Source organism: Trachemys scripta, chromosome 8 (genome assembly GCF_013100865.1).
Source record: "Trachemys scripta elegans isolate TJP31775 chromosome 8, CAS_Tse_1.0, whole genome shotgun sequence".
In the NCBI taxonomy this organism is placed as follows: Eukaryota; Metazoa; Chordata; order Testudines; family Emydidae; genus Trachemys; species Trachemys scripta.
The window spans coordinates 6,439,429-6,500,403 of NC_048305.1; the positions used below are offsets into that span (position 1 = coordinate 6,439,429).

General features: G+C 50.5%; 3 protein-coding genes across 5 annotated transcripts in view; 2 read left to right on the plus strand and 1 right to left on the minus strand.

Annotated features, from left to right (window-relative positions):
• RPS14 (ribosomal protein S14) overlaps positions 1 to 4,912 on the plus strand; it is a 7,292-nt gene extending 2,380 nt beyond the window's left edge. Inside the window, exons 2-5 of the mRNA XM_034779802.1 lie at positions 563 to 713; positions 2,149 to 2,310; positions 3,499 to 3,575; positions 4,806 to 4,912. Coding sequence (XP_034635693.1) covers positions 565 to 713; positions 2,149 to 2,310; positions 3,499 to 3,575; positions 4,806 to 4,873 — 456 coding nt within the window. The 5' untranslated portion in view covers positions 563 to 564 and the 3' untranslated portion in view covers positions 4,874 to 4,912. The remainder of the gene's footprint in view (positions 1 to 562; positions 714 to 2,148; positions 2,311 to 3,498; positions 3,576 to 4,805) is intronic.
• Positions 4,913 to 12,328: 7,416 nt separating this feature from the next.
• On the plus strand, positions 12,329 to 24,648 carry CD74 (CD74 molecule). The gene is made up of 9 exons (XM_034779271.1): positions 12,329 to 12,592; positions 16,334 to 16,509; positions 17,291 to 17,382; positions 18,315 to 18,377; positions 18,723 to 18,818; positions 19,207 to 19,297; positions 20,614 to 20,802; positions 22,285 to 22,359; positions 23,123 to 24,648. The coding sequence occupies exons 1-9, from the start codon at positions 12,507 to 12,509 to the stop codon at positions 23,134 to 23,136; spliced, it is 882 nt and encodes a 293-aa protein (XP_034635162.1). The 5' UTR covers positions 12,329 to 12,506; the 3' UTR covers positions 23,137 to 24,648.
• Positions 24,649 to 27,043: 2,395 nt separating this feature from the next.
• TCOF1 (treacle ribosome biogenesis factor 1) lies at positions 27,044 to 60,361 on the minus strand (the record flags this gene model as incomplete). Of its 3 annotated transcripts, none has more annotated exon segments than XM_034779457.1 (17): positions 27,044 to 27,652; positions 29,477 to 29,516; positions 30,319 to 30,425; positions 32,383 to 32,943; positions 35,745 to 35,964; positions 36,963 to 37,045; positions 37,374 to 37,653; positions 38,460 to 38,672; positions 40,164 to 40,312; positions 42,391 to 42,565; positions 47,465 to 47,743; positions 48,517 to 48,783; positions 49,417 to 49,511; positions 50,369 to 50,735; positions 51,537 to 51,640; positions 54,150 to 54,277; positions 60,306 to 60,361. In XM_034779457.1, coding segments are annotated over 16 exon segments (3,120 nt in total), but the record flags the coding sequence as incomplete, so codon positions are not given.
• Positions 60,362 to 60,975: the final 614 nt, after the last annotated feature.

Sequence of the window (60,975 nt, forward strand, 5' to 3'; positions counted from 1 at the left end):
GCTGCGCACTCTGGTGGATCAAAGCAAGTTCAATATAATGCGGTTTCACCTATAACCCGGTAAGATTTTTTGGCTCCCGAGGACAGCGTTATATCGAGATAGAGGTGTATAATAAAGCCAGTCTGATCTCCAGATTATTTAATATACTAAAATGTGGAAAGTGAGCCTAATGCTCTTCCAAAGGGTTAAACGAGCTGGTTTTACTGATGAATGGGTTGCCTGGTCCTCTTCAGTCTCTGGAATGTCCTGTATTCCAAACAAATAGATTACTGGTGCATGTCTCATCTGTATTGATTAGTAGCCAGTTCGACTGCAAAATGCCTATTGTGTTGATTTAAATACCCTTAAAAAGTAACTTAATCTGTTAGTCTTTAAGGTGCCACCAGATTCCTTGTTGTTTTTGTAGATACAGACTAACACGGCTACCCCCTGATACTTTTCCCCTTCATAGGAGTATAAAGGACCAGAGACACATGGCTCCTGTGTAATTCCAGAGAAAGAACTATCTTTATTGCTCCATTTCATGACAGCATGTAACTCCCGCTCTTATTTCCCCTCTCAGAAATGGCACCGCGTAAGGGTAAGGAGAAGAAGGAAGAGCAGGTCATCAGCTTGGGACCGCAGGTTGCCGAAGGGGAAAACGTTTTTGGCGTCTGCCATATCTTCGCTTCCTTCAATGACACTTTTGTCCATGTAACTGATCTCTCTGGCAAGTGAGTACTGAATGTTGGTGACATCAATACCATATAAGGCTCTATATTACTTACCTTCCCTTGGTATCGTCCTTACATGCTTTTAAAATTTAAATTGTGCATGTGTAACAGTTATTTTGGTTCAATAACCCAAGCTGTTTTCACTCACCTTTATCCTTATGGATAAAGTCTGTGCCCAGTATATGTGGATAAGCATCATATCATACACTTACCTGTTGAACTTACCTAGTTGCTATCTAACTGATTCTTCTAGGTCTTGGCTACAGGAGAGGGTTGCACTGGTTTAAAATTTTGTAGTTAAACTAGAAGAAAACCCCATATAGAAATCCTTATTTTGGTTTGAGTGGCTTATTTCAATATAGCTTAAGTAGGTAAGGCATCATCTTAAGCTAAATTGATGTAAGTTTCTCTTGAACTGAACTATGCAGGGCTTTGCACTCTAATCTTCTGAGCAGAAGGCAGTTGAGTATTAAAAGGAGTCAACGTGGATATATACCCGACACTTCTAATGCTGCTTCTTACAAAACACATGGAGGTACCATCACATAAAATGTCCAGACGTACATCTGAGTTGAAATAAGTGTTTACAGAAAGGGAGATTAGCATCGCCACTCTACAAAAGAGATGACCTTTAAACTGCTTGACAATGTCTACCACATCAGGAGCAGGCGTTTCCATTTGCCTTCTTGGCTATTTAGTAAAGATCTTTCTAAAATATATAATCCAGTTCAACCACAGGACATGGGGCTTGATGCTAAAAATTTTATGGCCTGTGTTATTCAGGAGGTCAGACTAGATGATTGTGTGATCCTAACATTTATTAATCTATAAACTTTGGTGCTCGGGTGACACCATACAGAAGACTTGTAATAGGGTTTTTAATTGAAACTTGTTGGGCCATCTTTCACTGTCTTCTATTTTTGCTCAGTGAATGAGACCTAAGAGTTAAGGCATATCTATATGAGAAAGTTGCATTGATCTGACTTAAAATGTGATTTTAAACTGATATATTTAGATCTGTGTAAAGACTGTATGGTTAATTAAACCTGTTCAAAAGGCTGTATGGAGATGCTTATTTTGGTTTAGCATAAGTCAATTAGGAACAAGATAAACTGGAATAAAGTACCGTTTAAACACAATAAGTGTCCACACAGGGCTTTGCCCAAGTTTAACAAATTCTGTTCGTAATTTATACATTAAAGCAGTGCAATTTTTATATGTGAAAAGGGCCTTGCTCCCTTCAGAAATGACCTTAGAAAATGTAAGATGGATTCATATTAATGGTTGTCACATGGCAACTTATGAACTGGTAAATATATCAAATGAAATTATTTTGTCATTTGAATCTCCTGCTTCTGTAAGGCTTGCAGGTTGTGATCAGGCGCTTTCCTGAATATTGCTTTTGGCCACGTACAAAGAGGTATTGTCTTTTCAGGGAAACCATCTGCCGAGTGACTGGTGGTATGAAGGTGAAGGCCGACAGAGACGAGTCTTCGCCCTATGCTGCTATGTTGGCAGCCCAGGATGTTGCCCAGCGGTGCAAGGAGCTGGGCATTACTGCGCTTCACATCAAGCTGCGAGCCACAGGTGGAAATAGGTGTGTGTGGCAGGCTCTGCTTTGACATACATACATTTTGCAGCGGTGAGGTAGTGCTTGGGTCCTGTCGGTGACTAAATGCTAGGTTATGCTCATCAGGCGGCCCAGAGTGAAATAAGGTCTTGCAGTTTTCACACAATCCTGCAATCGCGCTTCAATTGTTGCTATCGCAATTTTAATGTGGGCAGCTGTTCTTCTACAACACTGCTATTGAGAGCAGCAGGGAGAGAACTTGTATCTCAAACACGCTCTAGCATTATTTTATTCCACGCATCTTTGCAAACTTGAAGAATTTTTTGTGTGCAGGTGGGGCTTGTTCTGTTAGCAGAAACAACTCCATGTTTAGAGGTGTACATTTTCAGTTGGTGAAACATGTGAAAGCCCTGGTCCACTGACCCATGGAGATAATATTCACAGGACTAACATTAGTTCAGTTCAGCTCTGACCTGAAGGAGCCATGCTTATAATGGGCTGTGTTTTAATTGATACGTTAAGAACTAGTTTGATTGGGAAGGTATGGGTCATTCTACATAGTAATGACATTATCTTGTGAATCCATTTGTAATTAAATGAATACCTGGCATGGGTGGGTTACAGGAATCTGTTTTTTCCTAAAATATATCTCCACCGCTTTTTCAGCAGGCTTATGGGACGCTTGTTTCATGTTGTCAAGTATCAGGGGGTAGCCGTGTTAGTCTGTATTCACAAAAACAACAAGGAGTCTGGCGGCACCTGAAAGACTAACAGATTTATTTGGGCATAAGCTTTCGTGGGTAAAAAACCTCACTTCTTCAGATGCATGGAGTGAACGTTACAGATGCAGGCATTATATGTTTCATGTTGTACTTGGAAGGGAATCCACTATTGTATCTGTGTAATGGCAAGAAAGATCATGTTTCATATTAAACTTTATTGACATCTCTTCTGCCCCCTTGTCAGGGGTGCACTTACCATGTATATTCAGAATTGCATTGAAGTATATTCTGTTGGCTGTTACTGTCCTTGCCATATACATGCGTTAGACAAAAAGGGACGCATCTAACAAGAGTTCCAGGATTTTCAAATTCTGGATAAAGGATAAAATGACTTAAGCTACATGTTGTTTCCTTGGGAACGGTGTGTATTCAGCTTCAGCTGTTTGGTGAACGCTTCTCTGACCTGATCTGTTGCCTGTTTTATTATTTCTAGGACCAAGACTCCTGGACCTGGTGCCCAGTCAGCCCTCAGAGCTCTAGCTCGTTCTGGAATGAAGATTGGGCGCATTGGTAAGTGTGGTGTACATATGGGGTATTTTAGATAAATAATGGGAAATTAGTATCTGTTCCCTGCAGGGCTTTGGAGCGGAGCGCGGAGCGGCTCCGGAGCAGTGGAGCTGCAGGTTTTTGCCTGGAGCTGGAGCGGAGCCAGAGCACAGCTCCAAAGCCCTGGTTCCCTGTTTCGAAACCCTGTCACCAAAAGAACTCTGTGCGGATGCATCTGTTGTTATTTAATACCCTGAGTTACATGATGGCCAGGTCTGAGATTTATTCCCTGTTGGTCCTACAGAACCCAAGCTTGACCATCAGACATATTGAAATCCACCTGGTCACTTGTGCTTTTTGCCTGAGGGTGCTGAGTTTCCTTTAATTTGATGTGTATGTTCCTCGAGGAACTGGAGCACTTTCAAATTAAATAAGAACCCATCAGCAAGTGGCAGGAGTTTTCAGTGTGGGCTAAGGATTGGGAACTAACTGCAAGTTGTATGTGCTAAACTGCAGTTGTATAGCAAGATAGTGATGGGCCTCTGGTTTAGACTCACTGACGCTTTGCAGTAGTTGAAAGGTCTCTGGCCATGATTTGCTGGGGTGAAAGTCCCAAAAGGTGCTGCTGAAAATGCCTTCTCAGTGTTCAAAGAAACCTATGGAAGGACTGTGGTGTACATTGATCTCCTGTAGGAGCTTGTCTTGCAAGCAGGGGCTGCCTGTTGCTGCTGTGGAAGTCATGTGACCTACAGTCTGTAGTTTCCTGTGATGTGCCATTTCAGTGTGGATTTTCCATATTCTAAATGATACAAATGTGGAAACCCTGCCACACACCAGTCAACGCGCAAGTGAAATATTGTACCTCCTGCACATCATTTCCTAGGCCGCCTCCTGAGAGGAAGTGGGGGTGTTTCCTGCTCCTTGCAAGAAAGGCTTGGGTTTTCTGTGAGGAAAGGTGGCCGCTGGGAAGCAAATGTTGATTTGGCATTATAATGCCCCTTGCGCACTCAAAGCAGAGTAAAAAATTATTTTGCCTTTTATACTAAATCCTCTTATCGTTAATGTTAGATCCTACTAAAGGCCGGTCATTGTGTGAGGATACATTATTAGCATGTGAAGCCAATGCAGTTCTTCACTGCTGAGGTCTGGGGTAGTGGATGAGTGGTGTCTGGCAGGGTACATTTTCTGTACCCTGGAAAGCTGTTTGAAGCAACCTGCCATCATGAATGGTAATGTGTAACTTTCTTTCCACAGAGGATGTCACCCCCATCCCCTCTGACAGCACTCGCAGAAAGGGTGGTCGCCGGGGTCGTCGTCTGTAAACCGTGGCTGGCTTTTGTTTCATCATTAAATCTCTCAACAAAATTTCTGCTCTCGTTTGTGTTCTCTTAACACGAGCTCTGATCAGAGGGCTAGTGTTCGGTGTCGTGTGTCCTTTGGTTGTCATTTGAAAGCCCTGTGGTTGTAATGTCTTGTTTTCATGGAAACATTCAGAAGTATGAATTACATACACAAATAGCTTGATCTCGGAAGATAGGTGTCCTGCTTACCTTCACGCAGCTACACCAGGGGTGCCGTATTTGTGTATAAACTGGTAGAGCAGTTTAAAAGCACTCTAAAATGACAGCCCCAGCAGACGTTCTATGGCATGTTATACTTCCAGTTACATTTCTGTGAAAAATACTCTCTTCTTTGTAATTTTGTGCTCCCTGCTGTCCTATTTACCCTTCACTAATTCCTGTCACGATTGTATGGAAGGTATGCTCTCATCTGTGCTAAATGCATATCCCAGGTGTCAGCCCAGGGAGGTTTAAAAGCAAAGTGCCTACGTTCTGTGACTGTGAAGCCCCCTCCACATTGAAAGGTGTTACCTATCATTGGGTGACTCTGTTTAAAGCTTGAAGATAATCGTCCTAATATCATCGGACAAAGCCCCACTCCTTTGTTCTACCAGTGTCAGGATGACGTCCAAAATGGCTTCTGATACCCTGCTACCTTCGTTGCTATATATGTGTTTCAAACAAGTTGTCCTCAAAAACTCCATGTCCTGGGAGTTTTGTTCTTGCCCCTCTCCCAGTATAATAGCCTTTATTTGGAAATTGCATTTATTTTATGCTGTCCCAAGCGTGCTGCAGGTTGTTGTGAAGATTCGTAACGACGGTAGACGTAGCACGGAGCTAGTGGATTCGACAGGTGGATGTGGCAGTTGGTGCTTTTTTGGTCCCTAAGAGGCAGTTACAGCCTTCCATACTGTGGAAAAGATGTCTCATTTTTCCCCTCTCGAGCAGAAGTGGATTCAAATTTGAAGGAGCAGGGTTTGAATTCTTCCTTCCACTCCTTAGCAAACCTTAACAGTAACTACATGCCCTACTGAACAAATACCTCCTGATTTTTGCCACCAGCAATAGCAGACAAGTATGTTAACTTGAAGCTACTGCTAAAATTCAGCAGTGAAATAGTTAATGTCACCATTTCAAGTATCATTAGACTTGAGAATCAATGTCTCCATTGAAATAAAAGGGGCAGTTTGTAAGTCTGAGTTGTTTAGTTGAAAGCTTAGATTTCGAAGCACTATTATGCAGCAAACCCAGAGTAATTTAAGTGATTAAGACTCATGATATACATGAGGCCCTACATATTGGAGACATGGACTCAGAAATTCAAGTGTTGTGGTCTCCTGTGAGACCTCGGCCTGCCTTTGAACCTTTAGGTTTGAGAATGAACATAGAAAGATGGAGCTGCTTTCACATATGCCCTTGCCAGCTTTGGCTCTTAAAACACTAGTGTCCCATAAGAGGATTTGTCCTTGGCCTCTCTCCCTTCCTCAGATACTGGAGAGGACCCTTTGGCTGCAGGTAGACAGAAGTGTCCAGTTCTCAGAGTGAATCCCATTTCCAGCTAATTGGCTAGACGTGGTTCTGAGTCCGAACCAGTACGTAGCACTGCCCTGCGGCCCCTTGGGGGCTCTGTGTTGGCTCCCAACTCAGTGTGTCTCTCCTTACACTGCAGGGGCTGCCATTTAAATGGTGGAGAAGAGACGCTTAGGACTGAAGCCACCGCTGGGCTTTATTTTTGTTAATAGCCTTTGTTCAAAACCAACTCTAGCGCTGCAGCTTGCAGACCCTTTGTCCTGACTTCTTGGGAATGATCTGCTGACAGTGCCACTTTATCAAGTCCAGCGTCTTTCCTGTGGACTGTTACTTTAATAGCTGATGTTCTTGGAATTCCCCTTTGCATGAAACATCCCTGGATGGGCGCTAGCGTCTCCCCTGACATGGCCAAACTGTCCTTTGTAGCTTCATACGTATCATTGTTACACAGAAAGGCTTTTAGAAATAAAGGTTCTGTCCTGTTTCTTTTAGAGTTTTATTTGTAGGCACAATGACTAGCAGCATTTGAAGTTGATAAAGTCTCCTCCGAATTCCGCTGTTGGGAACCAGCCAAGGAATGAAGCTGAACATTAATGCTATTCCAGCCAGTGAGAAATTAGCCATGGCCTGATGTCGGAAGTTACCAGGCAGAAGGGTGCTCAGAAAGAACAGAAAAGTAGATGTGCTCAGAGGAGGTTCAGGGAGCTGGGTGCCTTGTATCAGAGAAAGCGAAGAAAGGATAAACCAGTTAATAATTCTAAACAGCCTATGCTTGCTGATGTGAGACAGTCTATTGGAATCCCCATTCCTATTGGGCAATGATTTAGCCCCTTCTCAGGAAAAAACAATCCCACCCACGTACGTTGGGACAGATGGATGCTTGGCTTTGGAATTTAAATACATATGACATGCAGCTGTTCTGAAATTCACTGCGCAATTCCCCCCCCCCCCCCGTTTTTCCCCCCCACCCCAATCAGCTCTATATGCCAGTTACTTAGAAACCGTTCCCAGCTGATAAAGTACTACTGCTATTTGGGGCTAGAGGTTACATGAAGCATCTAACTCTGGGATTCGGCAGTGGCCCTGTTTGCCCATTAATTCTACTGCCACAGATGTGTTGGTTTTTAAATGTAACTTTGATTTGGATACACAAGCTTTTGGAGTACACGCGTGTCTCTGATTGGGTTTGGCAGTTTGATTCTAATGAATAATTTGGTGCACATACACAGCAACAGTTGCAGAGTTACTCGGCGAGGTGAGGGGGAATTGTTGCCATTTGACAACGGGGGGGAATGAAAGCCTGAGGGCGGTTAAGTCACTTGCACACATTGACTTGGTGAGCCATTTTGGCATCAATCTGAAACAACCCAGGTGCCTTGCGTCAGAGTTTGTAGGGTGTACTGCATGGTGCAGGGTCTGGCCTCCAGGGGTTAAATGCAGTGTGTTCATAATCTTCCTGGTTTTTCTTTAAACAGGATGTGGGGAAGAGATTTCAAAGGCACTCAATCCCTGAGCTGAATGTACTGATTTTGGGGGTAGCAGAGAGGGTGTTGTTTAGGCCTGTTGAGTTAGTTGTGTGGCAAGCCAGTCAGCCATGGCTTAGCTACCAGTGCTCACTTCTCGTTTTGTGCTTGAGGGTGGTGGCTCAGATGAAAATTCACCCTTGGTGGCAGTCGCCACAAATCCAGAAAAGGGAGCTTACTTTTTATTACACTTACTGATACTGATGGTAAGTGGGAGTACTCCAGGCCAGCAGCATCTTACCTGTCTTATTATTTATTACTAGGATCCCCAGTCGAGGGTCAGGCCCCCATTGTGCTCGATGCTGGACAGACAGGTAACAAAGATAACAGTCTTTTTTCTCCAGAACTCTCAATCTACAACTAAATAAGGGAGCAAATGCAAGGTTCTGTCTCAGTCCTTGCTCAGGCAAAATTCCCATTCACTTTCATGTGTCGGTCTGAGCAAAGAACTCAGGATTTGGCTTAATAATCATGAATCTTCAGAAAAGAAATCAGACCTGGGCCTGGTCTGTGAAGTGTTTCTTTGTGTCTCTGACATAAGGCCTAGTGGCCTAGGAGCACTTGTTACTGCATCTGCAATAGGAGACTGAACTTCTCGCCTCTCACGTCAGATGCTTCTCTCTCTCACCTCCAGACATTGGCCCAGTCTGTGACATCTCCCTGGCCTCTGGTCTGAACAGCACTCATGTGCGTTGTAACATACCCACTTACTTGAGTCTATGGAAACCCCAGAGAGCAGAAGTAACAAATGAGGAAGAGGAACCGAGTTGCTGGGGAGTTCCCGTTTCTGTAAGGATGTTGAGCAGAAATTTGGGCTGCTCCTAATTGGCTGTCTAGTTCCTGGCCCTGCTAACCTGGCGTTCTGTAGGCAAGGTCATCCGTGGCTCCTGGAGGGTGAGCCTTGCCCTGATGACAACTAGTCCCATCAGCCATGATCAGATGACACCTGCAGCGGAGAAGAAGTGAGGTGACTAAATGAACAGCCTGAGGAGAGCTCTGCAGAACGTGTTGGCTCTAACTACAGCTGTCGCAATATCCCCCTGTCTATGATCCTGTCAGATTTTGCAAGCTAAGCAGCCTCAGGCCTGGCTGTATTTGGACAGGAGACACGTGTGATGCAGCAAATTCGGTGGCAATACAGTAGGTGTCAGACAAACAACCCAGCACCGTGTTATGGACCCTATGGAGTGCAGCTCTGGGTGAGGCCTTTGGGATGAGGCATAAATTAGAGGTGAAGATCCCATAGCCCTGTTAAATCCATTGTCCTGCCTACCTAAATTCCTCCTGTAGTTTCAATTGGACACAGATTCCAAATACATCATTGGCAGGGGAAGTCATTCAAGCAGGGCCAAAGTGGGAAGAGGAAAGAATGCCTCTGTCTGAGGAAGATGCATAAAATGCACTCCTACCCAGCACAAAGCTTCATACTATGTTTGGGATTTCTCCCCCAGTTCCAGCTGTCTTGACCGGCCCTTCTTGATTCTGCGGCAATCTGTGCTCTCTGCCATCGCTCCCAAGCCCTCTTTCCGGTACTTCATCACCTGCTGTCTAGTGTTGCTATGTACAACATCGCACCTTCGTCTTTTGGTTTCAGTCCGAGTTGGACTGAATCCTTAGCTGCTGTCTTCCCGCCTTGGGATAGCTGCATTTCATGAGTGGGTGAAGTGAACTCGCTATATCCCTTATCTCCAAGGTGCCACGTGCTTTCATGTTCATTCCTGCTGGAATTACACTTAAAAGTAAACCAGGCATCATGTAGAGTTTCAGGATGCATGGCTTTCCCCAGGCTGAATAAACTATGAAATCCTGGGTCCCTAGGTGCCTGGCTAGATTTCTCTGTGTCCTTTTGTCAAAAAGCTCCTGACCGCCAGGGAGTCCAATGTTTTTGCTGCTTCTGTTGGGGAAGTGTAATGACCCTCTTCAAGCCGTGTAATGACCCTCTTCAAGCCATGTAAAATGCTCTCTAATGGGTGTCTGATGAATGGGTTTAATAATGATGCGTTGAGATCCTCTGATGAAGGGTGCTGTAGAAGTGCAAAATATTATAATCAGTGTAAATTAAAAAAACTGTCAATGCAACATTGTGATGGAGATTTTAAATGCTCAGAGTAACTGCTCCAACAGCAGCTGGTACTCGGTGCCCACACTGACATGGGACATTTTCTTCTTATGTCTTAATGTAAAGAACGTGCCTGAACCAACCTGCAAAACCCATTTGCCCCGAACGTTGGGGAAGTTTGGATTTTGATCCAAGCTCTGGAGCTTCTTTCTAATAGGTCGGTTTGTGGGTGACCTCATCAGTCGCAAGGTAGAAACGTAATTTGGGAGTCTGTTTTGAAACCTGCTTTAATACCAATTGCTGATGAACTCTGTGTTGAGCAAGTGGAACTTGGGCAGAGTCCATCCCCACATCCATGCGCACCAGGCCTGCTGCTTTCAGTGGGAGTTGTGCATGCGTATCTAAGCACAGAGCTGGCCTTTTGCAATAGGACACTGCTCCTCCAGCATTCAGCAAGCTCCCTGCTGGGATGCACTTGTTCCTAGGACAGCTTTTCAGTCCATTAGCCTCCTAATTATTTCCCTCCCCAGATAATGCAGAGTTGCTCCATGTGCTTTCACCTGGGAGAAAAAGCAAATAGGAGTGTGTAGAAAAGCATGTCGGATGCTTTCTCCGTGTGTGATGTGCCCAAGTAATGGTTTCTGAGAGGATTATAAAACAGGAATGTCTTGGCTTTCGTGTAGTTGAAATCTCATAAGTAACCTTAGTGTAATGTTCTGATTTAATTTCCTAAGTCTTCTAAAACGGCTTGAACGCTGAAATGCTCCAGTTATTCTTTTTTGAATGTATAATCCCTGAATAAATGCCACTAGGTTGATCTTAAGTGTTCAGTGCCTCAGATATCCTCTCATACACTAGATGTATTGCTGGATCTTGGTGTATTAAAAAGTTAATAGAAAATGCTCGTTTGCATGTGCATAAAACACAGCTTTAAATACTGATAATTTAGGCTCCAGTGCTGCAAAGACTGATTTACGTGAGTAATCCTTACTCCCACGACCAGTGCTGTTAGCTGCTGGGGGACTTCTTGTGTGTGTAGTGCTTATCCCTGCGAGTAAGGATTTGCAGCATTGGGTCCTGACCAAATCAAATCTTTTCAGACAAGTCAGTTTCATTATTTCTGGCTACGGGCCAGATTTTCCAAAGCGCTTGGCACCCACCTGTTTCCATTGCTGGTCTGGGGCGCTCCTGGGTGCTTTGTGCACGTCCCAAAACCCGGCCACATTCTGTCGTGGTCTGGAGGCACAACGCTTTGTGAAATCTCAGGCAAGTTGAAGTATGGAAAAGAAGCCATTTTAAGTGATATCATTGTAAAAAGGCACTTGTACCTGCTTTACATATTTCCCCCCACCTTTGACAGACTGAAACGTTAGCCAAACTGAACATGTGCTGAAAGCAACCTGGCAGGGGTCAGCCCAAAGAGTAACTTATTACTTTTCAAATAAAAGCCCTTCCCCCCTTTAAATAAGGAGTAGTAACTCTTCCACTAAACCTCTAGCATGGCTAGTCCAACCCTAATCACGTGTAAGTGAGCAGGATCTAAAGAGTGACTGGATGTGTCCTTAGTGCTGATCCGTTTCCATTTCCCCCAGTAACCCTTTTGCAAGGGGTAGGATGAAATATGTAAAAACTAAGGGCCAGGCCCTCAGCTAGTGAAACAGCAGAACTCCACTGGAGTCAATGGAGTGATACCAGTTTACACTGGCTGAAGATCAGGCCCCAAAAGTGAAATGCTGCCCTAAGACGCTTGTGCAGGGCCCCAGGTATGTAGCTCAAAAGGCAAAGTCCGCCTCTAAGCCTGTGTGTGTGTGTGTGTGTGTGTGTGTGTGTGTGTGTGTGTGTGTGTGTGTGTTAAATATTGCAGAGTTCACAATTCGTCCTGATTCGATGCAAAATCTCTTGCCTCAGAACTGATCTGGGAGAGGGAAATGTTGCCTGTTTCACCCTGAATGGCCTCTTTCAACATATGCTAAACAATCTGTTCCACCTTGTATTTCGCTGGGACATCGGGAGCACCTTTCCCAGACCCAAAGAAGAGCTCTAGCTTCTCTCTCTCTCCCCTCCAGACATTGGTCCAGTAAAAGAGTTTCCTTCACCCACCTTGTCTCTCTTATAGCCATTGGGGATTTGACAATGCGATCACTGTGCTGGTTCCATCCACTCATGCAACTCCAAGATGAGGCCTGTGAATTCAAAGGTTTGCCTAGGAACAAGTGATGCCCTCTGAGTAGCCAATAGGATTATTTCTAATGCCGCACTTTAAATAATAGCCCTGGCTGAGGGCTCTATGTGGCTGGACTGGAGGTGGGCCGGCTTTGGTGGGGTATTTCCAACTATTGATATTTTGTAGCTTTCACTTCCTAGTTTTTGTGCTTCAAGAAAGTTCAAGGGAACAGGATCTAGTTTCCTTTTCAGCAGCAACTTAGAGACGGTGCGAGGTGCAGGCAGAGCCCAGAACATCGCCAGCTGCAGAGCAGAAGTCAGCTAGAGGGGAAGAGGCACCATGGAAGACGAAGACAGACGGGACTTGATCTCCACCCAGGAGCGACCTGCTGATGGCGTCATGGCCCCAGACTCTGGAGCACAGAGGTATTCCTCATCTATGTTTTCAATCCCCTTTTATTTTATTTTTTTGGGGCAGGGGGAGGTAGGGAGGGCTCTGGAAGCAGGAGAAGGAAGGTGGGCTCAGTTAATGGTATGGAGGGGCCATTTAAATCTTGGTAGTGGAAAGCGTGAACTGACGGCGTTTCAAGGGAAATGAGTTCTTCATGGTTGACCTGACCAGAGTCCCAAGTAGGGTTTGAATGTTGAGTTCAAATTTCCCTTCTTTCTCCTGAACTCAGATATGGCCAGCGGGTTACCTTATTTTAACATGTGGGAGAGTACGGGGCTCTTTAAAAAGCCCAGCGTTCAAGCCCAGCTGCGTGACCGCTTGTGATATCTGCACAAGCATCTCCCACCCTGCAGGAGGGGCTTTCCACCAACGAGGGGGGGTTGGGAAGCTGTTTTGCCCTTTATTCCTTGCCCCACTCTGCACAACTCCCTCGGGAATCTTTGGCCCTATTTGTGACCTGGCTCCGTGATAACCAAAGCCCGACATGGGAATCATGCAAAATCTCTTGAGTTATTTTATTCCCTTGGCTGGTGGCATCTGTGCCCTGCTCGGCCCTGTTCGTCCCAGTTCCAATGAGCCGTTTAGCCGTGATTCTGCATACCAAATACGCCCTTCTCGTTGTTTGACCAGCATGTGCCTTAGACACCCATGCAACAGACTTGACCCCACCTGGCTGTGGTGTGCACATGGAAAATTGGGTCTATGGCGGCACAGATCTGACCTGTAAATCAAGCCCCAGCCAGGCAATATTTTTAAATGAGTGCCTTTATTCAACACCCTTGACTGCCCCTTTCTGGAAACTCTCCCCTGGAGAATGTGATCTTCTAGGTGCGTAGTGTCCTGGAGCTTGGACAATACAACTTAACTTTGTGCCCCCATCTTCCGCTCAGGGTGCTAGCGATGCTGTTATTTAATATCCAGTGTTTGTGGAATTCCTCTCGGCCTGAAGCATTGCTTGGATCAAACTTCCTGAGCAGATACAGCCCGGAGGAGGGCAGATATCTCCCACTGTCCCTAGCATTTGTACCAGTATATAGGATCCTAGTGCAAAGGCTTTGAGAAGGAAGGGCTTTCTCCTGTGGTATTCTAAAATTGCTGCATTTGTACAAATCAGTAACCATCCCCTAGCACAGGGAAATGCAATATTGGGCAGCAGCCAACCTGATACCACACCAGACCAAACAGCCACAGCCACTGGGAAATCAGATGTCTCATGACATCAGGAGTTGCCAGGCAGGATGGTTTGCAGGACGCTCAGAACAGTAACATAGGACGCAGGAGGGAACCTGCTTGACCAGGCCCGGATCAGCTCCAGGCTGAATTTACTTTTTATGTCGCTGTGTGTGTGTGTCTGTGCTGTAGCAGCCACAGAGACAGCGCACACACATTCTGTGTTCTCCAACCGATGGGCCTGATCCTGCAAACTAGCGTGACCAGATGTCCTGATTTTATAGGGACAGTCCTGATTTTTGGGTCTTTCTTATATAGGCTCCTATATATAGGCTCCCGATTTTTCACATTTGCTGTCTGGTCACCCTACTGCAAACCCTTACTTCTTTGAGTAGCCCGGACTCATGTGAGTAGTTCCATTGACGCCAATGGGACTGCTCCGTAAGAGAGTTTGTAGGATCTGCTCCTACAGCGAGACAGCATGTCTAGCGCAAAGCTTCTTGGAATATTTGTGGCATGCTTTAGTACTTATTGCCTTGGGCCCATCAGCAATTTGCAAGTCTTGCCACCTTGTTAGTAAATGAGGGTCCCTCTCTGATCAATCTAGCTGTCTTTCTAAAACACCCTCCCCCTCCTTCCAATAACACCTGCGAAGAATGAAGGCTGGGTGCAAAAAAAGGTAGTTTGTGGAACTTGGAGCGTCTTTCTAATAGGTCAGTTCATGGGTGACCTCATCAGTTGCAAGGTAGAAACATCATTTGGGAGTCTTTTGAAATCTGCTTTAATACTAATTTCTGATTGTCGAGCAAGTGGAACTTGGGCAGAGTCCATCCCCAGATACACGCGCACCAGGCCTGCTGCTTTCAGTGGGAGTTGTGTCTGCGTATCTAAGCACAGAGCTGGCCTTTTGCAATAGGACACTGCTCCTCCAGCATTCAGCGAGCTCCCTGCTGGAATGCTTTTGTTTCTAGGACAGCTTTTCAGTCCATTAATCTCCTAATTATTTCCCTCCCCAGATAATGCGGAGTTACTCCATGTGCTTTCACCTGGGAGAAAAAGCAAATAGGAGAGTGTAGAAATCATGTCAAATTCTTTATAGAAGTGATATTTTGTTAAGGTTTTTAAAAATGCCTAAAGTTTAGGCTACTAAAATTATAAGTGTGTGAAATGAACTCGCAAAAGAACTATAATCAGTAAATCTATGTGTATGGAAGACAAAAGAACAGGAAAAAGGAGAGATGAATACAGTGCAAGAAGAGGTGTAGCTGTATGATTATAGTACTTTATCCATTACCCGAAAATAGGAATGGTCTTTCTATACAATCAAATAGTTCTTTATCACCCAGTAATCTCTAGATTCCTTTATCTGCGTGAACAAAGCTGTTCCCATGAATCAGGGGGTCCACTCTTTTATGTTAAGTTTTGAGTCTGATTTTCCAGAGTCTCCAAATTATATATACATTTTCAATTATAATGCTTGACAACTCTTCTCTCTCTTACGCATGCCGTGTGCAATAAATGGACCATGGGAACAACAGGAGCATAACATGGCCAATTTTCTCCATTTCCCCTTCCCCCAACCTAATCTGGATTTCCTCATGCCAAGCTGAGGACGCTACCTACGGATCTGATCCAATACCCACTGGAATCAATGGGAGTTTAACTATTGCCTTCAGCTGGCATTGAATCGTGCCCTACCTTGAGAGAATATGCAAAATATGGAGGCAAAAGGCATTTAACAATTGTGTACATAAACTACCCTATCCTGACATGCTCGCAAAGTATACCATGTACTGCTTCACAACCTCTTCAACTCTTTACTCCATGTGGCCTCTTGGAAGAGTTCTCTTCACAGTCCTAGATGTTTGATATTATTTTCTCCAGCAACCAATCCCCTGCACTCCTACCCCAGCAAACACACACACACACACATACACCGCCCTCATTCCCCACCCCCACCGTTTAGAAAACTGTTTCACTTCCCCTGCCAGGTCTCACACGGCAAAAAGAGCTCTTAGCGCTTGCATTTCCACGCAGCATGACAAATGACGACAGTGAGATCTTTTGGCCCGTGAAATCGTCTCCCAAGGAAAGTGTCGGAAGTCCCAGTAGTCACGCCGTTTCCATCTAGTTTGGACAAAGTAGCTGATCGGTCCGATCTAACCCAAATCTCCATGGCGTTAGTGTGGGGAGGGCATTGGATGAGTGGTGGATGCTTTCAGATGGGCCGGAGCTTGACAGAGCGGAATAGTTCAGTGCCCGGACTGAGGATGGGCCGCCCTGAGAACAATTGTTTTACCACCAAAGAAAATAATTACCGAAACAAAACCCTCCACTGCACATGCATGATGCACATCTCCCGGGGAGAGGAGGAGAGAGAACGAACTCTCAGTGCTCTACTGAAAGCTGTGCTGGTCGGTGCTCCAGTACAAGGGTGGTATAAGAACCCCTGGAGAATAGCATATTCTGCACATAGTGTGGCTGACGCGGGCGGCTGCAGCTGGCGTTTGCCGGGCACTAGCCTCCCTCTATCTTGTATCTTGCAGGAATTACTGCAGCCGTGGAGCCGTTTACTCTGCTGTCTCCATCTTGGTGGCCCTGCTGATTGCCGGCCAGGCCGTCACCGTCTACTTCGTGTATCAGCAGAGTGGCCAGATCAGCAAACTGACCAAGACCTCCCAGAATCTGCAACTGGAGGCCCTGACCAGGAAACTCCCCCAAAGTGAGTAATTGCCCAGCATGATTGCACTGTCTGGGCACAAGTCTAGGCCAGTTGGGTGTACTTCACAGGCCCAGAGCGCCCCCCTGACTCTCTTGGCCGGTGGAGATCAAGCTCCCCAGAGAGATGGAAGAAAGAGTTCTGGAGAGTGCTATTAACAAGGCTCCTGGAGTCATCTAGACTAGCTCCTGCCCCCCTTCTGGAGACGGTGGTTCCCGTGCTGTCTTACCCTACTGACTCTCGGCATGTTTCCTTCCTCGCCCCCTACCTGTGGAGAGGGGGAAGTGAAACTTGCACGGGTGAGAGTTTTGATCAGAATGGGGGCCATCTGAGCGCTGCTTTATCCTTCCATCCATTTGCGGCGTGTGGGAGGAGGGAGCCCTTGTGGTGCTATTCCTGCCCATCGTGCTGGAGCTCTGGGTGGAACCTACCAAGGAACCATTTATCGCCTCTGCCCCCAACACTAGGCCCTGGGAAACTGGCTGGAGTCTTGCCAGGCTGGCTGGAGCATTGGCCACAGGGTCAGTGACTCCATGTATGTTTCCCAGCCTGGGTTGATAGACTCACACTAGCTCTGCTGGAACTAGCGTGATAAAAATAACAGCCTGGACATTGCAGCGTGGGAACAGCGCAGGATAGGCACTGAGCTCAGGCTGAGGGTGATAAAGTCCCATGAAGCTAAAACACAGGGACCCTTATGCTGATTCGACTCCTGCTTATGGAGACCCTGAGCTCAGAATGGACTTTGGGGGTCCATTCATCTCTCTCTCTCTTTCCTCTGCAGGTGCCAAGCCAACTTCCAAGCTGAGGATGGCAAAGTTCAGCATGCCCATGGTCATGAGGGAGCTGCCACTCGCCCCGAAGGTGGACATGACGGTAAGAGACGTCCCCTGGATCCCTCTGCATGTAGTTTTGGATGCTGCTCTGGCAGGAGTTTCGTCGTCTGTTTGGGAACATGGTTGAGTGGTTTCTTCTAAGCCTTGTGCCATAGGTGCTAGGTGGTCAGCAGTGAGAGAAGCAGAAAGTAGCCCCGGCCATCCCACCTCTGAGACCTCAGCCAGCACCTTGCAATGCACGCTGCTCACCAGCAGCTTGGGCTTCTCTCCGGTGGCTGGGTCTCCCGCTGCTGGTTACTGGGTCCCAACTCCTAGAGGTCTGTTCAGTCCTTGGATCTTCTCCCAACAAGAGTGACACATACGAAGTGCTGCGGAAACCCACCCATTAGTACCTGGATGGCGACCACCATCTCCGACCTGTTGCATTCACACCAGTGTTGGAGAGATGAAAGTTCTGTGTCCCATTCCCCAGGTCCCGGCCCATTCACTCCCCAGAATAAGAGTAGTTGCCTTGCTCTTTCCCCTGAGCTTGTAGGGAGGAGTTTGTGTGCTGAGCCCCTCTCGGACAGTGAGTGAGAAAGGGCTGGGAAAGGGGAGCGGGTTGGAGGTGGTCAGCTTGGTATTTTCCAAAGCTCTTCTGTTCTTCCGTGTGCCGTAGACAGGACTGTGCAGGGCTCGCAGGCTTTGAGAAAGGTTCCACCTCCTGGTGGGGTCCAGTATTTCCAGGAATTAGCCTGCCCTGAGGTGAAGGAGAAGTTCTGCTGAAGGTTTTTGTGGTGCAGCGTCCACCCTCACCAGCCTGGCTCCCTGGTAGCCAAGCGACTCCGTGTCTGCCAAAAAGAACCCCCAAGACTGGACATGTCCTGCCCATCCCATTCCAGCTCCAGGCCATCTGCTTTAAGTCTCTGGCTCTACAGCTCCTCGTCCTGACCATCACAACTCCAATTCTCTCTCTCTCTCTCCCCTCTCTAGCCCCTGGAGAACACGGCCAAGCTTAGCAACAACACCCCGGATCAAGTCAAACATCTGCTGCTGGTAAGAGCCTCCTCTCTGTTCCTGTGGCTGCTTCTGCCACGCTCACGGGTCTGTCTGCAGCAGCCAAGGATAGTTGGGCACTTCCGCAGACCCACTTCCTTTCAGCCCTATTAGCCTATTGGTTGTTTTGGCCGAGGGGTATGGACTATTAAAGGGCTATTGGATTAGGAGCAGCCTTGCGTTTCTCTCTCTGTCCCTTCATCTGCTGCTCTCATTCGCGTAGGCTCATGGCTCAGTGTTCCCTTGTTCCCGGGGGGCCGGCTTGACGGTGGCAGGTGAGTTCTCTCTGGCTCCCAGGTGTCAGCCTGCTGTTAACGCTGTCCTGTCCCCTTTGTCCTCCTGTAGCGGGCAGACCCCAGCAAGGTGTTCCCTGAGTTAAAGAATAACCTGATGGAGAATCTGAACCACCTGAAGAACACCATGACAGACCGAGACTGGCAGGTGAGTGCTCTCACTCAGTCAGCTGGCTAGTGGACCAGCTGCAGCTCCACCTCCTCCTTTGCGCCCGTTCCAGGAAACGGCCTGAACTGGGCTGGGGATGGAATGGGGGTCTCCTGTTGGGAGAATGGCTGCGTTGCATGGTAAAGCACAGCCTGCAGCCGGGCTGCTGTCATGGTTACATTGCAGGGGAGGCTGGGGGTTCACAAGGAACCCCAGCTCTCCTGCTCCTGACTTTGTGCTGCAGATGTGAGAGCACAAAAGCAGGGAGGGCTCCAGGGTCACGCTGAGCAGATGGGGGTTAGGGGGCTATGCCAGTTGTCTGGGGCATTCGTTTTTGTTGGGTGCATTTTATTAACAACACCTTCTTCCCCTTGTCGGTCTCTTGCAGTCCTTTGAATCCTGGATGCACAAGTGGCTGCTCTTTGAAATGGCCAAAACCCCACAAACTGTGCAACCTACTGAGATCCCAGCAGATGAAGGTATCGGGGTTATGGGTCACCAAACTCCTTTAGGGTAGGAATGGTCAACCCAGGAGATCACTGGCCAAGGTTCAGAGCACCTTGGAGGGCAGCGGAAGCATGTACCCTTTTGGAATGGTTCTGCTCTTTGGTAACTAGGGATCTTTTCCTTCCCCAGAGTCCTCCTGTGTCCCTTTGAGAACCTCATTTTTTGCCAAACTTGTAGTTTTCACCCCATCCTTGAGGCTGCAGGTTATGACTACAATTGGCCCACTGAGGCACTTCAGGGCCCATCAGCCTGAGGAGTTGCTTTGAGGAACGTCAGGGAAAATCCCAGGGAACAAGGGTTTGAGCTTTGCTGGAGGCCGTACAAAACCTGATGCTACGGGACCGCCTTCCCAAATCCTTGAGGCAGGGTGTGCTGTGAGTCAGCTTTTAGCAGCTAGATTTCCAAAGCCGCATCCTCTGCTGGGAGCAGAGTGGGCCTTAGGCCAATCGCCACCGCCTTAAGAAAACCTGGAAATAGATCCGTTGACATTTCTGGCTCTTCGCAAACCGGTGGGGCTGGCCCACTGGCTCTTTGCCTCGCAAGGGTTGCTGCTTTGAATTCTGCCCCGTCACAACAGAAGCAAAATTCATTCCACTTCCAGGCTGGGCTGACTCTGGTGGGCACACATGAAGTGTCTATAAAGAACAATTCATTTTTAATCCCAATTATTGCAGCCAAATGGGGGATTCTCATGGAAGGGGCCCAGTGCCCTGATTAAGGCCTCCCCCCCAACAATGCGATGCATATGGGAGCATCCTATGGGGATAGACAAGAACCCACTTTTAAACAAGCCTGAAAAGCCTTATAATCACATACAACCCTGTATTGGATCCAAAGGTGAAACGGAGATTTAGCTGAGATGCCTCTCACTTCTCAGTATGGAGAGCTCCAAGCCTTGATTTCCCAGCCACTTAGTCACTCAGCAGTGGTTGGCTGCATCTTTATATTAATGCTGTCTCCATTAAGCAGCAGCCGTTACCCTTTGTTATCACGAGGCTACATGGGTTTCCTGGGAGCAATCCCGATAAAGCCGTTGTCCCAGTGAAGTTAGTATATTTTTGCACAGTGGTATTCCCTATCCCTTCCCACCCTGGGGCGGTGCCAATGGGCCGGCCCAGTGTGGAGAAGTTCTTTGCACAACGTATCCCGCCGCCTCTTCAGTGCTCACGCAAGCAAGCTATTGGATTGGCTGAATAGCCTCAAGGCTTAAGAATGTTGGTAAGATCCCAGCGGGGTGGGGAGGAGAATAAAACATACTCATGGGTATTTCCTGTGCTTGTTGCTTTAGTGCAATCTAAGTGCCAGGCGGAATCAAGTTTTAGTGGTGTCTACCCGGGTCGGTTCCGCCCCCAGTGTGACGAACATGGTGACTATCTTCCCAAGCAGTGCCATTCCAGCACGGGGTACTGTTGGTGCGTCTACAAAAATGGCACCAAGATCGAAGGCACTGAGACCCGTGGAAAGCTGGACTGCCCTGGTAGGAGCTTATTTCACGTTGGCCGGCCAGGGGAAGGGGAGAGGAGCACATGTGCATATTTGACGCTGCCTATGATCTCGTGTGTTCTAGCTCCGCGAAGCCGATGAGCGCAGTGGGCGTTGTGTCCAGGAGCGGCGCCGGGGTTTTTGGTGCCCTAGGCAGGGGTTCTTCCGCGCTCCCGGTCGTCATCGGCAATTCTGCGGTGAGGGGGTCCTTCCGTGCTCCTGGTCTTCGGGGCACTTCGGCGGTGGGTCCCGGAGCGAGTGGAGGACCCGCCGCAGAATTGCCGCCAAAGACCCGGAGCGCGGAAGGACCCCACCCCGCCGCCGAATTGCTCCCCCCCCAAATCCTGGTTCCCTAGGCAACCGCCTAGGTCACCTAAATGGAAGCGCCGGCCCTGGTTGTGTCAATGCGGGGCCATTGGACTGGCTGGTAAATCAATCAGTCTGGGAAAGTCGAATGCAGCCCAGAGCGTTCATTGGGGCACAGGATTCAGGGCACTGCAGTGCTCCTGCATCTGTACTGGGTCCTGATCCTGCGAACTCCTGAGCACGTTCAATTGTCATGGAAGTCAGCGGAGCTGTTTTTTAGACATGCCGAGCACCCACAACTCCAAAGGAAACCCAGGAGAATTGTGACTACTCACCAACTGGCCCTGTGGGAGTTTTGGGTGTTCAGCATCAACCAGCAGGTGCAAGATCAGACCTTAGGTCATCACTGGGAAGAACCCAGATAACACAATAGGAAATGCAGCCTATTAGAAGCAAATATAAGGTGGAGGATCATAGACATGGACAAATGATAGAGGGTGAGATTGCACTGCCTATGTCTGCCCAGAGTTGGCTGAAGAATGGGAACTATCCCCTTTGCTGCGTTCTCACTCCCCCATATCCTGGGAGACCATTGATTCCCTGCTACTGGGCGCCCTTATGTTGCTACCATCTTTTCTGAATGGAGCACTCTGAAAATGTATGAACTGAAGCTTCCGCCCTTGTTGGCTTAGTCAAATGGGGATAGCTGTCACCGTCCCAGCCCGGTCTGGCCAGCACTCATCTCAGAGAACCAGAGCAGGAGGACTATCTCAGCTGTGTCCAGACTCCAGTCTGGGCCCACACATGGCCAGTGACCCACAGAACCTTCCCTGAAGAAATGAAGGGTCTTTGCTCTCAGAGGCAGGGGAAGCGATCCACAAATCCCCGAGCTCCCCGTTTTCATCCCACCGCTGAAGGCGGCGACCCCAAATATGGCTGTTAGCCTGACACACACACAGAGAAGTGAGGTGTCTAAAACTCCTTGGTGAATCAGACACTCAGGAAAATCAGAGCCCACACGTCAGTGTGTAGGGCAGGTTCTGATGAATACATGCATGTAATGATGATCCAGGCTAGCACAAAGCGTCCTAGGTGTGTTGGTAGCCGAGATGGATGTGCCTGTCTCAGGCGTGCTATAAAATGCCCAATCTCTTGCTGTGTCTTGCTGCAGTTACTCCGAGCGGTTTGGAAACCGAAGAACTGATGTATTCGGGTGTAGATCTGCTGAAGCTGGATTCTGGGAAAGGTGAGAGTCTGAGCCAGCCTAGACTCGGCGAGGGGATGGGGAGAGTTGGCTGATTAGAGTCCTAGGCCCAGTGGCCGGGTGACATGATGCCGTGTGGCATAGGGATGATCAGGAATAAGCAAGAGAGAGGAAGGAAGGACCTTTGCTGTCTGGGCTATAGCCATGTTTTGGTGTCTCACCACCCTCCTCAAACTAATGAGGCCCAAATGAAGGACACAGGGAAAATAGCACCGGCAGCTAAACATAATGCGAGCGCTATTTCTTTCAAATGAAATAAATGCTTTGTCCCACTCGGGTCTGCAGCTCAGCATCCCTGCAGTAAATCATTCCTGCTATAACACCAGGTTGATCTGGGCTGGGGGATAGATGACAAGTATGGATATCCCAGAAGCAGGGGGGCAAAGGCCTTCGCAGATCTGGGCCACCTATCCAATGGAATCAGGAGCAGCACGGAAAAGTGCCGTTTGGATTTTTATTTTCTTGCTGCGGTGTGGGGGGCTTTAAGGCTGGCACCCGTGGCTGCATGGCCAGGTGTATGGACTCTGGACAGGAGTGAAATCTAGTCTTCGCCTGTCACGTCACTTCACGTGACTCGTGTCAATCCAGCTGGAGAGGTGCTTTGTATTGGCCTCACCCTGACGGTGATTGGAGCAGAAGAAAGCAATGATTGGATTGTTGCTTCACCGAAACCCAGCCGGATGCAGTGTGTATCACTTCCTGGGTTCAGGTCTATCTAATTTCCTCCCTCTTTTCTCCCTCCTAGAACCTGCCAAGTAGAAGAGGACGCAGAGGCCTGGCCCCTTCTGTCTCTGCCTCCAGTTTGCAGAGTTACCGCTCACATTCTTGCTCTATTTCACTCACGCTTTTAAATTGCTTTCCTGAATTACAGCAGCAGCAGCCGCTGAGTGCCTCTGTTCAGGCATTGAGTAATATTGATCGTCTTAGCAGGAGATCCAAATGGGTAGATTATAGATCCTTGTCCGCCAAACCCAGTGCCTCTCCCTGTACCAAGATGTGCTATAGCAAGCCAGCAAAATATTAGGACTTTTAGTGGAGAAAGGATGCAGTGCCCCCCTGAACTGCAATCAAAGGCAGGCGAAGGATAAAGCTCTTAGCGCTTTCTTGGCTAATCAGAGCACATTAGCAGCTGCATGTATAACCACAGGTGTCTGAATAGCGATGGGGCATGTGCAGTACCACTGCTCCTGTAACATCAGCACTGGCCAATGGGAAGAGGGGATCTAGGTCCAAAACATGGTCAATTTCAAATGAATTATCTCCGTGTATTGTTAATTAGATACTCTGGACATGATCCTTCCCTCCCTACAGCGGTGGAGCTCCATTGACTTCAGTGGAGTTATTTCCGGTTTACACCAGTGTATGTGAGGAGAATCAGGCCCTATGTTCGCTTATCTATGGCTCTGAGGGTCTGGATGAGTTCTCAAACCATGGTCTTGAGATGGTCAGCCACTGGTGCAGACTTTCCTGGTTGTTCCAAGAAAAAGAACCAAGTGTTTGTGTGTGCAGGGGGATGTCCATAAGGTTCTGCCTGTCACAGCATTGAATGATAATGCTGGGGTGTGTCTGGATCTCTCTTCAGTGCAACCTCCAAATTCACTGAACCTGCCAGCAGCTCTTAAACATGTATTCAAGGCTGATAAGTAGCACAGGTCTTCTCTCCCCCTTCCTAAAGGACCAAGCTGGGGTAGGCAGTATCCCACCCTCTGAAGCACATGCTATTCCAGATTACATGGTCAGGAGCATTCAGCCACTGAAATCCCGATTGCTTGAGCAATGCTTTGCGCTTCAGCACAGTGTTAGAGAGCTTAGTTTGAGAACCTGGCTAGCAGTGGGTTCGCAGCGCCTCCGGGTCCCTGGGTCACCTCGGCGTGGTGGGGTAAATCTAATCAAGAAGGTGGAAGGCAAGGTTTGAGAATGCTCAAGCTAAAGAATGGGCCAGTGGCTTTTCCTCACGCTGAACAGACATGAAATGCAGCAGCAGCAATGAACTCTGATCTTCTTAACCAAATTAAGTGGGCTGCAGAGGGACATTAGCATACTAGAGGAATGCAGGCTTCCTTTATTTTTTAAACAGGCAAAATATAGCTGTATTTCCCCATCCCCCGCTTAACCCTGGTAGGTGGTAGGATCTTTGTTGAACAGGTAACGTAATAGCTAATCTTGGAACTAGAACTGTGTGTTTTGAATGTATTTGACCGTTACAGCATAACCAAACTCACAAGGCTGATGATTTCAAATAAACTTTTAATAATGACCGCCACTAAAAAACTGCCTGGAAGCTATTTAACAAGCATTTCTCGGTCAGGCCAGGGTCTTGTTAAAGTAGCTGGCAAGGCAGATGGTACTCAAAATCGATCTCTAGCAAGTGTATCTGTTCCACTGCCTATATGGACTTGCCCGGGTACATCTAGGTGTGTATCTCCCTCCTGTTCTCCACAGCCTGGCCCTAGTGACGATCACTTTCCATAGGACAGAGCAGCATTGGTCAGGCCCCTAGATGTTTTGCATAGGTAGCAGCTGGTGGGTGCTTTCCCTGAAGTGGGGGCTGGAACATCTCCCACCCTTCAGGCACCAGCCAGCACAAAGAGTAGATGAGGCCTTAGGGCTGGGAACAACTTATCTCCCCCTCTGGCCCAGATGTGTGGAGAACCTTTTCCACTGCTCCAATTCGGTGCTTGCATAGCCATGGCCAGACTTCCTGCCTGGGCCTGTTGCTCCTTTTTCCTTTCACTTTTAAAGGCACATGGGCTGCATTTTGCAGCTGGAGTCAATTCATTTTAACTGCACAGACCTGTGATTGATTGATGGTTTTCACTCCACTTGGTAAAATGAAGCAGGGGCAGTGGAGGAGGGCGAGGGATGAGCAGGCATTTGTGGAGTGGTGCTATTGCAGGGGAAGAACTCAGGGGGCAAAGGGGCTGCTGAAGGCTGTCCAGGCCAAAGGTGGTGTCTGAGCTCTGCCTCTGTGCTTGGCCCGTTCCCCCAGCAACACAAAGGGGCTTGTTTCACACCGGAGACTGAGGAACAGCAGTGCCTCTTTCTCTCCCCACGGAGGTAAAATACCCAGGGCAGGCAGCTCTTTGTACCCCATCCCATTGCCTGCCTGCCAGGGCAGCTGGAAGGGCACAGCTGTATCAGCCTCATATTATGAATACCTGGAACCCCTGGGGTCTGTATGGCTGACACAGCTCTGTCCTTCCAAGGCAGGCAAATGCGGTTATTGACCAACTGCTCCCCTCTCCCCTCCTTGTGCGGGTTATGTCTTTGGGGCCTGCTGAAGAAACCTGAGAAAGCAGGAGCATGGTGAAGTATGGTTTTATATGGTGGTAGGCTGCCCGGGAGCAGCCTTCAGCCCCTGGAGTCTGCATTAGCTTTGGAGGCGCTCAGCCAATGGGCGAGAGGAATTCTAGAGAACCTCTTGACCCCTGAGCTCTGACACCCATGTGGGCTGGGACCAGCGATCCCCTTTATGATTTGCATGTTCACCCAGGCAACTTAGTGCGTGAGCAGAGGCTGCTGCGTGCCTCACCTAGTACCTCACTCCTTACCTAGGGGCCCAACTCCAGCTGTGAAGAGAAGGGTGGTCTCTGCCACCCCTGGCCCTGAAGTGGGGGCTGCCAATTAGCACCTCCTGGGCTGGTGGGTTCCATGATGTGAATCTGGGCCAAGGTAACATACAGACCCATTTTGCGCTGGCCCCCACACCCAGCCATCAGAGAGCAGCAGCTTGTGGTCCCTGCCCATGGGTCTGCTGTTGAACCTTTCAGCTCCAGCTCCCATCAAGTCACCCCTGGCCTCCCCACCCCACTCTGCCCCATCCCTGGGCTGTAGGTCAAGAGTCTAGTGCTTCTGCAATGCCTGGTCAGCAGGAGGGACTCTAAACAACCATTTCTACTAGCCTAACAGAGCAGGCTGCAGCTCACTCATCTTCTCCACCCATCACCCCTGAGGTCTTGTCCTCACCACAAGAGATGTGTTCTTAACTCCTGTTAACTAACTCCAGCTAAAAGCCCCGAGAAGACAAGGCAGTTTATAATTTTCAGCCACAATAGCTGAGTGAATTAAAGCTAGGGGCCAGGGAGGGAAAGAGAGCCTTTTCTTTTCCTGGGCATACTAGCTTTTGCATGCTGGCATTGTAGCATGCAGTAAGAAAGCACCACTTTCCTAGAATATCAGGGTTGGAAGGGACCTCAGGAGGTCATCTAGTCCAACCCTCTGCTCAAAGCAGGACCTATTCCCAACTAAATCATCCCAGCCAGGGCTTTGTCAAGCCTGACCTTAAAAACCTCTAAGGAAGGAGATTCCACCACCTCCCTAGGGAACCTATTCCAGTGCTTCACCCCCCTCCTAGTGAAAAATTTTTTCCTAATATCCAACCTAAACCTCTCCCACTGCAACTTGAGACCATTGCTCCTTGTATGTATAGCAAAGACAAGGTCTCATGGTTATTCAGCCAGACCCAAGGATCTGACCTGCAGATACTTTTTATTGCCCCCCCTTAGAGTCCAGACTGCTGGGGCCTCACCTGCTTTCAACTTTCAGTAAAGCAATCCTCAACTCCTATTTAACGAGCAGCTGTATCCACCCATACGTTAGGAAGGGCTTAAACACCCTTGTTCCCTTTAAAAGTGTTGCCCTTCCTGGAGCCCAGTCAGGGACACTCTTCCAATCAAAATCAATTTTATTTCTGTGTTCCATCAAAAACAAAAACCCAAGAACGCAGCCTAGGCCAAGAGGGCCTTGTGCGCGCCGCTGCTTGAATACAGCCTCTGACGGGACCTAGGAGGGAATACCAAGAGAACCTGGTTTTAAAGTTATATTATAAAGTGAACCCAAAAGCTGTTAAGTAGGTAGCAAAAAGACAGACACCGCGATCACAGAAAGATTGGAAGTTTCTCTTAAAAAATATAGCTCTGGAGAGAGATTGCTGCATATCACTTCTAAGAGGGGAAATGTTGCACTTATTCCCTCTGCCCAAGGGGCTGCTCCGATTGCCTCCTTTCGTTTGGTTACAGTGCAACGGCTGGGGGGTTCCGGGGGAGCAATATACACTTAAGTCCATTCCCAGCCAGGCAGTGGATGAGGCAGCAAAGTACAACGCTTGGTTCTAAAAGTCACAGTTAAAAGAAGAAGTTATAAATTAAGATTTAGAAGTTTAAAGTATTTTCTTTTTCTTTAAAAAAAATAATAGAAGAGTTTTAATCCGCTTTCTGATGAGCTTTCTTCCACCCCTTCGTCATTCATTTGTCGGCGGCCGTCCGAGGGAGGTGCTCTAGAGGGGAAGAAAAGATTTTATTATTTCTTCTCTAAGTCCATCCCCCAGAGATGGAAAGGCCTAGTACCAGGCCACAAAGTGACCAGCGAACTCCCCTAAGCAAGTACCCCCCCTTCATAGAGGGGTAGTGTGATCTGCTCTTACATCTCCCCCAGCCTCAACTTCTTTTTAAAAGGCTTATTAATTCTACAAACAGCCAGGACAAAGGAGCTTCCCTCGGGCTTGTATCCAAAAGCTAAAAAGGTCCTTGGCTTGGAATTTTGGATGCTGGATTCTCACTCCTAGGGCTTGGTGCCCTTGTGCTAGAGAAATGGAGCTCCAAATGCATTTTGGTCCCCAAGGCGACAGGAGGAAGTTTGAGTGTGAGCCTCGCACCTCCATCCCCCCAGCACTGGCAATCGTGTGCCACCCTGGGAACCAGCCCGTCAGTTGAGCAGGAAGTAAAGATCCCAGAGAAAGGTCAATAACTAAGAGAGATGGACAAATTTCCCCATGACCAGTAGCACCTTCACTTCTATTGTCTAAGTTCAAACTTCCCTCATGCTCTGCGGGGAGGTGGGGGAGTCCTACGCTGTCTGAATAGGGCAAGTAACGCCAGCGACACAGAAGCCTTTGACCACAGCTAAAGGGGGCCAGCGGCACTTGCAGCTGGTGCAGCGAGGAAGCCGGAAAGCTGACTACAGCACTGCTAGTGCTCGGGTGAGATGCAATGCTGGCTGGCACTAGAGCCAGCCCAGTGCTGATGAGAGAAGCGCCAGCCTGCTAAATCTGAGCCCTTGGATTGGCTGGCGGTTCCATTTGCCTGCCTCCTGGGGTGGAATAACCAAATCAGAGCTGTTCAATCTGGAGCCATTCTCATGGGGAGGGAGGAGCTAAAAAGCCCAGCCGCTCAGGGTGACTCCGCCCCCTACTCTCCTGGGAGCAATGGGGGACAGGCAGGCACCTGTGCTTCTCCCCTCCTCCAGCACCGGGCGGGGGGGGGGAGGGGGGAGAAGAGAGGGGAGGAGAGAAAGAAAAGAGATAAACAATCAGAGCAGACCCAGAAAACACGCAATGTATTGTCTTAAAAAAAAAAAAAAAAATAACTAAAACCACCCCCACCCCGTGATTTTTGACCTCTTGAGGCTGGCAATGCTGTGACCAGAGAGGTGCAGCTCCTGCACGGCCTATCTCTGGTGACAATTAGGAACCGTCTGGAAGGTTCTGGGGCCAGCCGTTAAGCTCAGGGGCTGGTGCACAGCCAGCCAGCTGGGGAAGACTTGCTTATACTTCCTGGCACTACGGCTGCCCTTAGGGACCAAAACCACCAGGGCTGGGGGAATTCCGGATCCTGTGCTGGGAGCAGAGGCCCAGATGCGAGTCCTGCACAGACAGATCTTCGGAGAACTGACGGGCATCACGAGCTGTCCTGTCACCATTGCTTAACGCTGTGGATCCAGTTGTTCTCAGAGCCATGCCCTGTGGTGACCCATTCCTGGTGAACCCCGTGAAAACCGAACGTGTACATCAGGAGAAAAAGGTCCCATCTCGCCCTCCTCCCACTGAAAGCTTGGGCAGGACTTCAAGGGGGAAAGAATGAGCCTTGCATGGTGCTTTTTCCACACAACTTCTTCCTATGCACAGGCATGGGTCCATTCTCCCTGACAGACGGGTGCGTACACACACACACACACACACACAGGTTGCTTGTTAAAGGCTATGTTTTAAAACAGGCAGAGTCAGGTGCCACAGAACCGCTCCTCGTCACCAAAGAATACAGAAATGGGCTCAGGGTTTGGAGTTCAAAGAGCTAATGACACATTGTCCCCATGGCCCACGTACCTTCTCACAAGGATCCCTCGAGCTCAGCAACTTTCTTCTTCTAGGAAATAAATCAGTCAGTCAATCAATCTGTAAAACCCCCATATGAACTGGGCCCAGCAGAGCCAATTCTGTAGCCCATGACAGTTGTTGGAGGCTTCCTTGCTAACTCCATAGAAATTAACATTGCCTCCCCCCCCAGACAGTTTCATTGGGTGGCTTAGATCAGCTTTCCAGTTGTCCAGCAGCTCTGTTCCCATGGCTACTCCTCTCTCCTGCCTCCCCCCAGCCCAACACACTTTTTAGCCGAGTGATTCATTTCTCTCCACAAAGCGATTGCAGAGCCTGCTGGGAAGCACAGCCAGGGACTCCCCACTGCACTGCCCCAGTGTGATCTCTTTGCCCCCTGGAGCAAAGCTCTCTCTATCCGCAGGAGCAGGGTGGCATGGAGCGCTCCCTCCACGCACAGCGGGGCACTCAGGCAGGAGTGAGTGGGTCGGTCGCTAATGCGCTGTCACCACTAAGCATTAGCACAGCAAGGGAAAATCCCATTCCCTCCAGCAGGGCCAGCCCCTGCCCCTCTCAGCACCCACCCGCCCCCACGCAGGTCAGAGGGGGTGTCTGAAACGAAGACTAGGTCAGTCCATCCCTTTCCAACACCAGTGATGCCGCCACGCCTTGAAGGGGCCAGCTGTAGGGTGCAGCCCTGTCCAACTGGGTGCTGCCGATGAGATGCTGGAGAAGGGAGCCCCAGATGCTGATCGTTTTGTGCTCTGGGTACCTGCCGACTAGGGACAAGACAGAAGCCAGCCCTCTCCCACCCAGCTCTGGGGGGATGGAAGCGCACATACACACCCACCCACCTTTTTTTTCTTTTTTTTGTGGGTGGAAGCAGACCCGTCCGTGCTTGGCTCCACTCCAGATGCAGCCTTCTTGCTTTTCTTCTTCTTGTCTTTCACAGTCTTCTTCTCTGGGAGAGACAAAAGGACCCGGGTGCATGTGAAAGGGGACAGGGTCAGAGCTGCCCTGGGGGTCAGATACTGCTGAGAGGCTGGGGGGAGGAGGGGTGTCTCTGCCTCACCCAGTGAGCTTTGACTGTGCCCGTGTTAGCAACTGCCCCAGCCTTGCCCTGCATTGCTCCACCAGGATAGCAGTGAACGCACAGCCCTGTCCTGCCGCTCAGGGTCCACCAGCGCCCAAGGGACATGTCGAGAGGGAAGCTGCCGTGCCTTTGAGAGCACGCCCCGTTCTATCCCACGCTGCACTGGGCACATGCAGATGATGCAGGCATCTCTCGGGCTGGAGACACAGATGGGGGCAGCAGCAGCTTGGGCCTGGGCTAACATTTCAGCCCACTCACATGGACTGGGCACAACTATGTGGTGACATGGTCCAGGGCACATTTCCACCGCAGCTAATACTGCAAAGCGAATTGGGGGTTCTCCGAGATGGGGCCTGTGTGGGGGGTGTGGGGGCAGGCTGGGAGGTCACTGGCACCAAATACACATACAATTAAGAAACAGAAGAGCAACCTGTTCTAAGAAGTCTTAATTTTTGCAGGGCTGGAGCGTCCCTTCACCAGCCCACAAATGCCCACCTGGGACAGCCTGTCCATCTACCCCACGCTGCGCTGCCGGGCCCCTCTCCCAGATGAGGAGTTGGATTTTTGCATGATAGAAACCCCAGCAGATACTGTTCGATCTTCCTCTCCCTTTTCTGCCCTTTATTCCGGCCCCTCCCTCCGGGAGCCGACACCGCTAGTCCGCAGTCCTGCGCTCCGCCAGCCGCCGTGGGAATCTGCAAGGCACTGGCGCGGAAGGCAAAGCCAGAGCAGGGGCTACCCGCGGGGCAGGGGCAGGAACTGCTCTTTTAATTGGAAGTGACAAACAGCAGCCTGGCTCCAGTCTCTCTCTCTCGCCCCCCGGGCAGCGTTAACGGCACTGAATCATCCTCCGCGATCGCTGTGGCTCACTGCCACGCTGGAACGTACAGTTACAATACGCAGCCAGGCAGGGGCCGCTGTGCAGAGCGGGAGTGGCAGTGACAGCTCAATGCAGAGCCTTTCCAACAGAGGGAAAAGGGTTTGTCACGGGGCTGCCGTTTCCGAGCAGCGCCGAGAACACCCAGCTCATCAGCGCTTCTGCCATTGCCCAGAGTGTTTTAAACTCAGGGAGCTGGCGCTGATCACAACCCCAACCTCCATTCTGCCTGGCTGGGAACTTCACCCTCCCTGTTTCTTCGAACGTGCCCATGTGGCCTCTGTCAGGCACCAGCTGGGAGCTGGCACTGCCAGCCAGCTTGGCTTCAGCCCTTTAGGGCTGGGCAGGCACTCAAAACACTGCAGGGTTTCACCGGTGTCCCCTGGAACAGCTCTGTAAAGCTTGTAACTGGTGGCAGCTTGCCCCGTCCTTGTCTCATGGCATGCGCGAGGCCTGCCGACGGGTCCTGCCGTTATGCAGAGTAGGGAAGGGAGGGGGCCCAGAGCGAGGGGCGGGGCATAAGGGCATTTCTGGAGAAGGGGCGGAAGCAGACAAACTCCTCCCTCCAAGCATCGCTGCGACGGACTAGCAACGGCGGCAGCACAGCTCTGCGGACAGACACGTGCCCGACCCGTAAGCCAGGCAGATGTGCAGGCCACAGTCGGGAGCAGAGCTCCTCACTGCCCGCAGCCACCTTTTAACAGCAGAGTCGTTCTGACCCGGGTTAACATTCATTCAGGCGCTTGCTTAACTAGTTCAGCTCAACCCTGGACTGGATTTGGGGGGCAGCATCTGAGCCCCAAGCGAACCCTTAGGAACCAGACCCTGGGGTGCCATTTAGGGGATCCGGCAGCAGAGACCAGCGTTGGGGTGAGCACCAGGCACCAGCCTGTCTAGAGAGGAGCGGTGACAGTCGAACTGGGCGAGGGACAGCACCAGGGCCCTTACTTTTACTGGCTTTCTTCTTCTTCTCCTTGCTGCCCGCTGGTTTCTCCCCTTTGCTTTTCTTCTTTTTGGGAGTCTCGAGGCTGCTTTTCAGCTTCTTCGGCTTGGGCTCTGTGGGGCCGGCATCCCCTGCCGCCAGCTTCCTTTTCACAGAGGATTTCTGCTTCTTGTTCTCTTTGTCCCCACACTTTGGTGCTTTCGCTGCTTTCAGAGCCTTGGCTGATGCCGCGGGAGTTTTCTTAGTCTTCTTCTGCTTCTTCTTCCCTCCCCCCAGCTCCCCTGGCGCTTGCCCGCCCGGAGCCTTGGCAGCAGTGGTAACCCCGTCTTCGCTGTCGCTCGCCAAGCTCTCACTCTCGGACTGAGCGATGGACAGCAGAGCATACGGCGACGGCATCTCCGGAGCACCCTGAGGACCGCCAGCATTCTGAGCCACCGCCAGGGCTTTCTTTGCCCGCGAGGCTTTGTGACCGGCACCTCCTTCTCCCGCTTTCCCTGCCGCAGTCTCTTTGCTAGAGGCCACTTTGGGGGTGACCGCTTCTGCCCCAGAAGAGGACAACTTGCTCTCTGTAGACACAATTGAAATAAGAGGATTTAGGGAAGAGATTTGGTTATGACCCAACCAGCTCCAGGGAGGCTGGTGTTTAAGAGACACCTCCAGTCCCTGCCCCCAGACAGTGTAATGTGCTGGTACTCGTGTCGTATAGAAATAGTCACTAATCTCCCCAGAAACATAATGGTGTATTGTTACAGGGCTCTATGGAGGGGGAGTGAGGGGGGCGGGGGGACACTGCATTAACTCAGAGTACAAAAGCCAGGCTTGGGCTACAAACTAAAGAGAGTCCAAAGGGCTCATAAGAACGTAAGAATGGCCGAACTGGGTCAGACCAGATGCTTCAGAGGGAATGAACAGAACAGGGCATTCTGGTCTCCAACGTGCGCCCTAAAACCCCCCCCAAACCAAAACCAAACAATTTGGGAATTTTAAGTCTCTACTGGCCCAGACTAAGAGCACTGGCTGGATCTGCAGGTGTACAGACACAGCTGTACGTGGGCAGCTTGCACTACAATTGTATCAAGACAATGCCATTATGTCCCTCCATTTTGAGAGTAGATTCTAGATCACAGTGGTCCCTTGCAGTCATCTAGTCTGACCTCCTGAACATCACAGGCCACAACACAGCTGTGTAGGGAGGATATGGACGAAACCCAACAGATCTTTCAGTCTTGGATTTCTACTGTTCACTTACAACCACTGAATAGCGGTGGGGAGAAAGGTTTTTAACCATACAAAAATGATTAGGGGCATGGAACGGATGCCCTATGAGGAGAGATTAATAAGACTGGGACTTTTCAGCTTGGAAAAGAGACGACTAAGGGGGAATATGGTTGAGGTCTATAAAATCATGATTGGTCTGGAGAAAGTAGATAAGGAAATGTTATTTACTCTCTCATAACACATGAACTAGAGGTCACCAAATGAAATTAATAGGCAGCAGGTTTAAAATAAAGAAAAGGAAGTATTTTTTTTTCCACACAATGCACAGTCAGTCTGTGGAACTCTTTGCCAGAGGATGTTGAAGGCCAAGACTATTACCGGGTTAAAAAAAACAAACAAACAAAAAAAACCAACACTAGATAAGTTCATGGAGGATAGGTCCATCAATGGCTATTAGCCAGGATGGGCAGGGATGGTGTCCCTAGCCTCTGTTTGCCAGAAGCTGGGAATGGGTGACGGGGTGCATCACTTGAAATGAACAGAACAGGTCATCATCCTCTGGGGCACCAGGCATTGGCCTCTGTCGGAGGACAGGATACTGGGCTAGATGGACCTTTGGTCTGACCCAGTCTGGCCGTTCTTATGTTCATACATTCTGTTTCAATCATCCATCCAAATAGCTCTGTTCCCTTGTGTTTCCCTTTGGCTTGCCCTTCCCCAAATAAACATTTCTGAATGACACGTAACAGGGACAGCTCCATGGAATATGTAGCAGGCAGGTATTTTGTTGGTAGCATTTGATAAAGTGATTCTTAAATCGGCATTTATCAAGCGTTGACACATTTTCCAATCAAAAATGGTTCCCAGGAGAAGTGCAGCATATATTTGAAGAGAGAAACACCTCCCAAGTTATCAGGTTAGAGAGTGCTCATTGCTAGCTGGTCTTTGACTTCAGAAATAAGTTTGGCAACTATCACTAGAAATGTTAGTTAAATTTCGGGATTCAGAATAGCCATGCACATGGGAACACCTTGTAAGCTGTATAACTGAGCAGTTGTATGCTTCTCAAACATCCAACCACCCCATCCCGAAAGGATGCAGAAGCCTAGAACAGCTTGCAATGTTTCTGGAGATGTCCAGCAGGGGGCAGCAGCAGACTGTCACAGTAAAGGACAATGTGGGCTTGTGATTCACACTCTTCACCTGGATTCGGATTTCAGAGATGGAGAAGACCTATTAGGTCATCTACTCCAGCCCCTGCCAATGCAGATTTGTCCCCCCAGCAGGGCCGGCGCAACCCATTAGGTGACGTAGGCGGTCACCTAAGGCGCTACAATTTGGGGGGCAGCAACCGCGGCGGTATTTCAGCGGCGGAACCTTTCGCCGCCTCTGTGGGGGGCGGCATTTCGGAGCGGGACCTTCCGCCGCCTCGGGCGGCAGAAAAGCTGGCGGCGCTCCTGCCCCCCAGCATATATTCTCCAAGCTCATCTAAAAGTCCCAGCTGATGGAGTTTCCACCACTTCCCTTGGGAGATTACTCCACGGTCTAAGGGGTCCGGAGCCCTGATACAGTGCATGTTTAGGAACCAGCTCTAAAGCTGCTCAGGTTTGTGAGCTAGATCACAGCCTAGGACAGGGGTCTTAAACACGTGGCCTGCGGGGTTATTTCCTGCGGCCGCCAAGCTCCCCTCCCCCGCCGCCCCCGCTCTTCTGCCTATCTCTAGGCACTTCCCACCACCAAACAGCTGTTTGGCGGAGCTTAGCGCTTTCCAGGAGGGAGGGGGAGGAGTGGGGAGCCGCGCGCTCAGAGGAGGCGGCGGAGAAGAGGCAGGACAGGGGCGGGGATTTGGGGAAGGGGTTGGAATGGGGGTAGGGATGGGGCGGGGCAAGGGCAGGGCCTCATGGAAGGGGTGGACTGGGGGTGGGGGCTTTTGTACCTTTATATAGAATCATAGAATATCAGGGTTGGAAGGGACCTCAGGAGGTCATCTAGTCCAACCCCCTGCTCAGAGCAGGACCAATCGCCAGACAGACTTTTGCCCCAGATCCCTAAATGGCCCCCTCAAGGATTGATGAAAAGGTGTCAGTGATGCAGCCCTCATGTGGCCCTCTTAGTGATTTGAGTTTGAGATCCCTGGCCTAGGACTAACCTGCCTTCTGTTTGGCTGACGTCTTCTCAGCATCCGTATCGGAGTCACTGCTGTCACTCTCCGAGACGTCGGGCAGGGCTGCTTTCCCGGGTTTGGCGAGGGCGCTGGCAGCAGCTGCTGCTTTTCTACGCCCTGGTTTGGGGGAGGTCAGGGGAGCAGGTTTTTGTGCTTGGGGTGTTGCTGGAGCTTTAGGAAGACCTAGATAACCTGTTAGAAGGGACTGAAGAGCACACACACACACACGCTGAGTGAGACACGCAGTCACCGGGGCTGAACCCTCTTGCCTCCACCCGGGACATTTTAACTGCCACCCCCAGCTGCCCCTTGAGCGGCCCTCCAGGGTGGCAGGCTCCCCTCAGGCGCCCTTCGTGATTTGGGGCCACTTGGAAGTGGAGAGACAGCAGCAAAGTGCACCTACCAACACAAGACACAGGGAGACCAGGGGTTTGTAGGGAGCCCACAGAACCTTTGGCTCTACCCCTCTGCTCCATTATTAGCCCCTCTGCTGTACCACACACCGGGCCATGGAGGTGGGTACAGGAGCGTGCTAGGGGGTACCCCGGTGGTGGGGCGTGGCACAGCTGGGGCAGCACACGGAACGGAACCCAAACAGGGAGGTTATGTATATGGCCGCTTGACGAGTTTATGACATATGTCGTAATCCACTGCATATTTGCTCCTTTGTTCTCTCCCTGTTAAGCCAGCCTAGGGGAGGTTACTGACTATCAGTGCATTCCTACGCTTGCATGCAAAGCTGATGTATTACAGATGTACTGCGCTCCCTAGATATTACTAATAAAGGGGGTTTACTGGCTTAGACATGGGTTTAGTTACAAATAAAAGTTGCTGCTAGGAGCCTGGCTAGTTTCCCAGGTTTGGCTAGTTCAGTGCTGCAGGGCACCAGGTTCCCCGTACGGGCCTTTTGATTCGACGGCCACGTCAGTACAGCACCAGGCCAGGGCAGAGCAGCAGCGGTGCTGCGATTTGTCCGTCGACTTGCAGGAGCATTCCAAACACCTGAGTTCAAAGCCTTCTCCCCTCTCTGCCCCGGGGCCGGGAGACATCTGAAGCCCAGCACCCTGAGCGGGTGCAAGTCTAGGACTCCAGGGTAGCAGCCGCCGTTTCCCCCAGTGCTGAATCTGGCCCGGCGTCTGCTCCATCTCACAGAGCAGAGGAGAAAGGCGACAGCCCTGGCCCACAGGGTACGGGACTCCTCACCTGCGAAGGCTGCTGTTCTTCCTCACTGGACTCCGAGGAGGTGCTGTCGGCCTCCTTCGTCGCTCCCTGCTTCTGGGGCGCCCCTGCTGGAGAAGCAAAGTGCCCAGTGAAGGCCTCCTGCCGGTACAGCACAGTGTGCACCTGACCGGGGAGCGCCCCAGCTCTCTCTCTGGGCACCCCTCCCCGATATAGGCTGTTGTGGGGCTCCCCAGAGACGCGCGCTCCAGAGCGGCCGCTCCTCCACAAGGAGCCTGCTGTGGCTTCTTGTCACTCTCAGCCTCGTGTGTTAGCAAGACCCATCCCGCCAGCTAAGCCGGGGCCAGTGCACAGCGAACACTTGTTCTCCGCGCTGCTCGCCGGGCCAACAGCCCCCAACCACTACTGGAAGTCCCCCAGAGCCGCGTCTCTTACCAGGCCTCAGAGGTTGCTTGGCCGTGTCCTCCTCCTCGCTGTCGGAGGAACTGCTGCTGTCCGGGCTTTCCTGCCCTTTGCCGGATGCCGGGGGCACAGCCTGGCTCTGGGTGGCTCTGCCTGCAGCGCGAAGTCCTGCTTTTCCCGCGGCTGCGACGGGACCTTTGCCCTTGGCAGAAGGGGTCAGCAAGGCAGGGGCATTTGCTTGTGCGCTCTCCCCTGCGGGGGCAGCGGCTTTACCTGAGGCAGCCCCGTGCTTCAAGCAGGAAGGAGGAAGAGGCTGAGGGGAGGGAGAAGGAAACAAGGAACATTTTAGACAAACAGGGGGTGGGGGATTCAGACCTTCCCTGAGCTTTCCAGAGCAGCCAGCTTCATGGTGAGGGTTTAGATGATCTGAGGGGGTGTGGGGAGTCTCTTTCCCATGGGGCACGTCACTTCACCTCCGTGACTCAGTTTCCCCACGGGCACACTGAGGGAAATGCCACCTGCCTCACCGGTGGGGCTGAGGAAGCTCCGATACCCGAGGCAGTCTGTAAAAGGAGTTAGGATCCTCAAATCGAAGGTGCGACCAAACTGCAGAGTCTCGTCAGTATCAGAGGGAGGAGAACGCCCTTGGGAACACAGCTCGTGCCCGCTACTCCTCAGTCTGCGGCAGGGGCCGCAGCAGTTCAATTCAAAGACAGACGGAGAGGGATAGAGCTGGTCTGGTCCCTCCAGATCTTTAGTGTAAGGAGGTGCAGGGGAAGCTACGAGACAGCACTGACGCGAGCCCAGAGCCATTATCTGGGAGGCAGCCAGCAAGACAGGCCTGCGGGGAACGGCTGGCAGCTGAAAAGGAAGTTTTCAGCCTGGCGCTCTTACCACGAAGGAGCCCATCTGAGGGGGAGCCCTGCAGCCTCCTCAGGCAAGGCGACAGGGATTTTCTTTTCCCTCCCTGCATCATGGTAACTGTGCTCAACGTGGCTGTTAAAATCGCGCCGCAAACCTCCGAGGACACTCCGCCAGCCCAGGCCTACAGGCTCCAGCGCTGCTAGGTCTCCCCGCAGCGCCGCATGTCGCCCTGCACACTCAGCACTTCTCCCTTACCTGTCTTGCAGGCTTCTCTTCCTCCTCGCTCTCCGAGGAACCTGAGCTCGAGCTCTCGGACGCTGGGCCAACTGCGGCAGCAGCTGCTTTCGCCGGGCTGCTGGCCACCCTGTTGGCCCCTTTCCCAGTGGGCAGCGTGGGCCTGGCCGTGCCGGCCGTTGTGCCCAAAGGCTTGGCGGCTGGGGCAGGTTTAGGTTTCACCTGGGCCGGTTGCTAGGCCAGACAAGAAAGGAGGAAAGTCAAGACGGAGTAGCAACTTTTACAGAAATACAGCAACGGAGGCGAGGAGCCTGGAAGTCCAGGGAACTAGACTCCATTTTGCAGGAGGACAATGCATAGCCAAGTAAGCCTCTCTGCTCAGATCCCAGGCTGATGGGGACATACCAAGATAGAGAACAGGACACGTGCTCTCCCACTCTTTTCCTACACCCCACGTGGTTTATGATGATGGTTAAGAAGAAGCCATAGCATTTCATCACAGCCCAGGCCTATCACCTCCCCAAATGGGAGGGTAGTGGCCAACGGAAAACGACGGGACAGCCTTGGAAGGAGCACCTTGCTCCGGGGAGTAGACCATTGGCAGAAGCAAGTGAATACAAAGAGGAGGGCAGGTGAAGCAATCAGTCTCCTGGTATCAGTTACAAGCCAATCTACATGTGTGGCCTCCCCCACTCGGCAGACACCCAAGCTTCAATGTGCCGGGCTCTGTGGGATCTCATTTCTCGAATACGACATTTGGTGCGAGATGCCATCCAGGGGGCTGTGGATCCAAGGTGCCTTTAAACATTTTCAGCTGTGATTTGAGAGCTCAAAAATCACAGTGACTACTTTTACGTACCTCTAAAATATCAACCCTCTTAATAAACGAGCCCTCGTGCCAGCCTGCCAGCTGGGGAGCACACAGCTTTCTAGTCATCCACAGCTTAGGGGCAATCCTTTTCTATCCCCGACTCCCAACAACAGTGCCATCGAGGCCGGTGCTTCGTATGGCACGGACACTTCTGGGAACGGGACTGAGAGCACCCAGCCCCTCTCACAGAGGCCAGCCAGCAGGTAGCAATGATTTCAAGCACTTGGGAGCTGAGCTGGAGCGGAAAGGCTGTGGGGCACATCTGGAGGCGCTGCCTGGAGCGGAGGACCATGCAGTGGCCCACTGGAAGTTAGAAAAGTCACTGGGGCTGCTCTTATTTATGGCAGCTTCTCCAGTGGCATATGGGCCACCCTGCAGCACTGAACAGCTGGAGTACAAAGCGTTCTGGTCAGTACATCCCTGCCAGGCCCGAGGGGAAGGGGAGAGAAGAGACAGGGGGTTATGCTGGTGCTACAGGGCTTGGGAACCTCTCCTGGGCTGGGGGAATTCTCCACTGTCGGGGGGAGGGGGGGGAATCCAGATGATTTATTCTGCAGGAGCTGCACAAAGAGGCCCAGACATGGGCAGGAATCAGCCTGTATGATTATCACTGTCACAAGGCAGCCAGTCCCTCCACTGCTTCTAACCTCCGAACCCTAGCCAGCCCCCACTGGTTGGAAAGGTCCCTGTGCCAACTGGCTGGGATCGCTCCCCAGAGCCTGGCTTTCCTGAAGAGCAAGCGCTCCAGACAGACAGAGTTTTGCTAGTCACCATTCCTCCAGCTCTCAAAGAGGCCAGCTCAGCAAAGCTTCCTCCCCATCGCCCGACCGCCGCGCGGTCTGTGTGCTAGTTACCTGCGGGGGTACCTGATCCTCCTCCGAGTCCGACTCCTCGCTGGACTCCTCGCTGCTATCTGCTGCCCCGGGTGCTTTTGGAAAAGATGCTGGAAGGGCCTGGGCCTTCTTGACGCTAGTCAGCTGTGCTGCAGCAGGGGTCTTCATTGCTGGAAGAGGTCGGAGAGAAACCGAGGGTAAGACAGACACTGTTTATAGGAAGACAATGGCTGGAGAGATGAGGGAGGCTGCTGATGCTTCAGCGTTCCGGTTTTAGACTGGGAGAGAAAACCCTGCTGAAAGGGGAGAGCTGCTAGAAGACAATGATTTTCTAACACCTCCTTCTCCACAAGATTTCTCTTGCTACCCCCAGGCCCCGGCTTTCTCTTCAGTACGACTGAAGGGCCCAACAGGACGTGGTGCGAGGGGTGGCAGAGGGATGGACTAGTCGGGAACATGCCAGAATAACGGAGCTCTGGAGCTGGAGAACCCTTCCCTCCAGCCTTTGTGCAAACAGACGGCCACCACCAGAAGCCGGCAGGGATCAGTAGTGGAAAATGTTAGCAACTGGACAGCTGAGCAAATGCCCTGTGCAAAGCCTGCTGGAGGCGTCTGTTCATTTCCTAGGGGGCTGCGGTCTTCCACATCGCACAAACCCTCCCACCCCTGCAGCTGGGGAGCAAGTCACCCCTTCCATCAGCCAGTCACACTCTGTCTACTAATAAAGCTGACTGGCTGGGTTTCTGCCCGTTTCCTGGCAGCAGTGACACCAACAAGCAATAGAGGCCAGCCGGCCTATTGCCTGGTGCTTCCGCTAGATCCAGAACACAAACCGATGGGGTGTCGAAGGGCAGATCTGTGCATGCTCAGCCTATTCCTCCGCACAATGGGCGGACTCCACTTCTCTCAGCACTCGACCCCACGTTTACAGCTAACAAAAGCTCTCCCCACCTCCCGCGTGCACAGGCTGAGTTCTGTTTTACCAGCTCCCTGCAACAAAGGATTTGACATTAGCTCAAGCTCTCCCTGCAGGAAGGTCTTGCAATAACCATCTACAGGTGCAAGACTCCTTTGTAATGAAGTCGTTCCCTCCGGCATCCTCCTGCATCCAGGCATCAACTGCGGAGATGCCAGGAATAACTTCTGGTTGCTCACGCCACGAAACCCAGCCAGAGACACGAACCAGCCTGGAGCATGTGTTATCTGCTAAGGCAATGCCTCTGCCCTGCAAACAGGGACATCGCTGTGCAAAGACCACAGTCACAAGGTGAGAGTAAAAGCATTGAAGGGTCATGTCCATGGAAGGGAGGAGGCAGGTCAACTGAAAACAGCCAGAGCCAACCTGGACAGTCATCAATCCCCTCCATTTGCTGGGTTCCCATGGGTTGTCCGTGTGCTGCCCCAGCATGACACTGGCCACACCCCAAGTTTCCTTTGCAGGTCTAATGACAGGGGTCCTGCATCTTCTCGGGGCACTCAGACCTTGTGCTCTCTGGGCCCTGTACCCGCAGAGACGCCTGAATACTCTGGAGACGGGGGCAGCAGCAGGGAAGCAGGAGCAGATACATATTCCGCATGGGAGGCTCCACTGCATCTTCGGTGATCTCTCTCTATCCCCACTTCAGACACAACCATCTCCTCGTGGGACTCCAGTTGTAGCCACCCCCGGCCCACTCCAGGACAGCTGCCAGGACTCCCTTCCTACCCCTTCATCAACCAGAGAGGTCACTGAGTGGTGCCAGACTTCCTCGCCCACTCCAGGGAGAAGCGTGGGGATGGCAAAACTCTCCCAGGCCACACAGGAGGGGAGAAGAGGGCTTCAATCATTACTAGTAATCTCTTATAGAGCCTTCCATCCACGGATCTCGAAGTGCTTATTAATTATGTGAAGGCTCCTCCGTCTGCACACGCTGGGGAGTACATGTCAGCCAGCAACTGACCCATGCTGGTAATGCTGAAAGGAATAGAAAACAGAACAAAATAACCCCCCCCCAAACCCAACTCTTTTGCCAGTTTGGAAGGACACTCTAGAAGAGACAGAAGGGAACTGCACTGACAGGTCTTGCTAACATCAGCTTCAGAGCAACTGGCAGTCTGCATCCCTTGGCAGTTCAGAGCATGCCGGGTGTTGGTTCTTAGGGGGCAGCCCCGTCTAGAACACACCAGCTGCTCAAGCCGAGAAGAGAAGCCAACCCCATGAGTACGGAGGAGAGAGGCCCTGAATACCAAGGGAAGGCTAGAATCTTACCAGCGTTAGGAGGCGGTTTCTGGGCTGCCTCGTCCTCCTCACTGTCTGACGACGTACTGCTCTCGCTCTCAGAGACCTTGCCCTTCAAGGCATTTCCAGCTGCTTTCCCGGGGCTCCCAGTTTTACCAACCAGGCTGGGCTTGATGCCAGGGGAAGGCTGAGGAGTTGGCAATCTCTAAAAAAAAAATAATAATAAAAAAAAAAGTCAATGATTTTTATGATCAACAGGTTCAGTGACAGAGCCAGGGTTCGTTTCCTGCATCCCGTATGCTGCGGTCATCATTTAAAATGCTCCTTTTATCCCAAAAGAACGGCACAAGTTTGGAGATGGATCATTTCTGAAACCAATGAAATGTGGCTACCTCTCTTGGGTGGGAAGCAGCAGCTGTTTGCCGCAGATAGAAACACCACCCAGCAGTTCAGGCAAGAAGGGAAGAAATGTACTGTATCCAATCGGAACGGCGTGGGAAAAAGCCATATTTCACTAGAAATTGACCAGGCCACCAGGGTTACACCCCTACTCTTTCAAAAAGGACCAAGGGATCTTTAATGAGCAGGGATTCAGCACCTCATTATCATGTCTCATCGACAACTGTATCTCCAGCTGCACAGCACAGCACTCCCCATCATTAGACCAAAACAACGGTTCGGTTTGACTTGGAAGGGAGAAGGCCACCTACGGAAACCCCACTACCACTGCCTGTGGGGGCTAGATGTCCCTTGAGGCTGCTCCATTGAATACTGACTGTCTGACCCTGGTGGCTTGTGATGTTTGCAGGGATCCGAGCACAAGGTGAAACGACTGCCCGATTCCACCATCCCAGCAGCTGCCTCCTGGACCCAGCATTAGAGCGGCGTTTAAGGGAGACAGCGTCGCACCATTCCTAGGAAGCACTTTGTCCACCACGGGAGCGATTCGTTTGTCCATGCGCCTAAATAAGCGGCCGTGAAACCCAAACATGGCGCTTGGGTTGAACAGCGGCTGGCAGCGTTTTGATTTCTGTGACTCAAGGCAGCGCGTGAGCCGAGTCTCAGTGTCTCGCGCAGCTGACGAGTCGATGCAAGGAGGTACCAGTTATTTTGGCACTTGAAAAAAATGATTCCAGCCAGGTCTGATCTTCTGGCCCCCACGCGGCGCAGAGAGAGCTTCCGTGCTCCTCTCACCCTTTGGCTGCTTGCAGAGGGTGTGCTAAAGAGAGGAAGTCCCGGAGACTTCCCTACCCTTTGGGGTTCTTCGGGGGCGGACACACACTGCACCCGCTCAGGCATCCAAACATGGCCTGATCTTCACCTGCTGGGCTGAACGCTCAAGCACCAGTTCGCTCTGGCCGAGCAAGAACATAGCCACGCTGGACCAGTCAATGGTCCACCTGGCCCAGGATCTCGTCTTCCCACAGTGGCCGGTGCCAGATGCTTCAGAGGGAATGAACAGAACAGGGCACTTGTTGAGTGATCCATCCTGTGGTCCAGTCCCAGCTCCTGGCAGTCGGATGTTCAGGGACACTCCGTTTGCCAGGCATAGTGGGAGCAGAGTATCACCCAACCTGCCTGTGGCTGTGACCCACTTTTGGGGCGGTGTCCCCTGGCCTGGGAGCCATTACCAGAGCTCTTCTCAGGGAAGACGGAGCGTGACACTAACTCTACCACGAATGGCCCAATCCCCCCCCAGCATTCAGTCCCTTTACCCCACGTGCCGGACTGGCATATGGGCTCCTCCCACCTCTCAATAACAGTGAAGAACTAGATCACAGCTGTTCTGACAGCCTGTAAGGGTGACTGCTCCTTGCCAGTGGCCAAGAGCCCCAGGTTTACAGCTTCATGAGATGGAAGACGGTGTCAAACCCGGCTTTCTGGCACGGTCCCACCGAGCGCTGCCCCTGGGGCAGCGTTTATTACATTTAAACCAGCTGCTGAACAGACGTCAGCATCGGAGTGTTTACCCATTACAGAAGGGGCTCTCCAAACAAGCCAGGCATCTCTGCACAGAGACACAGAAACCTCCACAAGGACGAGAGAGGAAAACAAACCGGAGTCTCTGTTTTGTTTTGGTTAACATGAGTCACTTTCTCCGAGAGAGGGGCCAGCTTCTAAATGGCAAATCGAGAGCGTTATCGGAAACAGATGCAGAGATGTAAATGAATCACCTACTTGGGAGCACACCAGACTCCAGACTCCTCCCCACTCAGACACCAGCACTTGCGGGATCTTGGATCTAGCCGACCTAGTGACAGGACGGACTCTCGCTCACGTTCAGCGAGCGAGCCCACGTATAACAGGAGGATGTACTAGGGAACAGCTCAAGGACCGGGAAGACAATCAGATAGCAGCATCCGGACACTACGTAAGAACACAGAGCAGTGTGCAGAGGGAAGCTGCTGGAAATCCAAGTCTGCCCCATGCCCAGCTGGAGTGGGCCAATTCCCTATCTTCCGCACAGGTGTCATTTCCCTAAAAAGGCAGAGGTCTCATTTCTCCAGGGCTGCCACTGGAATGAGCCCAGGCAGGGATTCACCCTATAGCTTGGCTGAACTCCGCTGGCTGTAAAACGCCCCTAGGTGAGCCGTGCAGGACACGATCTGGGCCAGTGTGTTTTATGGACTCAGGAGACTGGAAGAAGCCTAAAGTAAAGGAGTGGAGGGGTTGTGGTGCAGTCTGCCATACTAGAGATGCTGGTACCCGAGAGAAATTCACGAGATGGTGGAAGCGTAACTACAGATGGAGCTTCTTGTCCTCTCCTCCGTCGCTTCCTTTCTCTCCCTCTCTCTCTGTTGCCCTGCAAATAGCTCCGGGCCCAGTGGTGGGAGCATGCCAGAGTTGAATCACCCCCTCCCCCATGCTCTTTAGTTATTTGCATAATGCAGCGAGTCAGAAAGCGAGCATGCTCCCCAGAAGCTGCATCAGTCACACGCCAACTCTCGTCTCCCGGCACACAGAGGAAGCACCCCCGCATACCAACAACGAGCTCAGTAACTGGGGATGTGTCACGATATAAAAGAATAAAGACTTCCGCTCCAAGGTATGAGCTCAGGACACAGTCACGCTTCATCTCCCCTAAGGGTCTAGTGGACCATCACCTCAGCACCGAGTCCAGATAAAAGTTCACAGCCAAGTTTTCCGTCACGTCCATGAATACCGTATGCCTCCATTTCTGGGCCCTGACGGGAGATGTAGACTCGCTGCACATCTAAAGTGAGGCACAGGAACACCGGTGGGCCCGTATGACATTTTTGGCCTTATTGCACAGGTGGGTTTGGAAAGTTTGAAAGAGCCTGCAGTTTCTTTAAGGTCAATCTTGTTTGCTTCCCCATTGCAGGGGGAAAAAAAACAAAAGACACCAAAACACCTTTGCAAACAAATTTCTTTGACTAAATAATCCTAAATCTTCAGCGGTAAACATACTAATTAAGCAGTTCGATGTAGGCATGATGTTCATTTTAATTGTGCTAATCCGCCCCCGCAGTGAAAGATGAAGCAGCTTGCAATTCTCTATACCTGTCTGGATCTTGCTTAGAAGCGATCGGAAGCTGCAGGATACCGTAAGTTAGTGGTTAAACATATGCCCAAGTACTTCATGTTCTCCATCTGCCCAGAAACGCTCCACTGGGAGAGCCGGATTGTGGACACAAATGGGCAGAATGGCTAAACGCCAATCTTCATTCCAAGTCCTTGGCTGCTGGCATCATGAAAGCCAGCCCATTTTGGTTACAGCCTTTCTCGGCAGCAGCGACTGGTACGTGGGAATCCCAAATTTGCAAATCCTTTAATAACCCTTCAGCAAGAGAGACAGCTACTTCTGCCTCAGGTAGGGTATTCTCTTCAAGTGGGGAAAACACGTTCTTCACATTTTACTATTGCTAGAAGGGCCAAGTCCCATGGGTCTTGCACAAATTCTTCATGCAGCATAAATTCCCCCATTCCCCCACAACCCCCCTCGTTCTGAACCAGCATTAAGATTTGAATCGCAGTGTAGAAATGCTGAGAGAGACAGACTGGGATAGCGCCAACCACTCAGAGATGTTCCCCGAGGCGGCAGACCAGGACAATTCAGTGTAAAAGCCAACATGCAGAGCTCATTGGACTCTCACTCATCTACACCAAACGGGCACACAGAGAGAGAGAGAGAGAAAGAAAACTCTCTGAGATGCAGGGGGGCACTAGGTCACAATCTTGCACGCACTGTCAGACTGCACCTTGCGGGGTGCCATCTTCAGGAATACTGAGCGAGCACTTGGGGCCACCATTGATAAGGATGCACCCTACCAGTAATGACTCCCCAGGGGCGTGCTTGTGGCCAAATTAATCATGAACAACTGAGAAGTGCAAATCCACGCCGTGTGGATTCCTGCCTCGCAAAACACACAGCCTGACCCCGATCCCACTGGAAGCAATGGGAGTTTTGCCATCAGCTGTAATGGGAACTGGTTCCGGCCTATGCAAGCACGAGCAGACTTCCCGGGCACACACGAAGCAAGCCCAGGCTGCTTGTGGCCCCATATGTATCCATTCTGGGACCTATGTCATGAGTTCCAGTCGAAAGGAAGCAAGAGGGGAGGGCTCTGTCCAGCTACTATTCATATGACAGACCAGCGTCAGCGTTTGGATGCAGACAAATGAACTGTTTCACTCTGGAGTTCTCCATGTACAGTTTCTGCTGGTTTGGCTCCTCAGACTGCTGAAGAATGGGAGACGTTTTAAGCCAAGTGATACTACGCTACGGGGCCCCCCACGCCTTGGCTTGTATTTTACTATAGTGTTTTGCAATGACTTGTGTTTGATCTTATTGGCAGCAACCAGTTCTCTGGCAAAGCCAAACAAGTTCTACAAAGGAGCCAGAGAAATTCAGTAACTATAAACTAGTCACTTGGAAACGGCTGGTCTTTAAACGATGTATTAAAGCAGGGGGCCCATCAAATCAGAAAACAATTCATAGTAGTTCTACAAAGCAAAGATGGAAGGACACCTTGCACAGGGCAGAGATTTCCTACATCAGAAAGATTTAGCATCCTAAACAGCCAGCCACTAACACGGCCATCACCAGCATCTCAGAACCCAACTAGAGGCAAGAATTACAAACCTTCTGGCTTATCGGCACTGGGGGCACCTCATCCTCGCTGCTCGATGAGTCGCTGCTCTCCGAGCTCTCTTCTGGCTTTACACTTCCAGCAGCCTTTGCAGCAGTTCTGGTCGTTCCAGGCCCCACGTTGGCCTGGTTGGGCACGGCTGGTTTTGAGGGCTGCTTCCGCGGAGCTGGCGTCAAGGGTTTTGCTGGAGCTGCCTTGGCGGATGGAGGAGTGGCTGGTGCACTTTTCACTAGCGTTGCCGTGGCCTGGGGAGCTTTTGCAGATGGGCTGGTCTAGAACCAAGAGACAAGAACAGAATAAACACAACAGGAAACCATGATTCGGGGTGGGGAGATGCGTCTTCCCAGGATAAAATATAAGGGATCAAGATGTAGATCTGGAAAGCGACTGCAAGATGTGCCAAGGCTGAAAATGCCAAGAGAGGATGGGTGACCAGCGTGGCGAACCAGGCGCCCCCCATCAGTCCTCCTCGGCACTGGAAGAAATCTCCTAGGGCGAGGGAGCAGTGACTGACATTCCTCAACAGTCTGCTGTGTAACTGGTCACAGCTGCACAAACAGTGCGGGGAGAAAAGGCTGCCCACTGCACGAGAACATGAACGGCTCCATTCCACATGCACCACGGCACAGGAACCAGTGGTGAAAAGGACCAAACCTCCCCTACCCAGGCACAAAAGCAGCAGCAATCAGGTGACGCTAGAGTTTGCTGATGCTAGATATTGCAGATCCAACACTCAGCTGTGAATCCATGGATCAGATCTAGAACTCGGAGGGTTTCGAGTAGAATTTTCCTTTCTTGGGTGGAGAAGAACGCCTGTGTTGGATTTTAGTTAAAAGCACTCATGCAACTTTTGCCTGTTGAAATCGACACACTTCAATTTTCAACTGGTCGCTTAAAGTTTACAGTGGAAACATTAACTGGGACCATTCCCTACCCTGTTGCAAGTGCGACCTTGCAGTGCACTGTGCTTTTTACGAGGTTCCCATTCGTAGCATCCCCAGGCCTCAGGACAGGTGTGAGGGACAACAGGCTCAAACTGACCCACCTGTGCCGCTGACGTGGCTTCCTCATCATCACTGTCCGACGAGTCGCTGCTCTCAGAAGTGTCCTCTGCCTTTGCACTCCCAGCAGCCTTTGCAGGAACTGTCACCTTTGCGGCTCCTGGTTTGCTCTGGGTTGGTGCATCTGCTGTTGGTTTCCATGGAGCTGGGTTGGACACTTTCCCTGGGGTCCTCTTGGTGGGCGCTGGAATGGCTGGCGCGCTTTTCACTGGTGTTGCGTTGACCTGCGCTGCTTTTGCAGCTGGTTTTGTCTGGAGGCGAGAGAAGAGACTGACTGAGGAGGGAGATCGAACATCTGTGCAGAGTGGGGGTGGGAGGAAGCCGAAGGGAAGTCAGGGGGCGAGGTTAGCTCAGAGCACAAGCCTCGATCAGGGGGTGGGATTAGTTACAAACAAGGCTCCCCCGCTCTGCAGCAAGCGGGACCATAATTCTGTGCAAGGCCCTTGGGTCGGGCAGCAACTGGCAATTCTGCAGCAGGTTAGTTTGCGCTAGAGATGGCGGTGTGGGGACTTTCATTTAACCAGCACAACAGGCTGTTATTCATTTCACACTCTCTGGGTTCTCAGTATCCCACACGTCTGCATCGAGTGCATCCTACAGGTCAGAGCAGCTCAGGGTTTGCTCCTCCCCTCTGCTCTAACCCGCTAGTGAGGGAGCGGGACCCAGACTTCGGGGCCGACAGAGGCTGGGAGGTGCTGTCGGGTGGGTCAGGTCTGTTTCCTCAGTGCCCTGGCTTCAGAGAAAACGGTTCCTAGTCCCTGCCCCACTATCAGTCTGGGGAAGGGCCTTAACAACGCTCGGCCCTGGGAGGTTAGAGGATGGGTATGGGTGGTGGTGGTGGGGAATGCTTAAAGCACTCAGTGGACCCTCTTGGAGGCAGATACCTGGAGCGCCGGGGTTTTTAATTCCTCTTCAGAGGAAGTCTCATCGCTCGAGTCCTCACTGCTACTCTCTGCTTTTCCCACCGTTTGCTTTAGTGCTGAAACACCAGAGAGGAGACATCACTCACACCGCGCTCTCTTGTCGAGTCCATGCAGACAGCTATGTTCATGCAACTTTTAGGTTATGAGAACCAATCAGAAGGCACAGGGGAGAGGCGACAGTCATGTCGCGTGGGGGCAGGGCCCAGTGACACCGCTCAGATCTTAGGCGCCTACTGAGCATGTCAAACAATTTTTTCAGTCACATATTTAAGATTAACCCCTGCACTCCCTTAGGAGACCCTCCCTCAAGAGGACCAGTCATCCCAAGTCCCCGCTTCTGCAGTGTGGACACTTACACACACATCCTCATTGCAGAATCAGGTCCCAAGCTCGGAGCATTTCTTTTCTGGGGAATTTCCCCTCAAAACGTCAATAACAATTCACTTCTGGCTTGAGCCCAAACATGGAACGTTTGAGTGACTTCTTCAGAGCGCTCGGAATAAAGCAGCGTTCTAGTATCATCCAGTGACCCTGACCCGTCAGCGCTCCATTGTCCTGGACACTGAACGAGACCCTTAACTGTAGCACTTGCTACCCCAGAAGCTAGATCCCTTCCATTTCTCTCTATCGCAGAGCCGAGCAATATGTCCCTTAACGCAACCTGATCTGGTTGTGACTGGCAGTGCTTGTGTTGCTCCCTCTTCTGCCAGGTTTCTTTAGTCTCTACAGGGAGCAGTTTTGCTTTGATGGTTAGCTGCCAGGAGAGCTGAAGCCACGAGGCTGGCGGCAATACTAGGGAAAGTAATTCAGACCTGATACACTGTAAAGCCAGAACCGGGATGCACGTCTCACAACCAGCACAACAGCTGTGCAATGCCTTAGGAAATGCATCCCAAGCCCCTGGGCTTCTCACCTGACTTGGGAGCTGGGAGCGTTGCTGCTGGCATCTTCTCCCCTTCCTCACTCTCTGATGAATCGCTGCTTTCAGAGCTCTCTGCTGCCAATGCAGTAACTGCTGCTTTGCTCTGTCCTACTTGGGCCTGAGTTCCTGCAGCAGGTCCTGGCTTACCAGCACTGGCTTTCTTCTGTCCTGCTTTGCCCAGAGCTGAAGAAGTCGCCGGAGCACCAGGCGTGAGCTTATTGGAGATGCCTTTGCTCTTTCCTGCTTTGGTCTGAACTACAGCAGCAGCCCCAGGCTTACCTGAAGTGGCATTGGCTTTGTTTTGGGCTGCGTGCTGCAGAGAGTTAGCAGCTTTGCTACCCGCTGCAGCAGTTCTCACCTGGAGGAAACAACAAAAGAAGTCAGTTCCAAGCCATCCTTTTGTCCTCTTCATGAATCGTGATGCTCTGAACTAGATTTGAGGAACCACCGCCCAGAAAACGCTGAAATGCAGCGAGTCGTTCACACTCTCTGACACAGAAGCTAAGTCTTTGCATTTAAACGGAGGCACTCAGAGATAAGTTAGTCTACGGAGCACCACCAGGGAGCTCAAGGGACTTGCACCAGCAATGTAGCTGACCTTCAGAGTGCACTTCTCCAGGACACCTGCAACCCAAGCAGAGTTTTGCTGTGGTCACTGCCCCAATCCGGCAGAAGAGGTTTGGAGGCGGCTTTTGTTTTTCCCCCTGAAGTGAGCACCTAATTAACTGGCGCATGAATTAAAGAGGGAGTTCGGTGCTCATTTAACCTTTCCCTCATTAGTGCCACATCTAAACAATGCTCGAGTCTCTTAACGCCTCAAAGTGAATGAAAAGCACTTTCCATGCAAACAGGTTCAACTCCATAGTCCATTTCCCTTTTACAAAGCCATACGCACAGCTCCCTCAGGCAGCAGAAGAGGGTTGTCAGTACAGCCATACTGGCAAACCCTCCCAGAGCTGAAGCATACGTCAGCATAGCTTATACAGGCTCCCCAGATGAAAAACTGGAGCATCAAAAGCTCTTTTTTGCTGTTCTGACTAGGGTGTGTGACGAACACCCTCCCCCGCACAAGCAGGCATTGCTAGAACTTTCGAATGCAGCCCTGGCCACAGGCCACTAGCAGCCTTGGGGGCTGGCACGGAGACAAGCGTCACCTTACCTCCTTGATTTCCTTTCCAGCCGCTGCCTCGTCTTCTGAAGAGGAGTCTTCGTCCCCGCTGCTCTCTGCCTGCACCGTGGAGTTAGTCACAACAGGGGCGCCAGCTGCCACACACAAGGGAAAGCCACAAAATGCAGAGACTCAAAACACAAGACTAGCTTCCCACCAACTACAGACAAAGGTAGCACTAGCTACAGACTCCTGGCGATGCAGAAGCTGGTTCTGCACATTACCACGGTGTCGGAGGAAAGGTTCAGAAAAGGGCAACAAAAATGATTAGGGGTATGGAACAGCTTCCGTATGAGGAGAGATTAATAAGACTGGAACTTTTCAGCTTGGAAAAGAGACCGCTAAGGGGAGATATAATTGAGGTCTATAAAATCATGACTGGTGTAGAGAAAGTAGATAAGGAAGTGTTGTTTACTACTTCTCATAACACAAGAACTAGAGGGTCACCAAATGAAATAAATAGGTAGCAGGTTTAAAACAAATAAAAGCAAGTATTTTTTCACATAATGCACAGTCAACCTGTGGCACTCCTTGCCAGAGGATGTTGTGAAGGCCAAGACCATAACAGGGTTCAAAAAAGAACTAGATAAGTTCATGGAGGATAGGTCCATCAATGGCTATTAGCTAGGATGGGCAGGGATGGTGACCCTAGCCTCTCATAAACTTGAAGGTCAGAAGGGACCACTATGATCCTCCAGTCTGACCTCCTGCACAACGCAGGCCACAGACTCTCACCCACCCACCCCTGCAACAAATCCCTGACCTATGTCTGAGCTATTGAAGTCCTCAACTTGTGGTTTAAAGACCTCAAGGTGCAGAGAATCCTCCAGCAAGTGACCCATGCCCCACTCTGCAGAGGAAGGCGAAAAACCTCCAGGGCCTCTGCCAATCTGCCCTGGAGGAAAATTCCTTCCCGACCCCAAATATGGCGATCAGTTAAACCCTGAGCATGTGGGCAAGACTCACCAGCCAGCACCCAGGAAAGAATTCTCTGTAGTAACTCAGATCCCACCCTCTCTAGTGTCTCATCACAGGCCATTGGGCATATTTACCGCTAATAATCAAAGATCAATTAATTGCCAAAATTAGGCTATCCTCTGTTTGCCAGGAGCTTGGAATGAGCGCCAGAGGATGGATCACTTGATGATTCCCTGTTCTGTTCATTCCCTCTGGGGCACCTGGCACTGGCCACTGCCGGAAGACAGGATACTGGGCTAGATGGACCCTTGGTCTGACCCAGTAGGGCCGCTCTTATGTTCTTCCCCTACCTCTCACCCCTCCTCTCTAGGAGTTGAGAGAAATCCCCAGATGTCTGTGGCGGCCATAGAGCAGAGATGGAATCACGTTATGGACACGGCAGGAATTGCTGTATATTAATCTACAGATATCGAGACGTAATGATGATATTATCAGAGAGGCCTTATGTGGACTAGGAAAAACCTGCTCTCTCCTCACCCACATCAAGTTAGCTTAACTTGACTGAACCACCGCTGAACATCAATGCAGACGCAATTTAACCTACTCAGCAGGCTGAGTGTGAGGGGCTCTCCTGTACGATTTACCTCAGTGAGTTTAGCACATGCTAGAGTTCGATGGATTTTCCTTAGCTAGAGTTTTAGAAGGCAGTAATTAGATTGAGCTTCGTAACTCGATCTAACATCCCACCTTTAAACACTCGGCTAGAGGAACAGCCTACTGGAGAGGCCGTGGAAGAGTTCACCTCCTCCGCCAGAGAGAAGCAAACCCCGTGAGTATGGAGGAGAGAGGCCCTGAATACCAAGGGAAGGCTAAGACCACCTGGCTGAAATCACACGGGTAAGCTTTAAACACACGTCACATTCCCCCCTGGGCTGACCTATGGCAAGTGCTCCTAAGAGCCTGCTGCTTGTGCATGCAGCCAATCCTGAATTCTCTGTCAGTCTGCCCCAGACTCCTTGCCGGTGAAAGGGGCTCGAATGAGAAACCGCCGCTCCTCCCAGCAGCTGCATTCAACTGCACAGATAGGGAAACTGAGGCACGGAGGCAAAAATGACTTGCCCGGGGTCACCCAGCAGCATGGGCAGTGGGTAATAGGCCAGGGGAGGCTCTGCCTTGTTGTGGGGGTTGGCAGCGAAGTGTTTGCTTTATTATGCCCCATGCAGGTTCCTGCGCAGGTTGGGTCCGGGGAGGGGAGGCACTGCGTGGCTTCGGCCATCCCAGGGCTCCTCCAGGTGGGCCTTGGGGCTTCGGCTGGCCCAGGGATCCTGTGGCTGGAGGGGAGGGGGCTCTCTGGGCAGGGGGGCTTGTGGCTCCAGCTGCCAGAAGTGAGGGGACAGGGGGTCTCGGGGCTCCGGCCATGGGCGGAACAGGGGGTTAGCCTCCGCAGAGGGGGCTCCACCCACCGCCCATGCCCAGCAGGCCAGTGGAAGAGCTGGGAATAGAACCTAGTTCTCCTGAGTCCCCATCTGTAGCTCTAACCACTAGGCCACAGGGTAGCGAGCGCCACTATAACAGCGGTGAGCCACATATTATTAAGCTATCGGAGCATCAGCCGCACCCGTTGCCTGCTAGCCCTCTCTGTTGTCTGCTCCACGTAGCCTGTTCTTGGCAGCGAAAGGCTCTTACCCGTCACAGCCTTTGTCTCCTCTTCCGAACTTTCAGAGCTGCTCTTGGGATCAGGTACCCTGATCTTCTTCGCTGGAATGCCTCCCCCCAAGTTGCTTGCCTTTCGTTTCTTGGTATTTGAGGGAGTTCTGTAGGAGAGATTTTGCAAGAACGGGGAGGTGGTGTTAAAAAGGGAAACAGCATTAAATAGCAGAAACATTTATCAATTCATCCAGCCTCGTTCCTCCAGGGTCAGAATAGGAACTGCCACTGCTCTGCAGTAACTTCAGGTGGCTGACTCTGGAATGACTTATGGTGATCTGAAGAGAATTCCCCATTATCCTTCTTAACCAAACCCTGGATGTGACACCTCACAGGACTGCGAAGAGAAGAGATGGCTAGAAATGAATTCCATCTGTATAGGGCAGGGCCGGTAGCCAGAGTCGGGAAATTTAGCCTCAAGTATTTGGAAAAATGCTGTTCTTGCTGACAGTCAAATGATTAATAATAAACTCTTATCTAGTGCTTTTCCTCAGCGGATCTCAAGGTGCTTTACGAAAGAGGTCAGTATCATTACCCCTATTTTGCCAATTGGGAAACCGAGGCACAGAGCAGGCAAGCTGCTTGCCCAAGGTCACCCAGCAGGCCAAAGGCAGAGCCAGGAATAAAACCCCGAACACCTGAGCCCCAGTCCAGTGCTCAACATCTGGTCAGCCTCACGTTAGAACTGCAACAATGGCTAGACTTCTTTTACATGCCTTGGTCCTACTGGACAAGCTCCAACTGGATATATGGAGGCTAATGGATTGTGATGCAAAACTGACCCATGATCTAGAGGCTACACACCCATTCAGACTTGGATGGTCACACCTAAGGGACACAAAATTACGATATGAACTGGATTTATGGGTGAAAATCATGGACTCCTAGGACTGGATGACCTCTTGAGGTCCCTTCTAGTCCAGTCCCCTGTGTTCATGGCAGGACTAAGTATTATCCAGCAGTTCTCAAGCCTCGGCCCAATTAACACACAGCTGTGGTCCAGCTGTGTGTTTAAAAAAAAAAAAGATTCAGTTTGTCACTCCGGTCCGGCAGGGGGCGTGGCTGGTTGAGGGGGAGACGGCCCCCCGGAGCCCGGCTGGAGCGCTCCTGCCAGCAGGGAAGGCGAAGTAGGCCCCTGTGGCAAGGGAAGAGCTCAGCAGTCCAATGCAGGGGGCCTGGCCGGGCAAGTGGGTCCCAAGGGAGCCCGGCCTGGGCAGGCCCTGCTCCTGTGATTGCCTGGTGGACACAGTCATCTCCCAGCAGGGCTGCAGGAGAGGGGGGTCCTGGGGGGAAAAGGAGGTTGGGAGGGGATCTGGGCAGTGAGGGGGTAGGGAGTGCTGGACATTGGAGAGGTTTGTGGGGGGTGCTGGGCAGCATAGGTGCAGGAACGAGGAGTGTGGGGGGTGCTGCAGGACCCCCAGGTTTTACACAGGTCCCCACTCCTGGCCTGGCACGAGTCCCAGCTGCCGGCCCTGCGCCTGGGGTGCTTCTCCTGGCCCTGCTCTGTTTAGGAGTCTCTGGGTAGAGGTAGTGGGCGCTGGACAGGGGAGCGCTGGGCATAGGGAGTCGGTGTGACACGGCCTGCCTCCGAGGGGAAGGGGCACACCGGTAGTGCAGGGCTGAGCAGGTCAGTGTGTGTCCGGTGCAGTGGTTCGCAACCTGCAGACCACAGTAGTAAATAGGTTAAGAACCACTGATCCAGACAGTCCTGGACAGGTGTTTGTCTAGCCTGCTCTTAAAATTCTCCAATGGTGGAGATTCCACAACCTCCCTAGGCAATTTATTCCAGTGCTTAACCACCCTGCCAGTTAGGAAGTTTTTCCTCACGTCCAATCTAAACCGCCCTTGCTGCAATTTAAGTCCATTGCTTCTTGTCCTATCCTCAGAGGTTAACAAGAACAATTTACCTTCCTCCAACCTTTTATGTATTTGAAAACTGTTATGTCCCCTCTCAGTCTTCTCTTTTCCAGACTAAACAAACCCATTTTTTTCAATCTTCCCTCATAGGTCATGTTTTCTAGCCCTTTAATCATTTTTGTTGCTCGTCTCTAGACTGTCTCCAATCTGTCCACATCTTTCCTGAAATGTGGTGCCCAGAACTGGACACAATACTCCAGCTGAGGCCTAATCAGCACAGAGTAGCACGGAAGAATTACTTCTCATGTCTTGCAAAAAAAAAAGCAGACATCATTCCGGGATGTATTAGCAGGAGTGTTGTAAGCAACAGTGTTACACTGTTAACTTATATTTAGCTTGTGATCCACAGTGCCCCCCAGATCCCTTTCCGCAGTACTCCTCCCTATGCAGTCATTTCCCATTTTGTATGTGTGCAACTGATTATTCTTTCCTAAGTGGAGTATTTGGCATCTGTCCTTATTGAATTTCATCCCATTTACTTCAGATCATTTCTCCAGATCATTTTGAATTTTAATCCTATCTTCCAAAGCACATGCAACCCCTCCCAGCTTGGTATCGTCTGCAAAGTGTACTCTGTATGCCATTATCTAAATCATTGATGAAGATATTGAATAGAACCGGACCCAGAACTGATCCCTGCGGGACCTCACTCGTTATGCCCTTCCAGCTTGACTGTGAACCACTGATAACTACTCTCTGGAAATGGTTTTCCAACCAGTTTTGCTCCCACCTTATAGTAGCTTCATCTAGGTTGTATTTCTCTAGTTTTTTTTAAATGAGACGGTAACGTGAGACAAAAATAAAAAACTTTACTAAAGTCAAGATATAGCACATCTACCGCTTTCCCCCATCCATAAGATTTGTTACCCTGTCAAAGAAAGCTATCAGGTTGGTTTTACACAATTTGTTCGTGACAAATCCATGCTGACTGTTACTTATCTTATAGGTGTTTGTAAATTGAATGCTTAATTATTTGCTCCATTATCTTTCCGGGTACAGAAGTTAAGCTGACTAGTCTGTAATTCCCCAGGTAGTTCTTATTCCCCTTTTTATAGATGGGCACTACATTTGCCCTTTTCCAGTCCTCTGGAATCACTCCCGTCTTCCATGACTTTTCAAAGATAATCGCTAATGGCGCCGATATCCCCTCAGTCAGCTCCTTGAGTATTCTAGGATGCATTTCATCAGGCTCTGTGACTTGAAGACATCTACCTTGTCTAAGTAATGTTTAACTTGTTCTTTCCCTATTTTAGCCTCTGATCCTACCTGGCAATCATTACGTTAGACGACCAATCACCACCAACCTTCTTGGTGAAAACCGAAACAAAAGTCATTGAGCACCTCTGCCATTTCCACATTTTCTGTTATTGTTTCCCCTCCTTCATTGATTAATCGTCCTAGCCGAGTCTTCCTCTTGCTTCTAGTGTAATTGTGTTACCCTTTATGTCTCTAGCTAGTTTAGTCTCATTTTGTGTCTTGGCCTTTCTAATTTTGTCCCTACATCCTTGTGCTATTTGTTTATTTTCATCCTTTGTAATTTGACCTCGTTTCCACTTTTTGTTGAACTCTTTTTTGAGTTCCAGAACCCCGCCCATCACTGTAGATACCGCAGCTGCAGCATTTCAAGTATAGACAAGCCCTCTGATTTTTCAGGCCGGAAGGGATCATTTGGATTATCTAATGTGACCTCCTGCATAACACAGGCCAAAGAATCTCTCTGCATCAGGCCCATAATCTCTGTTTGAGCTAAACTGCACCAAAGTAAATCTTTTACTGCACCAACTTCTGTTGTTGAGAGTACCTTTACCAGACCCAAAGAAGAGCTCTGTGTGGTTCGAAAGCTTGTCTCTCTCTCACCAGCAGAAGTCGATCCAATAAAAGATATTACCTCACCCACCTAGTCTCTTGAATATCCAGGACAGACACGGCTACTGGTACCCTGCATAAGGCAAAATGTGTAACAACAACAGATTGGGTCTTCTTTTCCAATCCGATCCTATATAACCATTCCATGTATCAATTCCCTTCATAACCCATCTATGTAAGACTAGAAGAGCCTATCAGATCATCTAGTCTGACCTCCTGGATAGCCCAGGCCATTACACGTCACCCAGATACCCCTGTAATGAGCCCAAGAACTTTAAAGATTTACTTGTTTAAATGAAGACAGCGCTACCTAGGCCAGGTGTACACTCTAAACTACTGACAGCATAGCAAGGTTGGTTAGGGGTGCGATATTGCTGTGACTTTTCTATGCAGGCAAAAGCTCTAGCATAGACTCATTTATACCAGCATAAAAATGTGTTTGCCGGTCTAGTTTACGTTGCTCGCCAATCCGGTATAAGCTAGACCAACAACAAAAGGCGGTTTTGCCAGTCTAAGCTGTGTCTTCACTAGGAGGGTTTTGCCAGGATAGCTACACTGGCACACCTTATTCTATCGTACACAAAAGACAACCGTTACCCTATATTTTGAATAAGATGATCAGGCTAAGCTGCTCAGAAGGCCACTGAAAATCTAATTTCTTCCAAATTCAGTGACAATTGAGAATACCGAAGAACGTTGTAAGAATCAATTGATTGTACAGGCCTTTGAGGATGTACCATGCTATGAATGCGCAGCATCCTCATTATACATTGATCCTAAGGTACCACCCAAAGAGTTTTATTTAGATGTCATTCTGCCTGACAGTCCCCCTGTTAACTTTCACTGCCAGCCACAGACTCACCTGGCATTTCTATCTAACTGAACGACTGGACTACTCTGCGTTCTAATACCACAAGGCGCAAATTCAGTCCCGGGGGAGAATATATTTTACCACTTAAAGGAAGCCTCTCTGGCTGATTAAGGAGCATATTAAGAGACTCCAAAGAAAGTCCCATCCCGTTCTTCTTAGCCAGACGTGTAATGGCTGCAGAGCGATGGATGAAAAAGAGTGTGCTTAGAGGCTATTAAGATGGGTCAACAAGAGGAGGGGCATCATCTTCAAGGCCAAAAATCAAAGGAGATAAAGTTGTTCCAAGAATAACAACTTCTCCATGTTACGGTGCTTTTGGTGAGCATGGTATCGGCTAGATAAACACAATGATAGGTCCCTGCCCCAACTAGTTTAGACTTTAGTCTAGACATAACAGCAAAGAAAGACAACAAACCATGTGTGTGTTTGGGGTTGCATGAGTGGGGGTGGTTTATAGGGTAACATTACATGTGCATTTTTTAAAATCTAAAATAAATGTATGTAACATAGTGGTGGTTGTAGGAGTATCTAGAATAATTTGCATTGCACCATTATATATCAAGACATTAAGGTAGTAGCACAGAATAAAATCTCAGCCGCACTGTTGCATCAATTGGTTTCTTGAATCAAGTTGTAGAGTTTCTAATGATCACACAGGCCCATAAACAGGAAAGAAGGGAGATCAGAGAGGGACACAGCAAGAGTGAGGAGAGGGCCAAGGATCTCAGGATACACTGTATTTCATTGTGTGATGCTTTCGATACAATGAAACCTATAAACTATTCTCTGGGGTTATTAGTACAATTTGGTTCAACCTTTAATAACTCTCTCTACTAGGGCATTTCTCCTGCAAATGACTCAGTGCAGGCTGACTCTTGTAGGACTGCGGCCTAGCTAACAGATTTTTCCGATCCCTTTGACAGCTGTCATAAACTAGATTTCATCCCGTGTAGCATCACCCTTCCATGGGTTAAAACACAGCAAACAGCACGTGGAGAACATGCGGTTACTGAACACATTTCAGTCTTTATTACATGAAGGCCCCAATGCTGCAAACATGCCCACAAGTAGGTCACTCACACAACCGGTCCCTAATGAAGTCAATGGGGTTAGTCCACAGGAAAGGGGGGAAAAGAAAAATCACTCGGAAAACATCTTAACTGGTGAAACATATTCCCCCTCCCCTAATACCTCAAAAAAGTCACCAGCGAGAATAGCATGCAGCTTTCTAATGTAATAAAGGTAAGGCCTGCCCCCCGGGCTGAGACATTTCAGCCCAAACAGGGGAGCTGTTTGGTTTCTCAGCTGAGCAGACACTTTCATCCTAGGTACGTGACCATCTTGACATTAGTGGGAATATTTCCAAATTGCCCCATTCCAATTAATCAGACATACCAATGTAATCAAACCTGGTTATTTCTATGAGAAGAGACATGACCCTGCCTTCCACTTCATACCCATTGCCTCTCAGACAGACTTACTTTTGCCAGTGGGTGAAGATGTCCTCAAGAGAGGTTAACTGCGGAGGAAACTGCTTCTGTAGGAGGAGAAGAAAGGAAAGAATGGGCACCGTATTTACCCCACGAAAGCACACAGATTATGGAGTCCAAAGAATAAGTCCATGGGGCATGACAGACATGAACCGGTATGTCTCACCCTGGCCCCTCCAGACTAGCCCCATGTGCTAGTGTTGCCGGGTCACCTGCCCACGGGCTCAGGAGAGCACAGCCCCTGGGACAGACGTGCCCTGGCCTGGGGTTGCTGCACCCTGGGGGTGCTGCAGGGTTACCTGCCCACGGGCTCAGGGGAGCCCAGCCCAGGGGAGCCATGCCCTGGCTGCCACATGGGGGTGCTGCAGGGTTACACCTGCCCACGCACTCAGTGGAACCCAGCCCCGGGGGCAGCCGTGCCCTAGCCATCACGTGGGGGTGCTGCAGGATTACACCTGCCCATGGGCCAGCCCCTAGGGCAGCCATGCCCTGGCCCCACGTGAGGGTGCTGCAGAGTTACCTGCCCACGGACTCAGGGGAGCCCAGCCCCTGGGGGGGTCATGCCCTGGCCCTGCGTGGGGGTGCTGCAGAGTTACCTGCCCACGGACTCAGGGGAGCACAGCCCCTGGGGGAGTCATGCCCTAGTCCCGCGTGGGGGTGC

What these genes read in the sequence shown, in the direction of transcription:
- CD74 (XM_034779271.1), top strand. Translation starts at nt 12,507, where the DNA reads ATGGAAGACGAAGACAGACGGGACTTGATCTCCACCCAGGAGCGACCT. An exon ending in CCCCGAAGGTGGACATGACG is followed by an intron (nt 17,383 to 18,314) that starts GTAAGAGACGTC and finishes TCCCCTCTCTAG; the next exon opens with CCCCTGGAGAACACGGCCAA. An exon ending in AAGTCAAACATCTGCTGCTG is followed by an intron (nt 18,378 to 18,722) that starts GTAAGAGCCTCC and finishes GTCCTCCTGTAG; the next exon opens with CGGGCAGACCCCAGCAAGGT.